We start from the raw sequence: 72,089 nt of genomic DNA on the forward strand, positions 1-72,089 counted from the left end.
TTATCTGTGAAAAGCACCCTTACTTTCGAAGGAGTAAAGCTAGCCGCTGAAAATTTTGCACAAATACTTTTTATTAGTGTAGGTCGGTTGGGATTTAAATGGGCCAAGTCGGACGTATTTTGATATAGCTGCCATATAAACCGAACTTGGGTCTTGACGTCTTGAGCTTCTAGAGGGCGCAATTCTCGTCCGATTTGACTGAAATTTTGCACGTGGTATTTTGGTATCACTTCCAACATCTGCGCTAAGTATGGTTCAAATCGGTCCATGTTTTGATATGGCTATCATATAAACCGATCTTGGGTCTTGACATCTTGAGCCTCTAGAGGGCGCAATTCTCATCCGATTTGACTGAAATTTTGCACGTAATGCTTTGGAATCACTTCCAAGTATCACTGCGTTAAGTATGATTCAAATCGGTTCATAATCTGGTATAGCTATCATATTAACCGATCTTGGATCTTGACTTCTTGAGCCTCTAGAAGGCACAATTCTTATCCGATTTGGCTGAAATCTTGCATGAGGTGTTTTGTTATGAGTTCCAATAACTGTGCTGGTATGGCGCAAATCGGTCCATGTTTTTATATATCTGCCATATAAACCGATCTTGGGTCTTGACTTCTTGAGCCTTTAGAGGGCGCAATTCTCATCCGATTTGGAGGACATTTTGTACAACGGCTTCTCTCACAACCTTCAACATACGCGTCTAATATGGTCTGAATCGATCAAAAGCTTGATACTGCTCCCATATAAACCGATCTCCCGATTTTGCTTCTTGATCCCTTACAAGGCGCAATTCTTATCCGAATGGACTGAAATGCCTTCTACAATGTTCAGCATTCAATTCATTTATGGTCTGAATCGGACTATAACTTGATATAGCTTCAATAGCATAACATTTCTTATTCAATATTTTTTGTTTGCCTAAAAAGCGATACTGCGCATAGAACTCGACAAATGCGGTCCATGGTGGAGGGTATATAAGATTCGGCCCGGCTGAACTTAGCACGCTCTTACTTGTTTCTTTTATTATGACCAACGGTTGTTTTTTATTCAAGTGCGAGGCGGTTTAGTGTTTTCCTCTGCAACGGTATCAATATCGACATAATGCACAACCAGAAAATTATCTTATTGATCAAATATTTATTCAGTTGTATTTCATTAATGGAACTCTGTCTTTGACTATCAATTGTCGACGACATATCAGATACGTAATGGATTTCTACATTGAAAATGTCGACATATTTACAGGTAGCACAGTTTGCGGGAAGTCCCTTATTTCTGCAGCCTGGTAAGGCATTTGTGAAGTCATCTCTTGCTTAATAGTTTCTTGTGTTATTTGGATCTAGGCATTGTGTCGTTTAATTGAATTCTCTAATTGCAGGTGACACGGTTCACTGTTGAAGTGACACATTTTCACTACACTACAAAAGTTTGAGCAACTCCAAACTATTCGCCTAGTGGGCATTTGCAGTTGGAAGTTTCTCGCAAGATTTGTAATGAAAGTTTGTGTCATTCCCAGATGTTACAGTCGGAAACGTTTTCAATGAGTTTGTCATCTGGCAAAAAATTTTCGCTTATCTTTGCCATGGCGTATACAATTTCTGGAAATAGAATAATATATCAGTTTTATTAAGGCAATACTGTGACTCATTGTTTTATTGATGCGATAAGAAATTCAGTATTGCGAGTGAATGAAATGAAAAAAATACATATTTAAAATTAAACAAGTTTAAAACATTTTATTTTGGCCAAGATGAACTTTAGACACAAACAAAATTTGCAAATTGAATCCCGAATATTCTGTTATGACACATTGGGAAGATTTCTGTCATATCTGTAAGCGCTGTCAAATTTATGTCTAAGTTCAATAATGAGAGATCTTTACAGCAAAGACCAAAGGTCGTAACACTAAGAGATTCTTTTTAGTACAGAAGTGTTACATAGCCGAGGCTATCACAAATGTCATCAGCATTAGTGAGGGGAAAAGCAGGTTGCGTACTTAGACGTTGATCGCTGATCATTGACAGACATGTTACCCTATGTGGTGTTCAGTTGGCGCCTTTGATGGGCACGCAAGCAGGGAAATAGATTAAGAATGCGCTCTCTGTAAGATCAAAAAGCTTGTTTGGTGTTTGATCTGCTTAGCAGCAATATTAAGCTGAAACGGCGAGGTCAATTGGCTGCAATTTGAATACATTGGTCTTTTAATAGGGAGCCATCGAAGGTAGGTGCAACATTTTTAAAAGTTTCCATAGGTCCCATTAACCGTTCCAAATTATAGCTTACTCAAATAAAAGCATGATCTGCTTTATGTGACATACAACTTCAAAATTAATCCCACTGTTTCTACATCAATATATCGCGACTTCAAAAACATTGACGTTCCGAATCATGATGTACCGCTCCAGAAATTTCGGTATATTCCTTGAGGTTTTTATTTGAGTAAACCACGCCAGCAATACTAGAAGCCATCGTGTCCTTCAATATGAATTTTTTCTTAACTAAATAAAAGAAAGAATTTGGTAACAATCAACATTTTCCCAAATATCACATCTATTGATCATGAAAAAACAAACAAGTAAAAGCGTGCTAAGTTCGGCCGGGCCGAATCTTATATACCTTCCACCATGGATCGCATTTGTCGAGATCTTTTCCCGGCATCTCTTCTTAGGCAAAACAGAATATAAGAAAAGATTTGCTCTGCTATTAGAGCGATATCAACATATGGTCCGATTTGGACCACAATTAAATTATATGTTGGAGACCTGTGTAAAATGTCAGTCAATTCAAATAAGAATTGCACCCTTTGGAGGCTTAAGAAGTAAAATAGAGAGATCGATTTATATGGGAGCTATATCGGGCTATAGGCCGATTCAGACCATAATAAACACGTATGTTGATGGTCATGAGAGAATCCGTCGTACAAAATTTCAGGCAAATCGGATAATAATTGCGACCTCTAGAGGCTCAAGAAGTCAAGATCCGAGATCGGTTTATATGACAGCTATATCAGGCTATGAACCGATTTGAAACTTATTTGACACAGTTGTTGAAAGTAAGAATAAAATACGTCATGCAAAATTTCAGCCAAATCGGATAGGAATGGCGCCCTCAAGAAATTCAAAAAGTCAAGTCCCTAGATTTGTTAATATGACAGCTAAATCAGGTTATGAACCGATTTGAACCATACTTGGCGCAGTTGTAGGATATCATAACAAAACACGTCGTGCAAAATTTCATTCCAATCGGATAAGAATTGCGCGCTCTAGAGGCTCAAGAATTCAAGACCCAAGATCGGTTTATATGGCGGCTAAATCAGGTTATGGGCCGATTTAAACCATACTTGGCACAGTTGTTGGATATTATAACAAAATACGTCGTGCAAAATTTCATTCCAATCGGATAAGAATTGCGCGCTCTAGAGCCTCAAGAAGTCAAGACCCAAGATCGGTTTATATGGCAGCTATATCAGGTTATGGACCAATTTGAACCATACTTGGATATCATACAGTTGTTGGATATCATAACAAAACACGTCGTGCAAAATTTCATTCCAATCGGATAATAATTGCGCACTCTAGAGGCTCAACAAGTCTAGACCCAAGATCGGTTTATATGGCAGCTATATCAAAACAATACCAACCGACCTACACTAATAAAAAGTATTGGTGCAAAATTTCAAGCGGCTAGCTTTATTCCTTCGGAAGTTAGCGTGCTTTCGACAGACAGACGGACGGACATGGCTAGATCGACATAAAATGTCACGACGATCAAGAATATATATACTTTATGGGGTCTCAGACGAGTATTTCGAGTAGTTACAAACAGAATGACGAAATTAGTATACCCCCTATCCTATGGCGGAGGGTATAAAAACAATGTTTTTCTTTTTGTTAAACTTCATAAAAATTTCAGGTGCAATCTCTAACGTTAAACTAAACTTCAGGGAAATCAGGTAATAAGTGAGGATTTTATGGCTTAAGATGGCAGATATGCAGATCGTTCTATATGATAGCTATATCAGTTGGGACAATGAGATGCCTAGTGCAACTCATTGTTCCAAATTTAAGCGATATCGGGTAACCATTTGTTACCTTTTATAGGTTTAAGAACCTTGATTGGCTGATCGGTTCCTATGGCAGCTATATCTTAATAAAGTTCCATCTGGACCAAACTGGTTGCGCCTCTCGATAAGATGTCACTGTTCTAAATTTCGGCAAAGTGGGCTGTTAAACGCACCGTTAAATCGGTAGATTGTTCTATATGGTAGTTATATCTAATTATGGCACGATATGGACCATTTTCGGTTCGGATATCCGGGGCCTTAGTACAACTCGCGGTTTATAATTTCAACGAAATTGGATAAAACTGCCTCTTTTAAGACCCTAAACCGGGAGATCGGTCTATATGGTGGCTATATTTAAATACGATCCGATTTTGCTCGTTTAAGAACTGAACCTGCGTAACTTAACAAGTTCGTAAACCAAAAAAATGTGTAGTTTAAATATTTTTATTTTGTCGGAGTGGAACGGATTTGGAGATTAGAACCCGCTTCGGCAATAATCACCGGTTTAAATTATCGTATGACAAAGTAAATATAACCCCCTATCGTATGACGGTGAAAATAATAACTCTGTTGCTTTTGTTCTTAATCTCGGTCATTAAGTATGATAGTTCTAATCCCAATGATGCATCCTTAACTCGCAAATCATGCTATGAATACAAATTCGAATGTTCTATATTCATGTGATTTCGAAACAACTGGAAATGTTTCCATTCATATGAACTTATGCCCCAAAAATTATTTGAAATTTATTTTCGAAACTATAAAGACCGGATGAACAATAAATTATAAAGCGTTTGCATTGTGCAATCACAACTGCAATCGCATTCACTCAGCAGCATGCAGTGGGTTCAACTTACAGTGTAAACATATACATTCATGAAGAGCACACACACACACAGATACATCTTAATACAATGTCCTGTGGTGGAGAAAGGACAAGGCCACACAGCCGTGGCTGCAACCACCAGACGTGGCAGCTTGGTCCATTTGTATCTGAATTAAAGACAATGAGGTTTCGCAAATGTAATAATAAAGCGAAAGTCATCCAACAACGATAGCAATGGACTTGCAGGCACTTTCACACACACAACCACATGTGTGAGTATATATATGTAACTCTCAGCAGCAGATGTCATGACACAGCAGTGTGGCAGAGAGTCCGACAGTACCCAACACCGACGACGACGACCACACATCAAAAGAACAAATGCCGTTACCCACACTTTGAGCATATATGAGCTCAGTTTATTTCTACGTTTCTCTCTCCATTGTCTCTGCACAAATGATGGCAACAAAGACATTGGGGCGTATGAGAACCACAATGTGTTAATGCTTGTGGCAGAGATGTAAGGAGAGGGGGTTGAGCCATAAGCGATGTATCTTTGGTCGCCAACAACGAATGCTTCAATGGCCAACTGTGATGTGATGTATGAATCCTAGCAAGGAGCCAAGTCAAGAAGCAAGCATGTGTTGGCATTCGTATGTGCTTGCCAGAGTGTCTTTGTTCGCTGTTGGCCGTGGTTGTCTTTCGCAGCCCCGATGATCATTTCATGTTGTAAAGAGCATCATGAGTGGGGCAAAAAGCTTTTCGCAGTGTTGGTGGTGTTGTAAGTGAATGGATTCCTTATGAATGTATTTATGTTAAATGCTCATTGTAGAGATAATAATGAAAGCATGTGCGTCGGTGTTTGCCTGCCAACTGTTCTCTCTCTCTCTCTGTCCTTGGGGAGGTGGGGGTGTTGCGGGCAGGCAATTCATGTGGGAAGACGAACATTTGCAAAACATTGTTCTGATGATTAAAATAATGAAATTAAACATTCGTCTCTTTTTCCATTTCCCCTTCATTTCCACTTAAATTGTTGTTGCCCCCTATCAGAAACTCTGCCATTTGAATCTTCTGGGGACAGTAGTTGCGGGTATCGCATAGATAAATTTCGGTTGCATTGCCCACATGGTGTTGATGCTTTAATTTCGTTGTTAATAGCGTTCAAATAGGCTGGTATTCGGATAAAATGGTTGTACTCAAGCTAATCTACTCAAATATCGCAGTGAGGTCAAGAAAACTTCGAAGTGTGTGGATATATAATTTGTGGTGAAATTCAATGTAGCTTTTAATCCGAAACAAGTGGATTTTTAAAGAGAGATAGTAATTTTGATGTTGGCAATTCTGTACTAAGAATTAAAGGAAGATATTGCGTTTAAATCAAAGGTGGATTTTGTGGTGCGATGGTGTACTTATCGAATTCAACAAAGGATGCCTCGCAAATGGAAACACTAGACCATACAACAGCGAGTTACTAGTATGTTGTACAAACAGCATGCCTATGTCAAGAGAAGGTCGGTGGAGACTGCTATGCACGAGGTTGTGCATAGAAAATATTCGATGCCAAAACGTACACACTCGCGGTATGCATTAACATCGAGGGCGCTTTTAACAATATGCGGACCGACACACCGATCGAATCTTTAGACCTGTACAGGGTGGATCCGGTCTGGATAGAGACTGGATAAACCATATGCTAAGGAACAGGTGTATAAATTGTGTGTCTCATGACATAAATATAAAGGAGAAAGTGAGCACAAGCGGGCATTTTATCGCCACTCCTGTGGTTGACCACCATAAATGACCTATTACGGATGCTGACTGAGGAGGGATGTTATAATACTTCTAAGAGGTAAGGATACGAACCAGCTATGCAGAAGGACCGAAAGGGTCTTGCAGATGGCACTAGACTGGGCTAGATCGTGTGGTTTCAATGTTAACCCAGAGAAGATTGAAATATGCCTGTTCACGAGAAAGACGAATTTAACGCACCACTTTTCCTCAATAAGACGATTTCGATATCTGACAAGGTCAAATACTTAGGTGTGATCTTGGACAGGAAACTGAATTGGAAGTATGACATTCAGGAGCGTACGGAGAAGGCTCACATATATTGGGCACTATGTAGATAGGCTCGAAATGGGGCCTGAATCCGAGGACAGTCCACTGGCACTACAGGATCGTGATTAGATTAATACTTACTTACGCCTCAGTAGTTTGGTGGACTGCCTATGAGAAAAGTGAGACAAGTGCAACATAAGGACCATACAACAGGTTCAGAGAACATGTTATCTTAGCATAGGCGGAGCAATGAGTACCACGCCCATTAGGGAACTATTCTAGGGAGACTATTCTAGATATCCGACCCATTGACATACAGATTAAGTGTGAGGCAGCCATTGCGGCTATGAGACTTAAGGCGATGGTAGAATGTATTGAGGATGGGAGCACCTCATACCATCGCGGTATAATCGACTGTCTGACCATAATACGGTCCTGCAGGCGGAGATCCGGGCGATCACGGAATCCGTTAGGTGGTGTGGTGCTAACGCGAGGACGTCTAGTATGAACCTCTTTACGGAGAGTAAAATTGCCATAAGGGCAATAACAACCAGGACGGTAAGGTCACGAACAGTCTTGCAATGTAAGAAGGAGATAAACGCCTTCTCTGAGGATGGCAAAATCTGCATCGTTTGGATGCCGGGCCATAACGGAGTAAGGGGGAATGAAAGGGCAGACGATTTGGCGGTGAAAGCCAGAGGGCTGCCGGCAATAAACTAAATCCGAAGCCTATCGGGTCAACGAAGTCCGAGTTAAGAGCGTGGGTCACAAACGCACAAATAGATTTTCTTTTTCGAGATTACTTTTTAGTATTTAGAACGCTCAACACACCGATTACTGGCTTAGCTGTATGTCTATAGTGGCAGGGGGCGGATTAATATCTAAGATACATTGAGTCATATGATACAAGTGCATGATGTGTAGAACACGTAAATAACGTCCACGGAAAATTTGAGCAGTAGCTCAGACGCAGGAGTTAGGATTCGTTGTATAGTTCTACATTTGGCGCAAATCAACGTCTTTGAAATTGACCACATTTCGTTATACCTTCCACCATAATATGGGGGCATACTTCTAACACCTCAAAATATTGATCCAAGACTCTACAAAGTATATATATTCTTGAGCATTGTACCATTTTAAATCGATCTAATTACGCATTCAAAGAAAAAAATCAAGCCCGGTGTTGAACAGTATCGAAAAAAAAAGTAAAAAAATAGTAAAAATATGCCAATTGAGAACGGATAGCGGTAACTCTTTCACATGGTTATAGCTGAAATATTATCGAGATCATATGCAAAATTTCGGGGTCCTAGGTGGTCCGGACGCATTTTGGGAGGGCCCTAAGTTGTGTTACCTCGGCATTTCATTTGGGCTTCTTAATCTTCGCTTTTGGTCCGATTTACAAAAATAGGTTGTGTAAGTTCTACAACATTTCCAATGTACCCTCCTCAAAATGCGTATTTCAGGGATTTTTGTCAAACCCTTGGGCAGAATTTATTTTAAGTTCTTACCCTACGGGAAATGGGACAGGTCGATAACCTGTCACGGGATAGGACCTCTGGTGGTGGGGACCGGTCCCAGTGGAAAAACCTATCACTTTTATAAGGGTTTGTCGCTCGATGTGACGAATTGCCACCATTCTAACATCGAAGGATAGGTCTTGGTACATTTCGAAAAGGATTAGTATACTTTGCAAGTATTTTTAAGGGAGATAACATTTGTTAGCAAATATATTTAACGGTTAAGCAATTTTTAACAATATTTAAACGACTTTTTCAAAAATAATTAAGAATTATGACGACAGTTGCAAATTTTCATTCCCTGTAGGATATGTACAGAGACAGGTTACTAGTTCTTCAGTATACGACCGGTATATTTGGGCAATTGACTGCACATTTCCCGGAGGGTAAAGATAATTATATCTTCAAAAATCAAAAAGAATTATTAAGATATTTCTTGCTAGTTATTTTCGATTCTCTCACACTGTACGTTGTCAAATCGACCCCATTGGATAATAAAAGTGAATTAACACACAGATATTATCAGATCAATCACAAATGTTTGTAAGTCAACGACAGCAAACAATTTTTTACATTTAGAAAACCTCTCGTGCACCCTCTTTTTGGATTGCAAACCAGTTTTTTTGAGCTGTTAAGAAACGAATCTTTGTTCAATCTATCACACGATTGTGTGCTTTCAAACGCCTAACCATCGCCTGCGTACATAGACTGACTTGAAAGTTATTTAAACTTAAGATTGTTGAACATACACAAAAATCATCCACGCATGTTGACAATTTTTTCAACAACGCCTGTTCTTGTTAATGACGCCATTATTTTGCAACCCTGAGTAGAAAAAAGGTATAAGGTAATTGCATGAAATTATTAAATAAAATGTAATCTCAAATTTTCTCCGAATTTGCAACGGTTTTACTAGGGTCGTATCTTTTCTATCGTTGTATCTATTTGTCTATTAAAAGCACGTTAATCTTCGAACGAGTAAAGCTAGCCATTTGAAATTTGTTGAGCCCCTAAGGGTGTAATTCGAAATCATACTTTGGACAATGACTTCTGTTAGGACTTCGAACAACTCTAGCAAGTATGGTCAAAATCGGTCTACAGTTTCTCAACCAATTTGGCTCATAAAAATTTGTTGGCTCACCAAAACCTTCAATGGGATATTCAATCATACTCACCATAATCCCCAGACTTGGCAACCCTAGATAATTACTTATTTCGGCCTTTAATTTTTTTTTTGTATGGAAAACCATCACCTCAAATGGCAAAAGGTATTGGATCAAAATGGTGAATACATAATTCAATGAAAAGTTTTTCAAAATTAAAAAAAATTCTATTTTAAGACATGAAATTATGTACTTTGTGGCCCATCCACTACAAGTTACAGGATTTCTTGTCAAGTTATGCTTAAGTATGAAGATTGTATGATTAAATCTCCCCGCGCTGATTCTTATTCTTTCACAACCTGGCAACATTGAGTTCGCAAGAGTATATGTATGTTGTATGAGTAAAAAGGACTCCGTTACAACATACAAGCCTCCAGTGTGTCCAGTCTGTTGTCCTTTGTTTCTCAACAATGAAGTATTTGAGGTTTGTTTCTGTCATGTTCGAAATTCGAACATGTCCATTGGCGTCGTATTCCTTTTACAGAGACAGTTGGCCCAAGCTGATGTGGGAGTGGTAATTACTGCATGCGAAGCAAAAATGCGTCAGCCAACAGCCACAGACGTCGTATTAAAGCAGAATCACACGAGTTTATGTCCAAGCAAATGGGTCTCTCGATTTAAATGGCCTTAAAGTTTGTGCTTGAATAAATGCTTGCAATTGGAATTGTTTTGTAATCGCCACAGCCTTTGTACTGGCCACGGAATGGATTTTGAATGAAGCCAACGACCATTTAATTACCATCATTAGGACTGCCTGGTAGTCACACTAATCTTGTTGTGCTGGTGGAAATATTTATGAAGTAGTACCTATCATGATTAAAGACCATAGCGGCAGCGTCTCTAGGAAGTGGTGTCCAAATACACGCTTATCTGTGGGGCCCAATCCAACTCTGCTTATTGGGGACCTTGTTGTTAGAATTGCAGCGCATAGCTTTCATGGAGGAGCCACAGCAGTACAAAGTCAACGACTGTGCACCGAAGTTGATGATGGAACTGCAGATGGCATGAGCTAGTTGCCATTCCGCTTCCGCCTTTTAGGAAATAGACCCATTCCTGGGCGTTGCAAACTTCAAATTGGCCATGTGCGGATGTGTGAGTATTTGTGCGTGTGGCTGACTTAGTTTTATTCATGTGGCAGCAGCCAGCATGGAAATAAACATCCGAACTTTATTCATGCCATGCCGCTGAAGCCACTTAACGCAAATTAAATGCACATTTATGTGATGCGCTCACCGCACCAAAGAGAAAAGCAAGTCCTTTAGACTGCCGCTGTTGGTGGTAGTGGTGCAGTAGTGTAAATTATATGACTTTCAGTTTAACTATGCAGATATGCATGTACAAACACACACGCATGAGTAAAGTCACATATTTGCGCCTACAGCCTGTGGTCATTGAATCGACTTGTGCATGTTAAGGAAAAAGACCAAACCTGCATGATTTATATGGTAGTTCTATATGTGGGTTATATCAAATCAGTGATATAACCCACATGCATGCATGTGGTGCGATTTCGACCTTATCGGAGAAGGGTAGCGAGACATGTAATACCATTCGCTGTATCAAATTTCTTGCAATTTGTGTGATCAGGAAACAAAACCGGGAGAGTAGACTTTATGGGCCTCTAATTTTACCCTACACCACTACAGTTTGTAACACCTAGAAGGAAGAGAGATATACCATTTATCGTTTCCACTAGGTACTTACTTGGCTCCAAACTCAAAAAGCGGTATTGTGTTAAGGTGCAAACAAAAATTGGCATAGAGGTTGAGCTGGCAAACTATCGATATTCGATCCATTCGATTGTTTTGATATTTTTCTTCTAAGCTATCGATACTATCGACATTAAATTTATTATAAAATATTCATATTTTCATACGTAAATGGAGTTTTATTGTATATGCCATACCACATTCAGTAGACAATAATTGTTGATTTAAGATACGTAAGAAGTTAAACATACAAAATTGCTTAATAGTACAGTACTCGAGCTATCCAGCCATATTTAATATTCTATTAAGGTGGAAACATTGACGGATGTTGTACGTTTTTTCTTACTTTGTCGTACTAATTTTGAAGGCTTTCTACTAAAAAACTAACGTTTGGTTAATGGAGTATGGAATTGTTGAAAACCCAACAATTTTTAGCAAGAAAGCGTAAATTTAAACAAATTAATAAGTTTTATCGATGATATCGATAGTATTAAAAAACTATCGATATTCGCGCAAAAATCGATAGTTTGCCAGTTCTATGAAGAAGTCCAGCCATTTTCGGTATAAGGTTAAGGTTTTACATAAAGAGCCCTAAATAATATTTGGTCTGAGAACTCTAAACCCCGACCTTATGCTATATACCCCAACTTGAAATTTCACGCTCTGCAGATTGGCTCCCACCCTACGGTGCTATAATCAATGTTCGTGTAGTAATCCAAATGCCAGTTGCTGTTTATGTGTAAGATAACAAAACCGTTTTGCAAAGTTGGGATCGCAACAGAGATGTTGCTGTTGTTGCTCAGTTGTCTCGCAGTTTTGCCGCAAAAAGAGAAAAGTTCATTGTGCCTTTTCGGTTTCTGGCTCACACTGCAAAACAAAGGAGCATCAAATGTGTGTTTGGATCCTTGTGAGTGTCTGTGCACGATGTTGAGGAAAGCTGAGGTTTTGTGGGCGTACTTTGTTGTGCCCCCACCAAATCCGCAGAGTTGCTCGTCAGGCGGTTAGTTAAACATTGGTTTTTGCCCATAGTGGCGAGCGAGGGCAAAGAAAGTCATGAGCAACGATAAGCCAACGAGGTTTCGTTATGACCAACAATAAGTTAATTCGCCTAAAGGATTAAACATGAGCACAAAGACGAAAACAGAAAACTTATACTAAGAAGTTCATAAGGCATATTGATAGGAATGTTTCATCTTTCGAACTTGGGAAAATTTTAATTTTTCATAATTTGAAGCTAATCAAATGTGGATTAAATCCATTTTGTGCTAACATTAACCGAAAAAAGTTTATCACTAAGAAGGTAAGGTATAACTGGAGAATGCTTATTTTGGTTAATATAAAACAAGTAAAAACATGTTAAGTTAATAAGTTAACCATCCTCTGGGGGCTGGTCTGAATTTGATTCAGGTCCCGAGAAATCTTATACAAGTCACAGTTTCAGCGAAACCGGGCAACAAATCCGCTTTTTATGGTATTAGAACCTTGAATTGAAAGATCGGTCTATTTGGCAGCTATATTTAAATATAGGCTGATCTGGACCATATTTAGCAACGTGTGTGATGACGGGAGGCTTATTACAAGTCACTGTGTAAAGTTTTAGCGAAATCGGGTAATAAATGCAGCTTTAATGGGCTTAAGGCCCTTAATCGGCTTGTCAGTCCGATTTGGACCAAATACTTATAAGTACAAGTAATTGTTCAGTTGTGTATAACAAAATATTGGTCTTTTTTGTAGCTATATCTAAAAATAAACCGATCTGAAACATATACAACATGGATGTCGAAGAGCCTAACATAATTCAATGTATCGAATTTCAGTTAAATCGGATTTGTAAATGCGCCTTTCTTGGGGTTAAGACTTTAAATCGAGATATCGGTTTATATGGCAGCTATATGCAAATCTTGATCGATCTTGACCAAATTGATCTAACTCTCTGTCTCAAACTTCGGCAACATCGGACAATAAATGCGCCTTTTATGGGCCTAAAACATTAAATCGAAAGATCGATCTATATGGCGTGTATATCCAAATCTGGACCGATCTGAGCCATATTGACGAAGGATGTCAAAGGGCCTTACAGAGCTCACTGTCCCAAATTTCAGGAAAATCAGATAATAAATGTGGCTTTAATGGGCCTAAGACCCTAAATCGGAATATCGGTCTATATGGCAGCTATATCCAAAACTGGATCGATCTGGGCCAAATTGACGAAGGATGTCGAAGGGCTTAACACAACTCACTGTCCCAAATTGCAGCAAAATGGGATAATAAATGTGGCTTTTATGAACCTAAGACTTTAAATCGGAGGATCGGTCTATATGGCAGCTATATCCAAATCTAGACCGATCTGAGCCAAATTGATGAAGGACGTCGAAGAGCCTAATAAATGGCATAATAAATGGGCCTATGGGCCTAAGACCCTAAATCGGAGGATCGGTCTATATGGCAGCTATATCCAAATCTAGACCGATCTGAGCCAAATTGACGAAGGACGTCGAAGGGCCTAACACAACTCACTGTCCCAAATTTCAGCAAAATCGGATAATAAATGTGGCTTTTATTGGGTTACCCACCACATCCTTCGGTGGTGGGTATAAAAATAAATAAGCCTTAACATTCATCAATTTAATGCAGTAAAATGTTTCCAAAGTCTGCTTTTAAATGTTGCCGAGTTACTGAGTAATTGTAGATCGTTAGGAAGTGAGTTCCAGAGACGTACAGCGAATATGAACATATGACATTCAGAAACAAACCTCCGATGAATTTTGAGAATAACTTTCTTACCGCAAAAAGATCTGGTGAAATCAATGAATCCATACAGATATTGTGGTGCCTGCGTGTAGATCAGTTTATGCAGGAAAGTAAGCGACCTCAAGTACAACAAGTGCTGTAAGGAGACGCCATACAGGGATAAAGAGTATTCAGAGATGGAGTCGCGCCATCTCAAGCCAAATACTTAACGAGTAAAGCTATTAAAAACGTGTTTAGCTTACGTTTACTTACCGAGTCGCAATTAGCAAATAACTCACAGCCGTAGAGAGTGCGTGGCCCAGAGAGCACGCAATTGTGAATATCCCTGACTAACGACAGAGTCGAAATGATTACTCCAAGTCAGAGTGCTATTAATAACCACGCCAAATTGAGTCGGATAACGGAAGGCTTTAATCAACTCACTATTAAAAATTTCAGCGAAATCGGATAATAATTGCGGCTTTTATGGGCTTTAGACCAGAAGGTCGGTCTATATGACAGATATATCTAAATATGGTCCGATCTGAACCATATTTGAGCCGGATGTCGGGAGGTTTAAAACATCTATTTCTGTTTCTAATTTCATCGAAATCGGGTGATAAATGCGCCTGTTACGGGCTAAAGGCACTAAACCGGTATATCGGTCTATATGGCAGCTATAAGCAAATATGATCTGATATGGGCTATATTTGGTTTGAATATACGGGCCACTCGTACAACTTTCCGTTTCAAATTTCAGTGAAGTCGGACAAAGAATGCGGCTTTACGGGCTTCAGATCCTTAATCGTGAAATCGGTCTATATCTAAATACAGTCCTGTTTGGCCCATTCAAGAAGTTTACCTGTGTATAGAAGAAATTTGAGTCCGTGCCAAATTTTAACTCAATATCTAAATTTTTACAGACTATGTCGTGATTACAACTGACTGACGGACAGACACACAAACATCGTTAAATCGCCTTAGAATTTCACGACGATCAGAAATATATATACTTTGCAGGGTCGGAAATGGATATTTTGATGTGTTGCAAACGGAATGACTAAATGAATACCCTATCCTATGATGGTGGGTAATAGAGCATTAAGTTCTGCGGGGCCGAAAGTTATATACCACCTCCGTGGATTATTTTTAACAATTTCTTTAAAGGACTTCTTTCAACAAAGATATTGGTTTATAGAGGAAATGTAAGAAGTTATGGACCAATGTGGACCGTACTTGTCTTGTAGGTTTATATGGGAGCTATGTATATCAGATTTTGAACTGATTTGGATCATACATAGCATGGATGTTTGAATTTGTGACTTAAAACAACTTCTCCTTTTATGGGCTCAATATTCTATAACGGGAGATCGGTCTGTATGGCAGCTATATCCAAATATCACTGTTTAAAATTTCATCAAAATCGGATGAAAAATGCTAACCTTTTAGGCTCCATACACTATATCGGGAAATCGGTCTGTATGTCAGCTATATCCAAATATGGTCCTATCTGAAGCACATTTGACGGGACTGGGCAGGGGTCCACCAGAACTCACTGTGACAAATTTAATCGAAATCGGATGAAAAATAACCAATTTATTGTCTCAAAATTTATGTCGGGAGATCGGTCTATATAGCTGCTTTAAATAAATAAATTCCGATTTTACGAAATCAGAAGGTCAGGTTTATATACAAAGAATACGAAATCGTGACAAATTTTTTTAGAAAATGATTTAATACCCAATATATCTGCAAAATTATAAATACCCAGCTTTTGGGTATATATAGGTCAATACCCGGGTATGTACCCAATTTACCGGGTAAATACCTATTAGGTATGTACCCACCGCCCATCTCTATACATGGCTTCTATGCATTGCATAGAAATTTCGCCAGCCGCTGAAGTTTTTTTCTGATGTTTTCGCCAGGATTCGAACCCAGACGTTCAGCAGACATGCTATCCTCCGCACTACGATTTGCCCCTGCTCCTTAATGCAATGTATATTTACAGCTGTAGTTGCAAGAGTTCCGTACGATGACTATCTGTAATAGGGCCTCGATATGCTCGCATCAGGCGTTTCTCTGACGTTATTTCGTTTAAAAATTAAAAAAGTCTTAGACAGTATCGTTAGCACCTCGGAGTAACTCAGGTCCTTATTTGATTTCTATTATTCGACTACTGGAACAATCCTCAGAAAGTCCTTGCGATTTCGTTGTTCCCTAAGTTATCCTATTAAAAAAGATATCCTTTCATAACCACAGTGACGTCAAAATATTGCCTCTGCGATAAACATTGCCTTCATGAACTATGGCTCAGCAATCAGAAAACAACTTCACGTAACAATATGACTTTTCCTTTGTAAAAATTTCAGAAGTGTGAACAATTTCTACACTCATAGAAATTTGTTAGTAAAAACAGCAAAAATGTTTGTTGAAATAGCAGAAAATCTGCTGAAAATGGGACAGCAGTAATTTTTGCTAAAACAGCAAACATTTTCAAATCCAATAAAGTTTAAAGAAGCTCAAAAATTTCGAAAATATTTCAAACAATTTTATATCCTTTCATGTTTTTCAATTTTACAAGCATATAATTTAAATTTTTTTTTGAAATTTTGTACAGATTGCCTATTTTTGATCGAATTTAACAGCAGACAAAGCAACTACTTCTATTATATTTATGCTTTTAAACAAAAAATTTACGCCTAAAATAGGCAATTATTTTTATAAATCCTAATTGGAGTTTGGAAGTCCAAAAATTTCGGATGGAATTACTCAAAAGTTTAAAATTTTTAATTTAATATCAACAGACAAATTTTTCTGGGTGTACCCTACTTTTATATGAAATAATTTCTGGTTAAAACATAATTGGGAAATGTAACTTCCATCGAATTTGCCGTTCGTAGATTTCGATCAAATTTTAGTGGGTAATGTGTTTTAAAGCATGCTTGTTTCTTTTCCAATATAACGCCAATATTGGTCTAGCTTAATCGTAGTATGTTTCGGTTAGCATGGTAATTTTTTCCTGCCTTTATCGAATTAGATGTCAAGTGTTATATGCACATCCTGCACAAACAACTTTAATCCTTTAAAGCTGAAAGTTTCCTTTTCACAAGTCATTGTCTAAATCTGTCCATTAATTATTTTAAGCCTCTCGGCAAATGTTAGTCAATTATTTCTGCCTTCTTTTTGGTCCATTGTCATTGCTCGGAAGTTATCACAATGACTTCCACTGTGGATGAATGGGGAGCCAGTACGAAGTATGAGCAATATTCCCGGCTTATGAATAGATAAAATAGCCCGTGTGGGTATGAATGCTGTCAAAGGATTACGTAGCAGCTAAAGAGGAACTTTTTTGCAGTAGCAAGGACAAGCGGCAAGGTCCTCTTCCACAAGTGTATGCAAGTGTGTACACACATTTACTTAGAGCCGTACATAAGGACTGCAACATACATTTCTATGGATATGGAGTGGCACACGTGCAGATGCTGCACAAGATCAAAATAAACGAATGAGAATCTACTCCAATGCTGGTATCGTTTGTGTTTCATACACTTTCACTGTGTAAACATGTAGATGAATAAAGGGCGTACCTAAGAGTGGGTCGTCATGTTATTTTTTGGCCTTGTACTCAATTCAATCGTTAGGATCACGGATTTAATTCTTTGTAGCATTTTCCTTTGCCACATTTCTTCGAGCGCCTCTTGTATTCGCATAGAAAACGACATGCATTAATACATGAATGAAGAGTAATATTTGTGCTCGTACACATGAATGGCAAATTTTCTAGTGATTCTAATAACAAAAGCAGCAAACAAATTACTAGAAGTTCACTTCATGTTATCCTTGTCAGCTTTACTGCAAAAGGGGCCTAATGAACATTGGCAATGCTTAATGCAGTTCCAAGTCATAGGAGAAGACTTGAACACAGTCAAAACGAAAATAAAAGTTACAATTCCAATCCTCCTTGAATGAGTGTCGAATATCAGCATGTACACGCATAAAAGCACATTTTCCCCGAGAAACAAATCTCTTTTATTGGAAAAGTAAAATTTGTATTGTAACTGTGTAGCATTTCCCGCCATAGTTAAATATTTGTTCTGAATTTTCGACTTTTTATGGTAAAGCTTTTATGAACTTTGTCTGCAGTAGCGAATGGCTCTACTACCTGAAAATTGTAAAGTTTTTTAAGGCACAAAGCTTTTGTTTACAGCAAAAAATGATTTGTTACACAAAAAGCTACATCGTTTGCTTTGTTTGTCTCTTCGTATAGAGGCTAAAGCCCAAAGACCTTATTCGTATTTTTCATATGTTAGCGTGCATACATGCTTGTTATTGTTTAGTACTCACAATACAACAGAAGAATTGTGAATGTATGTGAAAATCAAAGCAGAAATTACAAGAATCGGGGCCCAGAGTCCACGAACCTACTTCCACCTTGTGTAATACCCCCATCATTATTCAGAGAGCCGACATCGCCGATCTATGTCTTTAATACAGGGTGACGGACAGGTGTCAAAATTTACCTTTTTCCACTTCTCCAACCTAGAGGGGCTATAACTTTTGATCTACTGAACTGGAGGCCACCGTAGCGCAGAGGTTACCATGTCCGCCTATGACGCTGAACGCCTGTGTAAAATTAGCATTTTTTACTGAACTGATTTGCATGATTGAGGACTCTGGAGAAAGAACTTAACGAGATGAAGAAGTGGTATAAGTCTATTAAAGATATTGGCTAACATTTTCCATTTTTTCTGAAAGCTGACGTCCTCCTATACAAATGTCTAGAAGATTTTTTTCCGCTCAGGAAAAAAAAAGAAAAAGGTATGGACTTATTTCAAAAATTTTCGCCGTTTGGCGAATTGTTTAACGATTTTTTTTGCCAAATGTAGGTTTTCTTTTCAAACTGTAGATCTGCCCATATGCGAATAATTATATACTAGCTAGCGAAACCCATACGCAGTCTAGTCTAATTTCCACTAAGATTAGTTAAAGTGTTTTGAATTTTGTCTGTGACACTACCTCAGAAATAGAACCGAAAAACCAGAGTTCATTTAATGAAAGACGCATTGTATTTGAATGTATGAATGTGTGTGTGTGTGTGCGTTAGGATGTGTAACAGTTTGTTTATTTGCATGCTATATGCTCTTTTATGTAAGTGTGTTTGTACATAAATTAAAGTTTTTCCGTTTGCTGGCTGGCAAGGTTGGGTAACGAGTTCCTTCATCTCGACTTTGTGCAGTCGCTTTAGTAGCACTTTTGGTCGCTTTAGACAACCAGTACCAGGGGTGGCGTTACATCCAAGTCATTTTTAGGTGGCTGGCTTGTAACATCAGCTAATTGGATTTAAAGATAAATAAAACAAAAAAATATTGAATTAATTGGAGCGGTGATTTATCACATTCTGGATGCAAGCTGTGTTATCTACAGTGGGCAAAAAAATTTGAATTGGATAATAAAAAGAAAAAAAATTAATGTCGTATTGGGCCAAATCTTATTGACAAACGATCGACAACCATTTCCTGCAGGTCCTACTTTGCGTCTACATGAATTTATGTCATTAGCTGTATATTCCACCAGCCCTTTCGCTTTCTGCTTGTTAAAGTTTCTTTGCGTAAAAACTTCATACTCAGTTTTCTTCACTTACCTTTCACAGTGTATTCACTATCGGTAAAGGTATAGTAGATGGTCAAATATTTGTTGGCGTTTATTGGGAGAGCGTAATAGCCTTGGGTGGCGGCCAATTCACCATTGCTGTCGGAAACCGTTTCTTTACCAGATCTTTGATAGAGCAACAGACCATTGCTTAAGCGAGCCCTAAAATGAAAGGTGAATAAATAGGATTGCAAATTGAACTTGGCGCTCATTTTTCTTACGTGAGTTCTTTTTCTCCTTGTACGTTTAGGGAGACTCTTTGCTGTATGATCTCCAAGGACTCGTCCATTCTCGACGAGAGAGGTAAAACGTTTTCACAACGACATCTCGATATTTGGCCTAAGGGGCATTGGTTCTGCTGTGTCTGTGGCAGGCCTATTCCGGGGAGAAGGCTACCCAAGTTTCCAAAATTTCCCAGGTTGGCTAGGTTACCTAGATTTCCTAATGGAACCAAGGATGAAAGACCGTTGACAAGATTCCCCAATAGACTGGCTGGTAACAGGGCTCCAATAATAGGTAAACCTTGCTGTTGCAGTTGATTTTTCGCTGGCGCCTGATCATAGAGAATAGCAGATGATATCGACATTTGTCGCTTTACGCGTTCTTGGCTGCTTGTCGGGGTACTTTCACAAAGTATCACCAAGCCAACGACGACTAATCCAATTATCCTGCAGCAACGCTTCATTATTATCAAATGTTTCCTCACTTACTAACCTCCATATGGTCAGGCGGCCAGTGTTATATATATTATTCAGCCAGAGATTGTTCCCAATTCTCAAATGGGAATTCGGATTAGCCGGTTTTACGATAGTTTTTATGATGATTGTTTTACGAGCGCATTGCGGACGATGCGGCCAAGTTTGTTCCTTAACATTGCGATTGGTAATGATATTGAATCTCTTTCTGATTGAATGTTATTGTCGCCAAGAGCGAAATTGCATAATAAAAAGTTTAAGTGTCTTATATAACGGCTAACGAGTTCACCGCCACCTCAGCCACCCCACAAGTGCTCTTAAAGTCATGGCCATAGCTTGGAATGCCAAAATCCTTTGTGTTGAGTTGCATCATCCCACTGCTCCAATATAAATCGATATTTGTTCCTTAAAATTCCATGAAAACTGTTTTTGTTTTGTACTCTTAAGAAGCCTTTCTTAAAAAAATCCATCCATAACAATGGAATCAAAGTAATAATACTTGATAAACAACGATAAGGGATAAAAACAAGAAAACAATAGCCAAAGATGAAAATCAGCATCATGTGCTGCAGTGGGCCATAACGAAGCAGAGATAAAGAACTTGAGTGAAAAAATAGGTCACCAAATCAACCCCACAGTGGGCGATTTTCTTTGTTGTTATCAGAATGAATGAAAGATAAGTTTTGACATTATTTTCCAGCAGATAAGATAAGAGTGCCTTCTAATTCCATCAAATATATTGCTTAGTAGTTTTCCGAATGTTCATATTTAACGGTTTGAAGATCCTTCGCTATGTCAAAACAATTTCTGACTTTGTATACAGTAGCGTGTAATGTAAGGTTTACTTTTTGTGATGTTCTTATAAAGGGCTCCTCAACTGCAAGCCGGTCTTGCATATGTGCCTTTGCCAAACTACTGAATATGGTAGTGAGAATGGCCCGTGCGAAGTCGGCGGTGAGTTGGGAATCATTGCATGGATGCCGAACAGTCAGAACAATCAGGGCCACCATCGATCGAAGGAGAACGAATGGAGTGCTGGCCTTTGCTAAGAGGCCAATAAGAACTCTTACAGGAGTTATAACCGGCCGTTTGTGGTCGAAACGGCGAACGAATTGGAAATAAATCGACAACTTTTTATCTGTTGATCTGAGCGGTATAGAAACAATTCAACGTGTCTTTGTCAAATATGCTAGAGTATAGAAGGAAATCTCATTCTGCTCTCTTTATCTTTGATTTAATTAATAATGCCATTAATTCTCCAGAATTATTGTCGCGTATACTCTTGTATATCTCACCCAGACAAATGAGATGTACTGAATTATTCAATGTTCCGTTGCACCGACTATCATAGTCCATTAACACGGAAATTTAAATAAATAAATTAAATAAAATTAAAGACATCAAAATTTTTCAAACAAATGTTTCTCAAAAGCTTTTTAATGAAACATTACTACACATTTGTTTCAAGAACTAGATATTGATAGATCCACTGAAATTTTTTTTTTCAAACATTTTCAAAAAGTAACGAATATTTTTATCAAAATTTATCAATATAATAATTTTGTCCATCACCAAAACACCAATAAAAATTTATTTGAATCTTTGAAAAGTTTTTTTTTAGTCAGACTTAACTATACTGGAAGGAACGAGTATCTTATTTTCTAGTAAAAAATTTACTTAAATATGATATAACAATTTTATTTCACCTTATGTAAATTTTGTTTTGTGTTATGAAAATTTACTAAACTACGGAGTCATATTCTATTACCGCGGAAATCTCATTTAGTTCATGTAATTGGAATAAGTATATAAATTTCCTAAATTTTTACCCCTAATACCAGTTAAAAAGAATTACTTGACTTAAGTTTAAAAATACTACCGCCAAGAAAAATAACATCCGAAATAATTATCTGTGGAATTAATTATAAAATTTTTTTGAAAAAAAAATTTTGGGGAAATTTTTACTGAAACTTATTATCATCGATTTTGAGGACTTCTTCATATGGTGTTCATCAGATTGTAGAAGCATGTAAAAAATTATTTGCTACAACAATTAGTTTAGTTTGAGTAGAATAAAAAGAGGTATATATGTTCCCTAAAATATGTAAGTGCGCATTCAAGATAGTTTTCATAGCTGCCAGTAAAACATATACCCCTTTACGGTTGGAATTTATAAGAATATGTTTTATTAACGTTTTCGAGCAAGCTTGTGCATGCTGAAAAACGAATGGTTGTGTGTAAATTGCTTGCATACATGCATATTACTTTAAGTGTAGGCTATTATCAGTACTGATGTGTGGGTTCGTCAGTTTGTTTTATTTGTAGGCGGGTACGCATCGTTAGAGCCTAAAAAATAGGGTGCAGAAAAAAGACAAAAATTATCAAGTCCAGCAGAGTTGTCGAGGAAAAATGGATGAAAAAAAAAAAAACATATTGCGTTGTGGAAATCGATTTTTATAGGAAGCGAAGTAAAAAATGGCATGTAAGCAGGTCTTCTGCCTAAAAAGCATACTGAATAAAATGGTCTAAAGAGACCGTAAATAGATAAACAAATTTAACAAAAACAAATTGTTGTTGTAGCTGGAAGGTAGCTGAGGTAATAATGATACCGAAGCCTGGGCAGAATCCAAACGAATACTTATTAGCTCTGATTGAAGAACAATAATTTTCAAACGGCTGAATTCATACACATCGCCAAAAGATATTCCAAATCATCAGTTTGTATTCCGCAAAGGTCACTCCACAATAGAACAAATTCATAGAATAACCTATAACGTTGAAGATACTTTTGAAAAGAAAGAGGATGGATCGGTGCACTCGCCACTCATATTGAAAACCGAAACAATCTTACCGGAGAACTACTGTTTGTTGTTAGCGTCATAACTAAGTGATAGATTTTTTCGAGTTGTTCAGGCGTTCCACAAGGTAGTATACTAGGACCGCTTTTATACCTTCTATGCACATATGATTTACTATCTAAAGAAGAATGCATTATGGGTACTTTCGCCGATGATACATACTGTTATAATGGCAAGACACATACCAATCAAGTGTCACATAGGGAAACTGCAAAGTGCCCAAACGGATATCGACCGATGGATGGAGACATGGGGACAATTGAAGAATTCCAAATCTGAGCATGTGAATTTTACGCATCATCATTAAAGACAGGAGATTCAGCGGAATATCTGGGAGTGACCCTTGTTAAGAAACTAAAATGGAATGATCACATAAAGAATAAGGGAAAAGCTCTTGAAATTCCTTCTTGTAAGTTGAAAACAAACTGATGAGTTACAAACGAATTTCAAAGCCCATGTGGGTGTACGGTATACAAATCTTTGGCTGCATAAATGACCATAGTATTGATGTCATCCGAAATTTCCAAAACTGAGTATTGAAAGTCATTGTAAAAGCACCGTGGTATATAAGGAATAAAGATCTTCGTAAAGACCTGAAAATACACACAGTACGAGAGGAAATACAAAAAATGGGAGAGATTGAATTGTCACAAAAACGCAGAGATCCATAAACTACTAGAAGGTGAAGCAACACGAAGAATCCGAAGATACAAAAACCTCTTGTGAGTTTGAACATAAATAGATTAGTTGAATGCTGAACATTGTAGAAGTCATTGTGTAATTTTCAGTTCATTCGGATAAGAATTGCGCCTTATAGGGGCTCAAGAAGCAAAATCAGAAGAAAGGTTTATATGGGAGCTGTATCCAGCTATTGATCGATTCAGACTATATTAGGCACATATGTTAAAGGTCATGAGAGAAGCCGTTGAACAAAATTTCTGCCAAATCGGAAAAGAATTGCGCCCTCTAGAGGCTCAAGAAGTCAAACCCCAAGATCGGTTTATATGGCAGCTATATCGAAACACGGACGGATTTTAACCATACTTAGCGAAGTTGTTGGAAGTGATACCAAAACACCACGTGCAAAATATATTGAGCTAAAACTTTGCAAAGATCCTTTTTTTTTTGTCCATAAGCCGGTTGAGTTCGAAGATGGGCTATATCGGACTACATCTGATAGACCAATCCGCCGATTTAGGGTCTTAGGCCCATAAAAGCCACATTTATTATCCGATTTTGCAGAAATTTGAAACAGTGAGTTGTGTTAGGCTTTTCGACATCCGTGTCGTATATGGTTCAGATCGGTCTATATTTGAATATGGCTATCAAAAAGACCAATAATTTGTTCTACAAAATTCAGCAATGACTTGTACTTATTAGACCTCTCAATATCTGTGTCGAATTTGGTCCAAATCGGACCATATTTCGATAAAGCTGCTATGGGGGCATAAATTATGCATTTTCACCGGATTACGACGAAAGGTGGTTTACATATATACCCGAGGTGGTGGGTATCCAAAGTTCGTCCGGCCGAATTTAACGCCTTTTCAATTGTCATGTTTTTTTTTGTTTTTTCATAGCGTTTTCTATGAAATAACATCTTACTTTTTTTAAGTTTCCAATATGAAAAGTAAAAGTAAAAGCAATGTTTATTTGCGATTAAAAATTTAAACTTCTCTTATGTATAGATGTTCCAAATTTTTACTAGATTTAAGTTCGTTTGTGTATACCTAAAAAATGGTTTAAGTAAACTAAACGAGATAAAAACAACTTTAGCTCCAAATCATGTCCAATTTTTAACATGATTTATTTAAATTTTCGTTCATTTAGAGGTAACTTTTTTTGAGTGTTTCAAATCTCGATGCCTAATTAGTTTGTTCAGCATCAATGCATTTTTGCCCACTGTGCATTTGGCCAAGAAGAGTTCATCCGATGAGAGTAGTAGTAGTAGTTACTGCAAGTATGTCTTGGGTGTTTGATGTAAACAAAGCAGTTGTAAGCCGCCACCAACAAGACAAAGAACAAATGACACCATGACAAACAAGTTAATATTGTCGTTCTGGGCCAAAAGAAGCCAGAAGTACGGTAGCCGTACCAAAGCAGAAAACAACAGTTGCAGCCAGGAGCACGAAATGGCTTTGTTTGTTTCTGTTTCTCGGCGCATATAAATACCTGCACAGCCACAAACTGTGGACGTTCTTAAGGACAGTATCTGACATTTGCATACCAGCGTGCCAACCGACCCCACTACACAGTGCCATAACGATGCAGGGCTTATTTTCCAAAACCAAAGTGCTGATGGTTGTTGTACACATTGCAGCACTGGCATCGTCCAAGCCCATGGAAGAGGTACCGCCATCAGCCATCTGTCTATACAAACACATTTGCGTAGGAATGTTGTAAACAACTACAACAATGACATCTGGAGAAAGTGGTGTTTTCAATTGTCCTTCTATGTGTTTCTGTACTTTGGTCTATTGGAATCTCAAATATTTACCACTCTTTGTTTCCCTTGTCTTTGTCAGGCGCCGCAACGGATGGGAGACACACAGCCCACATACGAGTACCAGCTTATTGTGTGGCCAACGGATTTGGACGATTTTGCAGATGTGATTGACGAACCAGTGCAGAATGATAAACCAGTGACTATAGTCAAAGATCCTGTGGTGGTGATGCCCACCTTGGACGATGATTATGAGGAAAATGGGGAGGATGTTGGAGTGGTGGTTGACACAGCGACACCAATAGTGGATATTCAGGGTCCATCAGACAATGTGAGGATAATGCAAAATTACCATAAAACCTATGCAAACGGAAGTGCCGAGTATATGTGAGTATTGTTTTTGGGATATATAAAAATTCACCATGTTTTCCATTTTTTATTATTATTTTCCCCTCTCAGGTTGGTACTCAGCAATGGTCTGGTCAATTATCAACGCATTGATCTGAAGAAAGTCGATTCCGAGTTACTTCCCGTGCAAAATGGCTACTACACGGTACCCTTAGAGGGCGACCCAATATCCTTCCAAACCACTTATTACCATGCTGATGAGAATGGCTATCATGTTCACAAGAGTAAGTGCTCACCTGATCACCTTAGAAAATTAGTTTAAAAAATGCTTCCCTTTTAGCTGAACTAAGTACCCGCAATCCTACCCATGACTTAAAGTTGGATGAAAACCAGGATTGGAGTATGAACGGCCAATACATTTAATATACGAAAATTTAAATAAAGAACTTGTTTTAATTTTCGTAACAATAGCTGATAAGGGTGGAATATACAATGGCATTGAGTTCCAGCAAATAAATGGTGGTATTAGTTTATTAGGCAGGTTATTCATGGCATCAGAGAATGCTTTTACTTATGAGAAATTATGATATGAGGTTCTCATTATGTTTAAGATGAAAAAGTATGGACCGTATTGACAATCACAATGGATCTAATTATTGACTATGGCATGTCAGGTATATCAATATATGGACTAGTTTGGACCATATTTGGCATGGGTATCGAGACATGCAATACAACTCTCTGTGCAAAATTTTTAAAAAATTGCGTAAATATTGTAAAAAGAACTAACTTCAGCCGAAACCCGCGTTACACAGGAATATGAAAATTATGTTGATGAAAGCAATTTAAAAGGGAATTGGGTTATATCAGCGATGCACAGCCCTTTACGTAGCGTTAATGGCAAGTCACACGTATTCATACGCTCTTTGTTTCAGTCCTTGTTGAGACAGCAGAGAATGAACATGCGCAGGGGTGTACGCATCGTTTTTCTGTTTCTATTATAAAAATAAGAACTTTTATTGATGAAAAGCTTGGAAGGAATGAAAAAGCATTTAAGTTTTTATGTTTATTTTTGCAAAACACCAATCATTTAGTCCAAAAATACGATTTTTTGAATATTGATAGAATTAAAAAATAAACTTAAAGAGAGTATTTCACACATACAGTCACATTTTCATTTTGAGCATCGTTGGTTTATATGGAGTATTACAGTATTACCTCGATTTACGTCCTCAAAAATCTTGTTCCTACTAACTTCGATTTACATACGATCTATGTCGTCTCAGTAGTTTCAAAGCAAAACCCGTGCGATGTGCTTTAACAGAATATAATTAAAGCAAGAAATTTAATATGCTGCTGTGGTATAGCAGAAATTAGTTCTAATCGCTCCCGAAAATTGGTCACCTTGGAATTTCGAAAAATTTGTCGGGCTTCATTTGTAGTCGATTTTCCAATTTTTTTTTTTGCTGGATAGTGCTCAAAACCGCAAATAGAAAGTCCCCTTGGCGTGTACAATATTTGTCTGAGACTTCATAAATATTCGTCTGAGACCCCATAAAGTATATATATTCTTGATCGTCGCGACATTTTATGTCGATCTAGCCATGTCCGTCCGTCTGTCGAAAACACGCTAACTTTCGAAGGAGTAAAGCTAACCGCTTGAAATTTTGCACAAATACTTCTTAGTGGTGTAGGTCGGTTGGGATTGTAAATGGACCATATCGGTAAATATTTTGATATAGCTGTCATATAAACCGATCTTGGGTCTTGACTTCTTGAGCCTCTAGAGTGCGCAATTATTATCCGATTGAAATGAAATTTTGCACGACGTGTTTTGTTATGATATCCAACAACTGTACAAAGTATGGTTCAAATCGGTTTATGTTTTGATGTAGCTGCCATATAAACCGTTCATGGGTCTTGATTTCTTGAGCCTCTAGAGGGCGAAATTCTCATCCGGTTTGGCAAAACTTGAGTACAACGGTTTCTCTCATGACTTGCAACATACGTGTTTAATATGGTCTGAATCGATCAATAACTTGATACAGCTCCCATATAAACCGATCTCCCGATTTTGCTTCTTCAGCCCCTATAAGGCGCAATTCTTACCGAAATTAACTGAAATATTACACAATGACTTCTACAATGTTCAGCATTCATTTATGGTCCGAATCGGACTTTAAATTGATATAACTCCAATAGCATATCAGTTCTTATTGAATATTCTCGTTTGTCTAAAAAGAGATAGTAAATTTTTTTTATTAACAATTTGGAAAACCCTTCGAGTTCTCAAAGTGCAAATGTCAGTTCCCTCATTCGGGCGAATGTTTTTCTTTTTACTTCATATGTCCCCTATACACATGGACATTTTTTTTACAACAACCAATATTTATAGCGTCCACTTAAAAATGCCGATTTTGAAACATCCTTACCTGAAATGGGTATTTTGGAGTTTTTTTTTAAATTCCGGCAGAAATTATTTTTGGTTTTTTTAAAACACTTTTATATGCAAAATTCAAAAATAATTTTAATGATACCTTTATTTGCATTTTCGCAGGAATTTTTGAGCACTATTCACATAAAAAAAAATAATTTTGAAAATCGGTTCACATATGAAGATTTGACAGCCCGCACAATTTGTTGAAATGACGAGGTGACCAAATTAAGGGGCCCTCCAAGAATCACCTGGAGGCACTTAGGGCCTTGAAGTGTTGCACATGATCTCGATAACACCTTAGCTTTAACCAATGCAAATTTCATGGAGATATCTCTGTCCGTTTTTTCCGTTTCTATTCCATTCTGAGTTGTTTCGATTTAAGTCGCGATTAGTTGGAACTAAAAACGACGTTAATCGTGTTACAACTGTATGTACTAACAAATGAATAGTTGTTCGTAAAGACAAGCCATGTGATGCGCTTTAATTTCTAAGAATTGTAGTTGTAACCTTCTTACTTTTCCTTCATAAGTTTGGCCATTTTCAATACTATTGGCAATTGTCTGTGGCCTAGCTCAATTCTTGCTATTCTCACCAGTGCTAGTCTAGTACGCCGATGCCCAGGTAAAAGCTCTTGATGATGAAGAGATAAGCGATGGTGTCATACCTCAAAGTCTGTTCAATTCCCGTTATGACACTTGATTCAAGTACGATTTTCAATAGCACTCACTGTGTGTGTGTGTGCCTGGGTAAGCATTTCGCGTATCCCGTGATAATGTCACTAAAACAATTCAATTTCATGCGGATTGTTGGGCCAATTCATAACTGAAATTCATTTGATCAGACCTAAATTGGGGCTCTTCCGCAGAGACAATGTGTCTCGGTGTGAGTGTGTGTGTGTTTGTTAACTTCCGATTCATTTCGCACAATTCGATATTGGAAAGGCTCATTGGCTCATTCCTGGGGAAATTTTCATTACGATTAGTTTGGCGAGGAGCATAAAAGTGAATCACTCTAAAGTGTTACGGCGGTAATAAATGGCGGCAGAACAAAACGCCCATAAAACGTTTGCCGCATTCGAGTCACATTGAGATTGACATTTCCACCAAGAATTGTTTTTTTCTCTTGGCTGTACCCTACTTCCGAGTTTCTTTTTTTTTGCTGTAACTTGTGTGTGTGTGTGAGGGGGAGGGATAACATCCAAACAAATCAAACATTTGTAAGCAAAAAAACGCTCTTTCTCCCAACAAATTTACTGACACACAGACATACACATTCATACCACTCAAAACAGACACTTCTTCAAAATGAATTCATACTCGTTGAATGTTGTTGTTATTGTTATATTTTTATGTTACAAGAAGATATGAAATTTTATGTGGTTGCGAAAGTTGGAATGAATTCTGATCTGAAATCCTCAACTCCTTTAGCAGGCTTTATTTTAATAAATAATTCATACGACTTCCTTCCACAGCACATACAAAAAAGCACCCACACAAACCCAGGATGGGTTTATGAACATTCACATCGATCCCTGCCCCACTCCGTTCCAGTACATTGAGTTTGAAGAATATGAAGTTATACTTCGTCCACATATAATGGAGTGAAGTTTATCCTTCACCTGATACTGAAGCTGTTGCTTACACTTGGCCTTCATGTTAAAGTTGGTGGGGGCTCTCTGCACTGAAAGAGCGTTGAGGTGAGTTAATCAGTTTCACATTTGGAGTTGGCGCGATTCCATGTTTTCTTATGTGAACGCGTAAAGCTTCGATGTTCTGCTGGAGGACTACGAGGCAGTATTGATCTTTAGTATGTAATGGTGATGTAGCAACGTGATTTAATACCTGTCATTCAATTTTGATATTGTTATAATCGAATTTAATGTTTATTGTGGGAGCAAAACGATGATTATTTTTTATACCCATTACGTATATACCCAGATCCAGATGGTGAGAAGACGAGGCTATTACTGAAAGGAAGTAAGAAGGAGTTCAGTATAGCTTTTGGTATCATAACGGGACACATAGGACGAGCTCACTTATGTAAAATCGGTGCGGCAAGTGATAGCATTTGTAGGGCATGCGGGGAAGATGATGAGACGTTGGAGCATTTCCTTTGTCATTGCCCGGCTTAGGTGGAGACACAATACCAGACATGAACCAACTTAGGGGAGTGGTATTGAAAACAATTAAGGATTTTGTAAGTAGCACGGAATACCTTACTTAAAAATTTTCTTTGAGAGGCTACTTTATAGTTTTTGGAGCGCACAACAAGCCGATTACTGGCTTAGGTGTATGTCCATAGTGGGATGGGGCGGATTAATATCTGCTCCCTCTTTTCAACCTAACCTACGTATATACCCACCACAAAGCATTCTGTTTGGAACACATCGATATTTACATTTGCGATCCTACACTTGGTAGAATATACAAAAAAAAAAATTTCCAATTAAAATTAACTTTTCAATTGGATCCAATAATTTTTTTATTTATGTCTGGGAGCTGATTTTCCTGGTACATTGGACAGATAATTTTTTAAGGCAAGCTAAGTTTGAAGATTGGCAATATTAGATAATTGTTTACACAGCCCCATAGCGATCGATCTCTCGATTAGACTTCTTGAGCTTATAAAGAGGGAATTTTTGAAGCATTGTCGCAGAAATTTTGAACAATCATTTTACACTTCACGACTTCCTTAACCTGTATGGTCTAGATCTGACCATATTTGGTATATCTTGCATATGAAACGAAATCACAACTAAAGGTTTGCCCTAACAAACGCTCATTTATCAGCCGATTTTGCTAGGATCAGTGAGTTCTATTAGTACCCTTCACATTCTTGCCCAAGCTGCTGAGCAGACCTATCGCCAAATTTAAATTTAAAGACCTATCGCCAAGACCTGCAAATGCAAATTTTACTCATGAACATTCCATTAAGGAACAAGGGCAAAGTTCTCACATATCAATGAGTGCAGTCCGTTTCAAGTTTAAGCTCAGTGATGAGGGGACTCCTTTTTATAGCCGAGTTTATGGGGAGAAGTTTCTACATTGCATAGTACCTCACAATTGTGCCAGCATTAGGAGTGGAAAACCACCACTGAAATATTTTTCTGATGGTCCCGCTAGTATTCGCCGCTATGGACATACAACTAAGCCAGTAATCGGCTTGTTGTGCACTCTAAGTACTAAAAAGTAACCTCGAAAAAGAAAAATCTAAGTCAGAAATTCTTTGTTATATACAAAATGCCTAATTTTCTTTAATACCACGCCCTTAAGTTGATTCATGTCTGGTGTTGTGTCCCCACCTAGGTACCTATGTCTATTAGCCGCGAAAGCTGGTCAGTGATATAGGAATCATAGGAAATGCTCCAACGCACAGTGGGAGGAAATTGAAAAAAACTAGTAAAAAATATGCCGTGTGAAAACGGGTTGAGATATGTCTTTGAAATAAACGAATAAAGATAAATTTGTAATTTTTTTTGGAATATTGCGGATAAAAGTGTCCTTAAAGGACGAAAAATAATTTCTGCTTAAATATTTTGACAAAAATCGCCAAAATAGGAGGTTACAAATATTGTTATGTGCTAAGGGGATATATAGATTTAAAAAGAATGTGCCCAATTGGGGGGATCTGAGCTTTAAAAATTTTGATCTTGAGGTTTTTTTTTTCAAATTTTTAATAAAAAATTGCCTCTTTTGAAGAACATGTAGCACCCATTAAGGTTAACGTATATTGTTCAATTTCACTTAAAGCACATCTAAAATATGTCCTCTCAACAAACAAGAAAGAAAAAATTTAGGTATTGAAGCATTTTTTTAATAATGCCTAATCAATGAAAATACTTTTTTTGACCAAACAATACTCTTTTTCAAATTTTTTGACTTTCAAACTGCATAACTTTCAACTGAATAATCAGATGTAAACACTTTTTGGGGCAAAGTCGTTGTAAATTTTGAAAATCCGACCACAAATGATGATTTGGCAGCCCGAACCAGTTTTCGAAATACCGAGGTAACCAATTTAAGGGGCCTGCCAAAAGTCGCCCGGACAACTTAGGGCCTTGAATTTTGCCCACTAACTCGTTAACACCTCAGCTCTAACCATTTTAAATTTCTCACACAGCTATCCTCGGATGCAGGTCCCATTTCGAGCCTACGGTCTGTCTGCATAGTGCCCAGCATCTGTGAGCCTTCTCGGTACGCTACCTAAGTATTTGACCCTGTCAGATATAGAAATTGTTCTTTTGAGGAAACGTGGTGCTTCAAATTGGCCCACCTTCGACTTCCTCGCGAACAGGTTGATTTCAGTTTTCTCTGGGTTAACATTGAGACCTCTGGGTCTAGCCCAGTGATATGCCATATGCAATACCCTTTTGGCCCTTCTGCATAGCTCGTTCGGATACTTACTTCTTAGAAGTATTATATACAACTCACTGTCGCGAATTTCGGCGACATCGACAATAAATGAACCTTTTATGGGCCCAAAACCTTAAATCAAGAGATCGGTCTTTATGGCAGCTATATCCAAATCCGATCGAGGCCAAATTGAAGAAGAATGTGGACTGGCCTAACACAACCCACTGTCCCAAATTTCAGTAAAATCGTATAATAAATGTGGCTTTTATGGGCCTAAGACCCTTAATCGGCGGATCGGTCTACATGAGGGCTATATCAAGATATAGTCCGATATAGCCCATCTTCGAACTTAAGCTGTTTAGGGACAAAAAAAGAATCTATGCTAAGTTTCAGCTCAATACCTCTATTTTAAAGACTGTAGCGTGATTTCAACAGACAGACGGACCGACATGCCTTGATCGTCTTAGATTTTTACAATGATCAAGAATATATATGTTTAATAGGGTTGGAAATGGATATTTCGCTGTGTTTCTTTCTTTCTTTCGGTGGTGGGCATAAAAAACATCAAAACGTAAAGGGATTCAAAGCAAAAATCATCAAAAATCAAAATGGCAAATTTTGTACAAAAAATCGTCAAAATGACTTTAAATCGTCCCGTCTGGCAGCCTGGATTACGAGGTACATTTAAGTAGAGTATGAACCTGTCATCAAAGTTTGTGAATAAGTGTCAGTATAGGATGTATACGAGTACCCGTAGTGGTGAGTAACCAAAGTTTAGCCCTTTAGCCCGGCGTTCTACCTTCAATGAGAGCTCTAGCCCGCTGCATAACGCTTTGGTCATTACTTTAGAGAACCAATACTTTCATCATAAGGTTGTTTGTAATAAACACACCTTTGCGAAGATTTTGTTTATGTCGATAGACATAGAAATGTAAGATGTATGCAGTTAAGCATCTATCTATATTTTTCTGCGTTTTGCAGGACACGCCATTATTTGAATGTTTCTCCCTTCTGTTTGATCCTGTGCTCGTACTATGCAGGAAAAGATTCACACCCAACGTCATTATTAATTTAACGCAAACGATACTTTGATGGAAGATAACTTCTTTATGAGCTCAGCAGCCTGGCATGTTGCTGTCACCGATGTCACCCCGACAATTGTCACAAAATAAGCAGATCGCAGATGCCGCCAACGTCACTGGTTTGCTTACCACCTTGCTTGCCAGCTAGCCGGAGTTCATCTTAATGGTTTATGGCATTTTAATCGGCATTTGATATCTCGGCATGAGTGCGGATTTGTGTGCGCTGCTACGTTAAGAGATGACCACAGTGGCCCATAACTGGGTCAGTTAAATATAGCTGGGAATGCGAGCTAGCGGATGACTAACTGCCGATACTTCATGCTGTTATGAGCAGAGCACACCGAGCACATTGCGGAACAGGTTTCTCACAGAAGCGCGTAAGAATTATTCATGAGCGTAGCTTGCAGGCAAATGGAAGAATATCTTTAACGCTTTTGTTATTCTTTCGTTTGCTTTGCTACTCGAATCCCAGCGAGGCAGAATGAAACAAAGCCACCGCCAAAGATTGATTTTTTGAATGTTCACAAAAATAAATTGCGCTTCTCGGCGTTGCGGGGAGGGCGTTAAGAACATTAGTGCTGGAGCCCAATGGTGGTGGGGTTGTATTGGCAATTTATCTTCAAGACAATTTGTTTAAACCATCGCAAAGGAGGGATGGGAATTGCTGGTAGGCGGATGTTTTACAAGCGATTTGATGTACTCGCGCATATTTGATAGATAAACACTTAAATCATTTGTAAACGTGTTCCCTGGAAACAATTTGTGCCAAATTCAAAATTGCTGTGGCTCGAATGTTTTATGGGGCAATTGTTCGATGTTTCGGTAGAAGCATATCTAAGGAAATGGGTAAATTTTATTACATCTCATTGGACACTTGAATTGAAATATTTGAATAGATCGAACCCATATTGAGTATTTATTTTTATACCCTCAATCATAGGATGGGGGTATACTAATTTCGTCATTCTGTTTGTAACTACTCGAAATATTCGTCTGAGACCCCATAAAGTATATATATTCTTGATCGCCGTGACATTTTATGTCGATCTAGCCATGTTCGTCCGTCCGTCCATCTGTCTGTCGAAAGCACGCTAACTTTCGAAGGAGTAAAGCTAGGCGCTTGAAATTTTGCACTAGTACTTTTTATAAGTGGGCCGAATCGGTCCATGTTTTGATATATAAACCGATCTTGGGTCTTGACTTCTGGAGCCTCTAGAGGGCGCAATTCTTATCCGATTGGAATGAAATTTAGCACAACGTTCTTCGGTATCACTTCCAACAACTGTGCAAAGTACGGTCCAAATCGCTCTATAACCCGATATAGCTGCCATATAAACAGATCTTGGGTCTTGACTTCTTCAACTCTTAGAGGGCGCAATTCTTATCCGATTTGGCTGTAATTGTGCATGTGGTGTTTTTGTATCACATCCAACAATTGTGCTAAGTATGATTTAAATCGGTTCATAACCTGGTATAGCTGTCGTATAAACCGATCATGGGTCTTGACTTCGTAAGCCGCTGGAGGGCGCAATTCTCATCCGATATGTCTGATATTTTGTATAAGGTGTTTTGTTATGACTTCCAATTACCGTGCTAAGTATGGCGTAAATCAGTACATAACCTGATAAAGCTGACATATAAACCGATCTGGGATCTTGACTTCTTGAGCCTCTAGATGGCGTATTACTCATCCGACTTGGCAGAAATTTTGTACAACGGCTTCTCCCATGACCTTCAACATACTTGTGCAATATAGTCTGAATCGATCTATAGCTGGATACAGCTCCCATATAAACCGATTTCACGATTTTGCTTCTTTATCCCCTACAAGGCGCATTCTTATCCAAATGGACTGAAATATTACACAATGACTTCTACAATGTTCAGCATTCAATTCATTTATGATCCGAACCAGACTATAACTTGATATACCTCCAATAGCATAACAGTTCTTAACAGTTCTCATTCATTATTCTTTGAATCGGTATACATGGCATGCGTACTTAAATATGAATCCATATAGATGTTTGGCCTATCGTAGCTCACTATTCCAAATTTTGGCGAAATCGGTTAGTAAATGAGCCTTTTATGGGTTTAAGAGCTTAAATCGGTTTATAGACCATATTTCGTATGTATGTCGGAGGTTCTAAATAAAGCACTCGAATGCCGCATAGCGATACCATATGGTAGAGAAGTTTTAACATGGCAGATACCTCATAAATGTAGACAGCATTAGTAAGTGGAGCCTAGGCGTTCGGATGCCAACCTCTGCGCCATGTAGCCTCCTGATCTCACTATAGGAAAAATTTCTTATAATAATTTTTTTTTTCGCGGCACTGCATTTGTTTCAAAAGCTAGTGGGAGTAAGTGGGACTCAAGGCCCAGGCTCATACATTCTTTGCTTTTGGCATATGGCGGCCGGTGACAGGATAAGGTCAAATGCACAAATCGCAGCGTGACCCACTTTGAAGGTTACTGGCAAGTCACACACTTATGTTGCATGGTATAATGGCGAACTTTGAGACGGACTTGAAGATAGCATTAGAGAGATAAGGAACTGCCCGTAAACTTTGTGGAATGACGGAAAGGCAGGTTTACGTTTTAAGACAAGAACATATTTATAGATGGCTTGAAGATGGAGAATGGAACAAAAGTGGTATTCATGGCAGCGAACTGGGTATTAGCATCTCCTTACGGATGAAGAATGAGTGCAGGAGAGGAAGCTTTTACGTTGGATTAGCCGCGTAGCTTCTGTAGATGGACATGGATCTCAATCGCTCTGGAACTCGTACATTCAGCGATAGTCAGTCAATTTTGAAGGTTTCAACCATACCTTCGTAATATCCCAAGTCATGAGCCGTTGTCAAAGGAGTATCATACCGGGACAAGAGGATGGTGGACCGACGCGCTTTCGTAGTTCGAAGAGAACCTCTTCTATGTATCGGTTATGGATAAGTATTCTCCCCTCTCGTAAATTTTGCAAAGGCTCAGAGCCATTTGGCAAAAGGCTGCGAGGTAGTAGAAGATATGAGGAATCACAGAGAGCTATACGGTGGCCTACGGTTGTTAAGACACTGATCTTGGGGTCGTCCTCTGCCAACCAACCAATCTACAATAATTCGAATGATAATTGTCACTTCGTTTTTTAATATACAATAGTTGAAATTTTTTCACCAGTTGATGATCATCCACTATGGGAAATGCATTTCGTTAAAGTCTTTTGAATTTATAGCCAAAATTCCAAATAAATTTTGATGTACTAAATTTAAATTTAAAGAATTCGTAGAATGGTAGTAATTTTATTCACTAAATGAAATATATTTTGTATAACGTTTCCTAAGCATTTAATTTAAATTCCAGCATAACCGTCGATGGTTATTTTTTATGTGGAAGTTTGCATTTTATAACCACTGCTTCTTCTATTTCGGCTTAATGGGCTTTTCTATCCCCACAGAGTTTGGTAAAGCAGAGCTACACATATTTGGACTTTATGTGATACGAAGAAGATGTAGTAACGGCTGCAGAGACACATTGACACATTTTTAAAACTCACATCAGGGAACCCGCACCGCACTCCGCTCCACTCCTACTTGTGGGTAATAAAAGAAATGTTGCTGATTATGGAAAAAGGTGTACCGCAGACAATGACTTACAACGAAAATTATCTTGTGCTGTGATTAATTTGGAAAGATGTCGGCTTTGTTTGTTTAAATTAATGTAATTCTTGAATTAATGCCATCATTAACGCGCATCATTTAAACAGAATGTCTTCTGCTGGCTGTTGTTGTCTCGTTTCGTGCGTTTACAACGACACCGGTTAGCTGGCGCTGTGAGTGTATGCGTATGCATGCGGTAGTGTAAGTTTTATTGAGTGTGTGTATAAAAGTCCTTAAATGTTGCAATTCATAAATGAAATAAAAGAGCAATTTGCGACGTCACTCACACTTGCACATAAAAACGCACACACATGTGTTTGGTTGTGATATTTTTTTCTGGTTTGCTCATTTACGTATTGGCTATGTGCTTGAATGTTCATCTATAAGGTGGCTGCAAAGGAAAGCGGGGATTGAGAGCCACAATTAAATGCGAATTACCAAGGCATTCATTTGCATCAACAAGCAAGCGAATGTAAGCCAGGCGTTGTCTTTGTTTTGGTTTTTGTTTATTCAGTCGAGTGGCCCTTGGTTCATAGGCCGATTCCTCCCACTCTCTCTCTCTCTCTCTCTCTCCTTTGCCATTCTCTCTGCCATTCAAACAGAGTGCCCATATTTGACGATTTCACTTTACCCCATTAATTGAATTGCCTTAGAAAAATTCCAGCTCGAGTTAGGGGAGGTATTGCGATGCGATTTTGTTTGGTACTTAGTAGACGAATGAAACTAGTTAAATATACATATCCTCCTAAAGTTATGTTTTGCCTAGTCAAAAAACATCGATGAAGTCGACTTTTACTGTTAAAAAAAAGTCTAATATAGACTTTGAAGTCAAAAGAAATCGAAAAAGTCAAAAAAATTGAAAACGTCGAAAAAAATTTTAAATTTTGAAAAAAATGAAAAAAAATCTATAAAAATTAGAAAAGTCGAAAAATAAAAAATAGTGCAAAAATGAACGCCTGGGTTAAAATCCGGGCCTGAACATCAGAAAAATTTTCAACCGTGGTTATCCACTTACCAATGCTGGCTACGTTTGTGTTAAAATTTTTCTACCAAGTGGTGTCACTAAGCGGCTCGCAGTTCGGAAAGAAGGCCCCTTATCATGGAGCATAAACCTTAATGCTCCCTCTTCCTTAGTAGAATGTTCACTCGAAATTTAGTTAGTAGTAGTCAAAAAGTCGAAATGGATTTTGCTGCACGTCGATTTTTGCCGCCGACTTCACCAACTATTGTTTTTATACCCACCACCGTAGGATAGGGGGTATATTCATTTAGTTATTCCGTCTGTCCGTCCGTCTGATGTAATCACTCTAGAGCCTTCAAAATTGAGATATTGAGCTGAATATTTGGCACAGATACGTCTTTTTGATGCACAATGATTAAGCTTTTGAGCGGGCCCAATCGGACCATATTTGGATATAGCTGCTACATAGACCGATTTTCCGACCAAGGGTCTAATGCCCATAAAAACTTTATTTTTCATCCGATTTGCAGTGAGCCTCCCGATACAGCTACCAGATAAAGGGTCTGAAGACAGTAAAAGCTTTCTTTATTACCCGATTTGGCTGAAGTTTGCAACAGTGATTTATTTTAAACCTACCGATATCTAACCTAAATATGTTTTAGATCGGTAATATCCTTATTACCCTAATTTTCAAAAACGTCTGATCTGCACCCCTAATTAACAAAAAACCAAAAATTTGGTATCCATTGTTCCAGTGGCGTGCATAGGGTTTCATCAAACACGACAATATGGGTGTTAGAGTAAACAACGAATCTGATAATAATTGTCAGTATTCAAAAACTCATAAAATTTGATTTGCATTTCGATTAGAAGCTCTCCATGTTATCACAATAAAAACAAGTGAAATCATATTAAGTTTGGCCGTGCTAACTTTTGCATACCATCCATCACGGTCAAATTTATTATCTTATTGTTTACACTTTATCCATAGTTGTATCCAAATTGCATCTTATTTAACTTAGATGCCCAGAAATCTTATATCAGACCCAGCGGGTAAAAAATGCGCTTTTTATGCGATTAAGACCCTAAATTGGTAAATAGGTTGATATTGCAGCTATATATAAATAGGGTTCGATCTGAGCCATATTCGGTAAGGATATCGAGAGATTCATTACAACGCAATGTTTCAAATTTAAGCGAGGTCCAGTAATAAATGCACTTAATATGGCTTTAAGACCCTATTTCAGGCAACTATATTTAAATATAGACCGATCGGATGTTTGGCAAGGATGTCAATGAGTTTAGAAGAACTGACCTTTGAAGCTTCAGTAAAATTGGATAATAAATACGCCTTTAATGGGCTCAAGAACCTAATTGCTAGTTGGCAGCTATTGTATATCCAAATATGCGCGGATTTGGCCCCATAACCTGCATATGGAAAAATATGGATTTGCGGCAAACTGAGTTCAATATCTCAATTTTTAAAGACAGAAAACCGATGGTCTCACTGACGCAGGGACATCGTGAAGTCGTCTTAGGTCGGATATTGATAATTTGATGTGTTTCAAATGGAATGACTTAATGAATATACCCCCTATTCTATAGTGGTGGGTATAAAAATGTATGTATTGGGTTGCCCAAAAAGTAATTGCGGATTTTTCATATAGTCGGCGTTGACAAATTTTTTCACAGCTTGTGACTCTGTAATTGCATTCTTTCTTCTGTCAGTTATCAGTTGTAACTTTTAACTTGATTTAGAAAAAAAGTGTAAGAAAAGTATATTTGATTAAAGTTCATTCTAAGTTTTATTCAAAAAGCATTTACTTTCTTTTAAAAAATCCGCAATTACTTTTTGGGCAACCCAAAATTTTGGTGGATATGCAGACATGCTACGATATTTTCTGTTGCCAAGCGTATTTAGCAAAAAACTTCAAAAGCAATAGCGGTAATTCAAATCCGTAGCTGTAATTGACTTTACACGTCAGAAATCGAATATTAATAATGAAAAAAGTCGCAAGGCCTATTTTTATACCCTACACCACTACTGTGGTACAGGGTATTATAACTTAGTGCATTTGTTTGCAATACTCAGAAGGAAGAGGGATAGACCCATTGATAATTATACCGATCGATTCAGAATCACTTTCTGATTCGATTTGGCTATGCCCGTCTGTCTGTCCATGTTATTGTGTGTACAAACTACAGGTCGCAGTTTTCATCCGATCGTCTTCAAATTTGGTACAGGCATGTTTTTCGGCCTAGAGGCGAAGACTATTGAAATTGGAAAACATTGGCTCAGATTTAGATATAGCTCCCATATACATGTTCGTCCGATTTGCAGTAATTATGCAATAAAATAATCATTTTTCAACAGATTCTCTCAAAATTTGGCGGAATGGATTTTTTTATGATTCCCGACTTTACTGGTGAATTTCATAGAAATCGGTTCAGATTTAGATATAGCTCTCATGTATATATATCGCCCGATTTTCATTCCGAGAGCCACTGCAAGCTCATTTACTGACCAATCTTCACAAAACTTTGTACTTTGTACTGCGACGACTTCCACAATATCTTTGAACTTTGCTTGAAATCGGTTCAGATTTAGATATAGCTCCCACCTATATTTTCGTCCGATTTTGAGAAATATTGCATTAAAGTGCTCATTTGTTAACCGATTCTCTGAAAATTTGAAGGATTTTCTTATGACTTTAGACATTACTAGTGAATTTCATAGAAATCGGTCCAGATTTATGTGTAGCTACCCAGTTCTATGGTGACTGCAATCGCAGTTATTGACTAATCTTCCCGAAAATTTATACAGCTCTCTCCTCGAAGACTACCGCAATATTTAAGAAGTTTGTTCGAAATCGGTTCAGATTTAGATATAGCTGCGATATATAATAATAATGTTGTCAATCGTCAACCGTATGAACATATTTGCCCCAAATTTGATACGGATTGTGTAATAACCCATCTGAAAACATCCACCGAGGTTCATCAAAATTGGTTCAGAATAAGATATACCTCCCAATTTGTACCTATAATGTAGGTGTAGGGTATTATACAGTCGACACCGCCCGACTTTTGCCTTTCCTTACTGGTTTTCTGTGAAAACCTCCATTTTTATTTGTAAAAAATCAATTTTTTCCGTAAAAAATCTTTTTGATAATCGGAAAAAGTCAAAAAATCAAATTTCTGATAGTCGTAAAAAGTCACAATAGTCGGCTTTTCAATACTCGCAAAAAGTAGACTTTTTGATAATTGAAAAAACTCGAAAAGTCGATTTCCTGATTATTAAAAAATTGTGACTTTTCAATTTCACTTTAGATCCCTATTTGGAACCGCCCAGAGTTTTAGAGTTTAGCGAATTCCTTCCACTTATCGAATCCTTCCGTTACACAAATTTCGTTATGATATTTAGTTTTACGTCTCGACGGCAAACAGAGTCGCAATTTTATAAACAAGTAGGGTTTGGTTAGGTAGGTGTCTGTCCGTTATAGACTAACTTTGTCCGTTTATAGTTCTTTGTGATGCGACAATGTACCACGCGTTTGACGGCGAAGCTTTAAGTTTGAGTCCGACCCAATTATACTTCAATATGCATGTTTTTAAATAGATGATTATCTCCGAAATTGGCTTATTGCCAATCGCATCCCATGTGCATACAGGCCCGGATATATGCATCTCACATTTGACTTCTTAAGCACAAAGTCTCACAGGTAAGGTGTGCCGATTTAGCAGAAGTATGGCATATTTATGCTATTAAATAATCACACAAAAAAGCGTTCCAAATATCGATCTCTGAATTTGAATTATCTTCTTTTGAAATTAATCGCCAATACCAAATGAACCCTTGAGAAAGGCTACAATATTTTTTGTTACTTTTGGCAGCCCTATTCTCAATGATGAAGCCTATCTCGCCATGGTTGCTGTTATCAGCTGTCATTGTTAACTCGTTGTTTGAGTGTGAAATTGTATCTGTGCGCCCGACCGTGTGAGTGTTCGTGTGTGAAGGTGTTTGTGCGAATTGACACAAAAGTATTGTTTTAATTTATGACTTGCATTTTTATGACTACAATTAACCAAAAAACAATGGGAAAAAAATCAAAACGGCCTATTACATGCACTGCACGTGACTTTGAGTGTGCTCATATGAAGTACATGCATGTGTATGCGTGTGGCCATAAACGTGCTCATGTAGGAAATTCAAAAACAACACCAACAACAAAATGCGGATGTAAACATGTTATTTATGCCACAAGGTGCGCAACAAAAATAAAAATGTAAAAGAAAGAACACCAAAAAAAAAACAACAACAACAACAAGCTGCTGTTCACCAAGAATATGCTTCACATATCACAGTGTGAGTGTCAAGTGTACATATGCATGTATGTATGGTTGTATATGAAAGCAAGTGTGTAATGGGCCAACGAAATTTGTGAACTCCGATAAATGTAAAAATTTAACATCCGTTTTGCAAAGCGGACACGGTGCAAGTGAAATAAATAAACGTTTCGTTCACACTCAAAACTCTCGCTTTCACGCTTCAGGAGTTCAAAATATTTTCCATGCATAAATATGTTTGTTTTGTGCTGCCACTTGTGTGTGTGTGGGAGTGAGAGTAACCGGGAATTTTTTGTTTCAAGCAGAACGATATCCATGTCTTGCATTTCCGTATCCTTTCATTGTCCATATGTACACTGAGGCGTATGTCGAATATGTTCCAAGTCGCCGCTTTGTCAACTGAATGAACATTCAAAATGTGACTAAATCTCATTGAGGACTAAAATCGTTTAAATTATTTAAAAGAATAATTGGAGCATGTTATTGCTGAAAAGAACACAATGTGTGTGCGTTGTTAAATATGGATAATCGGAGTGAAGTAATGTGTGTATGCATGTATGCGTTCATCTTTTTTTAAATACATTCATTATATTTCGATCAGTACTTAAATGGAGGCCACCGTGGTGCAGAGGTTACCATGTCCGCCTATGGCGTTCAATGCCTGGATTCGAATACTGTCGACCGTTATGTAGGCGACATTTGTGCCATCTAAATGACAGAGTTGCCATGTAAAAACGATTTTCCATAGAGGTGTCGCCTTGCGGGACGCCCTTCGAACTCGGCTTTAAAAAGGAAGTCCCATATCATTGCGATTAAACTCGATTCGGACCGCACTCATTGTTATGTGAGAAGCGAAGAAAATTAGCATTACTTAAATTCGAGGTGCTGAAAATGTTGATAAATTCATACAGCTGCTGTTAATGGATTTTGGATCATATAAGTTCAGCCATACAGATGAGGTTCACCAGACAGCCTATTTAAAAGACGACTTGAGTCCAAAGTTTTATCCCCCGTAACCGGTGATGATATGGTACATAAATTCAGTAGCTATTGAGTGACCTTTTTTGATAAATGCATTTGATTCGCCAGAGTTTATGCCTTTGAAATAGCACAAACATGGCATTAAACTTTCTTTGGAACATGTGTTAATTTTTGAATGATTTTTACAAACTAACCCAGCTTATGGTTCTAATGTTATCTCGAATGCCAAAACCCATAATTCAAAATATGAAAAGAAATAGCATGCCCGGTTGTTAACCGTAGCAATGCTGGCAATTGAAACAGTTGCGGTGAAAATATTTTATCGCTCTAACTCTTGTCTTAAGCATTCGTTGCTTTTTACACAATTTGGAAGTGGGCCAAGTTTTTGGACAAACACTTCCGCATAACATATGAGATGTTGTAGGTATTTCCTGTTGTTTAGCTCTAAAAACTCAGGAATATTTTAACGTACATATATGCATGTACAAGAATTATATGCAATTGTTTTGTTATGGGTGATATGCAAATGAGGAAAAGTCTGCACGAAACAATAACAATATAGTCTGATTATATAAAAAATTATCAACCATGTGGCCCACTTCGCTACCCCCGTTTCTGATACCCCCTTTTAGTGTAGGACTTCCAAAAACCTAAATAGTCACTTGATTTATAAGATTATGAACTTTTGTAATAATTGAGTATAAAATTTCAGAAATCTGTCCTCTTCTGTAAAGAAAGTACCAAATAGTACCAAGAATAACAATACATTGGAAAAATCATTAAGTCGCGCAATATATTTTGTGAAGGTATAAATGAATCCCAGTTTTGAGCGCTTCAGCTCAATTCGTAGGTTAGGTTAGGTTGAAAAGAGGGTGCAGATATTAATCCGCCCCATGCCACAATGGACATACACCTAAGCCAATAATCGGCTTGTTGTGCGCTCTTAAAACTATAAAGTAACCTCTAAGAAGAAAATTTTAATTCAGTGCTACTTCAAAATCCTTAATTATTTTCAATGACACATCCCTAAGTTGGTTCATGTCTGATATTGTGTCTCTACCTAAGTACCGGTATCCGTTGGACGCGAAAGCCCGGCAAAGACAAAGAAAATGTCTCATCATCTTCCCCGCATGTCCTACACATGCTATCACTTGCCGCACCGATTTTACATAAGTGAGCTCGTAGTCCTATGTGTCCCGTTATAATACCAATAGCTAAACTGACCTCCTTCTTGCTTCCTTTCAGTAATTGCCTCGTCTTCTCACGATCTGGATCCCCCATAGAATTTTCGCCGTCCTACCGACCGTTCCGCTGTTTCAAAATGTTGCATGCGCATTCGTCGCCCACTCCCTTGACGCTTATGCCAAGACAACATGTTCTCTGAACCTGTTGTATGGTCCTTATGTTGCACTTTTTCTCCATAGCAGTCCCCCAAACTACTGAGGCGTAAGTTAGTATTGATCTAATCACGCTCCTGTAGAGCCAGACCGCATTTCGAACCTACGGCCCTTTTACATAGTGCCCAACATCTGTGAGCCTTCTCAGTACGCTCCTGAATGTGACACTTCTTGACTTGTGAGAACCCAGGAATTGAGACCTGTTGTATATTGCCTGACCATAGGGCGGTCCTGCAGGCAGAGATCCAGGCAATGCGGAATGCATGAGGTAGTGTAGTGTTAACGCGAGGACATCGAGTGTGAATAACAACCAGGATGGTATGGTCAGTCTTGGAGTGGAAGAAGGTGGTTAACGCCTTCTCTGAGGTTGGAACGATTCGCATCGTTTGGGTTCCGGGCCATTGCGCAGTAAGGGGAAGTGAAACGAAACGGTCGGTAGGACGACGAAAATCCTATGGGGAAATCGCGATTGTGAGAAGACGAAGCTATTACTGAAAGGAAAAAAGCAGGAGGTCGGTACGGTTTTCGGTATCAGGACACAAATAAATTAGTGTAATAATGAAATATTTTGTTTCAGTGAATGAGAAATTATTATTATATTGAGATGTTCTATTAATTCTTATTTTTTTGACAATTTCATCAGGATTTGAACCCAGGCTTTCGGTGTTAAATGTCGGACATGTTAACCTTTGCTCTACGATGGCCTCCGGACTACATATGCTGTTTTGTTTGATACCATAAATGCATCTTGCATTTTATTGTTTCTTTGTTAGTATGTTCGGTATAAAATGGGCAATCTGACAATCTGATCGCATAAAGTTCTTACAGTTGTTGGTGTGCAATTCTATTCCATAGGTAACATTATTCCTTCCTGTATATTTACTCCTTAGGGGAATCTCTTATCAATAACAGAACCATTTGGTTAGAGCCTTTTTTCAACACCATATTTTTAATTTGCATAAACTGTCCATAGCACTTATGTATGGTTAGTGAATTCGAAATTAACCCATTAACGCCTGACCCTCGATTCCTTCGTTCGATTTTGATGAAATTTCGTAAATTCACTACTTAGAACATTTATATTGACGTAGTAATTTTTCATTTTTATACCCACCACCGAAGGATGGGGGTATGTTCATTTTGGCATTCCGTTTGCAACACTTTAAATTATCCATTTCCGACCCTATAAAGTATATATATTCTTGATCAGCGTAAAAATCTTGGACGATTTAGACATGTCCGTCCGTCTGTCTGTTGAAATCACGCTACAGTCTTTTTTTGTTTATAAGCAGGTTTTGCTGAAATTTGGGGCAGTGAGTTGTGTTAGGCCCTTCGACATCCTTCGTTAATTTGGCTCAGATCGGTCCAGGTTTGGATATAGCTGCCATATAGACCGATCCTCAGATTTAGGGTCTTATGCCCTTAAAGCCACATTTACTATCCGATTTTGCTGAAATTTGGGATAGTGAGTTGTGTTAGGCCCTTCGTCAATTTGGCCCTGATCGGTCCAGATTTGGATATAGCTGTCATATTGACCGATCCTCCGATTTAGAGTCATAGGTCCGTAAAAGCCACATTTTGCTGAAATTTGGGACAGTGAGTTGTATTAGGCCCTTCGACATTTTTCGCCAATTTGGCTCAGATCGGTCCTGATTTGATATAGATTCCATATAGACCGATCTCTCTGTTTTAGGTTTGGGGCCATAAAAGGCGCATTTATTGTCCGATGTCGCTGCAATTTGAGACATTGGGTTGTGTTAGGCTCTTCGACGTCCTTCTTTAATTTGGCCCAGATCGGTCCAGATTTGTATAGAGCTGTCATATAGACCGGTCTCTCGATTTAAGGTTTTGGGCCCATTAAAGGCGCATTTGTTGTCCGATTTCTCCGAAATTTGGGATAGTGCGTTGTGTTAAACTCTTCGACATTTTTCTGCAAGTTGACCCAAATCGGTTCAGATTTGGATATAGCTGCCATGGAGGTCGATATCTCGATTTAAATTCTAGGCCCCATAAAAGGCGCATTTATAATCCGATTTCACTAAAATTTGACACAGTGACTTATGTAAGGCTTTGCGACATCCCTGTCTTATATGTTTCAGATCGGTTTATTTTTAGATATAGCTACTAAAAATACCAATATTTTGTTATACACAATTGAACAATGATTTTTTCATATGAGTATTTGGTCTAAATCGGAACATATTTCGATATAACTGCTATGGGACATAAGGTATGCCATTTTCACCTCAGGTTTACATATAAACCTGAGGTGGTGGGTATCCAAAGTTCGGCCCGGCCGAACTAATCGCCCTCTTACTTGTTTTTTTATTTTTTAGTCATGTTATTTATATTTTATGACCATTTAGTGAAGAAGGGTGAACTTAATGACTTTGCACCTACTGTCAAAAGCAGTAGGTTTATCGTTACTAAATTATTTTTGTAATATTGAAGCCATCAAATGCAAATAGACACTGGGACGGTTTCCAGAAATATCACTCCTAAAATTTTTGAGAATATTTTAAGAATATATATAATATAAAATTGCCGACGATTGGGATACTTTTTTCCTAAATCGAGCTAGAATTTTTCTAAGACAGCTTTTTTATTGGGTATTTTTCTACCCATGCGGCGTTAATGGGTTAAAATGACCACTGTATAGAGGTTTAATTATATTCACAAACATCTCGGTAATTGGTAATGAATGTGCCGTTGGTTTGTTTTGTTAGGTGTAGTCAATGAACTCGAAAATCAATGATAATGTTATTATGATTTTTTTTTGTATTTCATTAATTATTTCACAAATGAGAAGCCTTAATTCTGCAAATGGAGCAATTAACAATATAAGCTGTCCCATATGCTGACGGATGGTGATACAAAAGCTTTTATTACAGCTTCTTCTATTACTTATTGCAACCGACTGAGGCAAAAAGTTAGGCTTGTAATATATAACTGGACTGTAAAAACATTAAATATGAGATTGTACATTAAGTAGATTTCGTCATGTTCATCTTTTTTTTTGCTTATTTGTGTCATTCAATCGTCGTAAAATTTTGCGTGTTTTTTTTCAAACTGAAATTACCGCAAGTAAATAGTCCTTTGAGTAGGCAGCCTATGTTTCGGTCCTTTGATGACGAAAAATTAACCGCTCGAAAAAGTTTAGATTATTTTTCATATTCATTCCTAGAATAGTCCTAAAGTGTCACCAAAATGGCACAAAATTTGCTCCTTCTATAAAAGAAAATATCTCACTTGAAATGTGTATCTCATTCGTCCTCAAATGTGTAAATATTTTGGTAGAAAAGTGTTTTCGAATATTGCTTAGAATTCAAAATAATTCCTATCGTGTATTCTGTTTAGACTGCCACAGATGAGAATTCCATAAAAATAATTTATGCGCCATTGGTTGTGGTGGGTGTTGTGGGGTATACAGTGAGCGTCAAAATGAATTGTAGAACAGCATTTGATTAAAAAAGTTTTTCTTTCATCCTTAAATATTCTAGATATACGAAACACGAAAATAATTTACTTTCTTTCTAAAACACCTTTTTTTTATTGGTGAAAGTAAGTTTATGGTATTTGGTCTGTAAAAGGGGAAAATGGATCGAGAAATAATGTGAAAGCAATCAAGAATATATATCTAGTAGGGTTGGAAATCGAATTTTTAGGCGATACGAGTAAAAATATTCTCACTATCATAGGGCCGTGAGTATAAAACAGATGTTGGCCTTGGCAAGTCAAAAACAAGTGAAAAGGCGGCCGGGCCGAACTTTTGAATACCCACCACCTCGGGTATATATGTAAACCACCTTTCATCAAAATCCGGCAAAAATTGCATACCATATGCCCCCTAGCAGTTATACAGAAATATGTTCCTATTTGGACCAAATACTAGTAAGTACTGTAGCTATATCTAAAAATAAACCGATCTGAACCGACAAGGATGTCGAAAAGCCTAACATAAGTCACTGAGTCAAATTTCAATAAAATCGGATTATAAATGCGGATTTTGTGGGGCCAAGACTTTAAATCGAGATATCGGTCTACATGACAGCTATATCCAAATCTGAACCGATTTTGGCCAAGTTGCAGCATAATTTCGAAGAGTTTAACACAAAGCACTGTACCGAATTTCGGCGAAATCAGACAATAAATGCGCCTTTTATGGGCCCAAAACTTTAAATCTAGAGATGGGTCTATATGGCAACTATATTCAAATCTGGACCGATATGGGCCAAATTAAAGATGGATGTCGAAGAGCCTAACCTAACTCACGGTCTCAAATTTCAGCGACATCGGACAATAAATGCGCCTTTTATGGCCCCAAAACCTAAAACCGAGAGATCGGTCTATATGGCAGCTATATCCAAATCTGGACCCATATGTGCCATATTGCGGAAGCATGTCAAGTGTCAACTTAACTCACTGTCCCAATTTTCGGCGACATCGGACAATAAATTCGTTTTTTGTGGGCCTAAAACCTTTAATCGAGAAATCGGTCAATGTGGCAGCTATTGTATATCCAAATCTAGACCGATCTCGGCCAAATTAACGAAGGATGTCGAAGGCCTAACACAACTCACTATCCCAAATTTCAGCAAAATCAAATAATATATGTGGCTTTTATGGGCCTAAGACCCTTAATCGGAGGATCGGTCTATATGGCAGCTATGTCCAAATTGAAGAAGAATATCGAAGGGCCTAACACAACTCACTGTCCCAAATTTCGGCGGCATCGGACAATAAATCCGCATGTTATGGCCCCAAAAACTTAAACCGAGAGATCGGTCTATATGGCAGCTATAATCAAATCTGGACCGATATGAGCCAAATTGACGAAGAATATTGGAGGGCCTAACACAATTCACTGTCCCAAATTTCAGCAAAATCGGATAATAAATGTGGCTTTTATGGGCCTAAGACCCTAAATCGGAGGGTTGGTCTATATGACAGCTATATCCAAATCTGGACCGATATGAGCCAAATTGACGAAGAATGTCGGAGGGCCTAAGAGAACTTACTGTCCCAAATTTCAGCAAAATCGGATAATAAATGTCGCTTTTTTCGACCAAAGACCCCAAATCTTGAGAACTGTATATATGGCAGCTATATCCAAATCTGGACCGATCTGGACCAAATTGAAGAAGGATGTCGAGGGGCCTAAGTCATCTCACTGTCCCAAATTTCAGCAAAATCAAATAATAAATGCGGCTTTTATGAGCCTAAGACCCTAAATCGGCGGATCGGTCTATATGGGGGCTATATCAAGATATAGTCCGATATAGCCCATCTTTGAACTTAACCTGCTTATGGACAAAAAAAGAATCTGTGCAAAATTTCAGCGTAGCGTGATTTCAACAGACAGACGGACGGACATGGCTAGATCGTCTTAGATTTTTACGCTGATCAAGAATATATATACTCTATAGGGTCGGAAATGGATATTTCGATGTGTTGCAAACGGAATGACAAAATGAATATACCCCCATCGTTTCGATAAAAAAAAATAAGGTGGGTATAAAAATTAGGTCCAAGTACCCCCAAATGGGCATATTAGCCGACTATGTCTATATGGGACTCATTTGAAAAGTATTTAGGAGTAGATGAGTCCCAGGGGACCACCCCACCCTCAAACAGAATTTATTTACAGATCTTGTCATTAAGGGCAAAGTGTGTCTCTAAACCTGAAATATTTACCAATACGATAATATAGAACTCAAAATAAAGGTCTTTGGGAGTGGAGTAAGAATTTACCCAGAAACCAAGAACGGGCACACTTCTCACACATTAATGAAAGCTTTCCGATTCAAGTTTAATCTCAATGATAAGGTACTTTTTTTTATAGCCGAGTTTGAATGGAGTGCCGCAGTGCTACACCTCTTGGGGAGAATTTTTTACATGACCATGGCATGGCAAATGCCGCCAGCATTAAGAGGGGATAACCACCGCTTTAAATTTTGTCCGACGTTATCGCTAGGATTTGACCGCAGGCGTTCGGCGTAATAGGCGGACATAGGCCACAGTGGCACAAAATCGATATACACATTTTGGGGGCGCAGCGGAGCGGGCCCGGTTCGGCTAGTTTTTTATATTAATGAAACATGTTTCATTGCATCTATAACCGTTTTCATTCCATCAATGAACATCTTCATTTACTTTATTTTCTATTGATTTAATGGAACTTATTTCATTAATGCAGTGAAGCTCTACGTTGGATCCAAAACAATGACAAATTTCATTGCATTAATGTAAGATTTCATGGTTTCAGTGTTTCCTCTCAGTGTAGTAGTTTTTTGTTTGCAGATCAACTTTATCTTCTGGTGTAGCATAGAATACTGGTGTTCCATAATTCATTCATAGTTTTGAAAACATTAATCTTGTTCACTACGAACAAGTTAAGATTCTGATGATTCGTGCGCAATAAAGCACATTAAGACATAATTAATCGCAAATCGCTTTCCCATTTGAAATCCTGAAGGTAATGAAACTAACGTGTCGTTCCTCACACCCCATCTCGGTCGTGGCGTCAGTTCTCATCTATGCTACCTTCAATGCTTAACCGTGTTGCTGTGGTAAGTAAAACTTTGGAAAATCATAATATTTCCATAAGTTTTGTGTTCAGTCTGGAAAATTCTCTCTATTAAATGCAATTACCTTGGCATTTTAATTCATGGCAAAACTACGTGGCCGCATAAAAGCCAGGGGAAAATCATGGCACAAAAGCGTTCTTAAAGTTGCATAAATCCAATGGAAAACTTATACCCGGACAAACTTTAATGGGAAAGTTTATTTGCATTGTAGATTCGCTTGCAGGGCTTTCAAATCGTCTTTGGTTGGGACTGTTTACATTTCTTATGTGTTTGTCTAAACGACTATCCCCCTCTCCACAGAAAGTTAGTGCCCATTGAATTCTGATGTTGCCGGTAACAAAAATTTTACTTTGAAATTCAAATCGCCAGCTCAGATGGTTTGCTCGTTTGTTTGTCTTGTGTGAATGAGACGCCTTCTTAATCTTCTTCCATCTGGGGAAAATAGTGATGAGTGGACAAGTTAACGCGCAAACACATCACAGGAATTTTAAAATTCTTTGACGACACCTTCTGCCCCCTAATCAATGCACACAATCAATTGAGAAATTCCGATTATCCTTATTAACTATGACGTAGCCTGGGGCGAGGATCCCACCATCATGAGGAGCTGGTTTTGTTTTGCCACCCACAAAAACCAAAACAAACACAGACAAGAGCCAATATTTGCCATGCGAAATCGGCTGACATTGAAAAATGCCAACGAAAGGTTTTCAAAGTCAAATTTGTGGCCAAAGCCTAATAAGTGTTTGCTTGGAATAAGGCCGTGTCCCCGCCAAAAGCCAGGGAGAGAGAACGATATGAACTTTCATTGTACGAAACTAATGTCACACAAAATGTGAGACATTTGCTTTGTTGGTATAAAGAGACCCCACTATGTGGGGTGAGGGTCCTGGCTGTTAATAAACAAGGACAATGGCAAACACCCATTCCATCATAAATTACTCTTGTCATTGTCAAAGCAAATGAACATCCCTTTCAAAACCCTTGGGTACTATGTAAACTCATATAACTCATGGTCACACATTCCCCTGATTGGCATGAGTGTGTTGACTGTTTCTAGGTTTTATGCCTGAGGTCAATTGGTGCTCTCCCCAAGTCGACAGTCTCCTCCGGCCTGGTGGTGAGCTACCAGAACCACTGGGAACACCACAAGCACCTCTCTTAGATTTATGCACGACATCCTTTGAAGAGGCAGGCAAATGAGTTTGAATTGAGGACAGGTAAACAAATCTGTCGACTGAAAGCATTCCTGCGTGTTTCTATGTTTGGTTGAAATAACAAATCGTTTTTGCGGTAGGTTAGTGTAACCTGTTGTCGGTGTCAGTGGCGTTGTCGACGTATGTCGCAGCAGTTTCCCGATAAGCTCTCCGACAAAGTAGAGGTTAATTAAAAGGGCATGGCAAAAAACTAAACACTGCCTCAAGTGTTTACCTAGCCATAGAGAACTCTGCTTTATTATATCCCAAAAGTGGTGGACGGCAGGACTACCACAGATGTGTTTTTGCAATCCTTCCAACTAGCCTCGCTGGCATATGGTAACCACTTATCGCTTCCAAATCATTATGTGTGGCTTGACATTAACTCAAAAGGACTGATGGGCAAAACATAAATTTATGTTGAAGCCCTATGAATAAAAGCAATTCAGCTTTAGTAGACAGTAGACTGTATAGTGTTTTCGAGGTGCAATTATTAATAAACACTGACATAATTCATATCAAACAAGTTGCTTGGATGCCAGGAAATCATGAGATTGCCGATAATAAATTATTTTTTAAAATACAAAAAACCAAAACACCCCGTATCACAGAAGTGGTGCAAGGTAAAAAATCTTTTAAAATAAACACAAAGGCGAAGAAAAGGAGTATAGGTGCTCTACTGTGACACATATTTTGTAAGGGAATCCTGTCCAAAAGCCAGAATAGATTTATTTTACGATCATATGGGACTCAAATGAAAAGTATTCGGGGGTAGATTACGAATAAGGTCAGGAAGTAGGAATGGGCTTTATAATTTATTGATAACGGAAGGGGCGGACCCTCCACCGTTACGCCAAAAACACCACCCAAAATCAAAATTGGACCGATGTGGGCAATATGGGTATAAAATGAAAAGTATGCGAAGCTGGCATACAAATTCATGTCGAAGAATAGGGGGTCACCCCATCCCCATAAAAACGCCCAAAATGGGCACATTACCCAATCATGGCTATATCGTACTTGGTTTGTTTGTTTGTTCCGTATTGACTCAAAAACGGCAGAACAGATTTTCTCGAAATTTTCGCATATTGTGTAGGTTGGTCTGCAAGGAAACAATGGCTACATATTTTTCGAAATCGGAAGGGGGACGGACCCTCCCACTTATGCCAAAAACACTACTCAAAATCAAAAGTGGACCGATCTGGACAATATGGTTATCAAATGAAAGGTTTTGGAAAGTAGAATACCCATCGGGCCATCCGAACCCCGAAACCCTCCAAACATACATATTGGACGTTAATGTCAATATGGGACTGAAATTAAAGGTATTCGGGAGTAGATTTCGAATTTGGCATACAAAATCCGATCGAAGTATAGAGGGTCACCCCACCACCTAAAACTCCCCAAATGGGCATTAAACCCATTAATGTCTAGACTCCCTCGTGTAATGCCGAGACTCCCTCGTGTCAAATTTCATGAGAATCAGTTCACGAATGAAATTACTATAGAAGTATTAGTCCAAATCGGAAGAACATATAATGGGAGCTATATCCAAATTTGAACCTATTTTTTCCAATTTCAATAGGCTTCATCCAAATTTCAAGACGAACGGATGAAAATTGCGAACTGTTTAAGTACACACATTAACATCGACAGGCAGACGAATGGGCGGAAAGACAGACAGACAGACGTACATAACTAAATCGAATCCGGATTGATTCTGAGCCGATCAGCGTACTTGTCATGGGGCTAGCTCTTTTCCTTCTGGGTGTTCCAAGCAAATTCACTAAGTTACTACCGCAGTAGTGGTGTGGGGTACAAACATCAAGTTCTGTTTGTTTGTATGTCCACATACAGGGTGGCTGATGAATATTGCTACAATGATGAATATTGCTACATTTTTTTTTCGGTGTATGGAATACATTTTTCTTTTATTCATGTTAAATTAAATTATTAAATTAATTATTAAATTATTATTAATTAAATTAATTAATTAATTAATTAAATTAATTATTAAATTATTATTATTAAATAGAAAAAAAGTTATTACATTTTTTTTTGGTAGCGGCTTTCATCAGCCACCCTGTAGACTCAACAATGAAATGTTCGCAGTGGAGAATGATTCTGAAGTGAAAAAACGGGTTATGAGGGTAGTCGATTTTCCCTTAACAACCCCAAAGGGTACAAGTCCGCCTTAGGGTTGTTAGGGGTAAAGCGACGAAAGGCACGACCATGGCAATATGGATGCTGTAGCGAATGTGACATAGAAATATGGCGTCAAGTCGAATTTTTGAAACCCACCACTTTGGTTTCTGCGTAAAATTGGCACAAATTAAAATAAGTTGAAAGTCATAATTTTACTTAATTTAATTTCAAGCAAGTCAGGCAAAAATGGAAGCTTTTAGGAACCAAACAAGGATAATCGAGGTATCGGCTTATATGGGATATAAATCAGGTTAAAGACCAACTTGGACCACAGTTGTTGGAAGTCGTAACGGTACATCATGTGTAAAATGTTTGCCAATGGACAAAATTTTGGTTTCCAGGGGATCCAGACGTGAAATAGAGAGATCGGTTTTTATGGGAGCTAAATCAGGTCAAAGGCCGATTTGGACCGAACTTGGCATAGTTGTTGGAAGTCGTAGCAGTACACCACGCGCAAAATTTTTGCCAAATTGTATAAACATTTTGGTTTCCTAGGTATTTAGACGTGAAATCGAGAGATCGGTTTATATGAGAACTACATCAGGTTATAGACAGATTTCACCTGTGCTTGACACGGTTATTGGACGTCGTAACAGCACACTACATACAAAATTTTAGCCCAATCGCACAACAATTGCGGCTTCTGGGAGCTAAATATCTCAAATCGGTCGACTTAAGATGTCCACACGATTTAGAATATATATATATATACTTTATGGGGTCGCAGATCAATATTTCGAAGTGTTATAAACGGAATGACTAGGTTAGTATACCCCCCAACCTGTGGTAGTGGGCATTAAAAGCGGTTTGTGAATAGAGTTCGAACTGACATTGAAACATGAAACAAGATCATGAGAGCTCGTTCCGTCCACTTTTAAAAGTCTTTAACATGTTCCTACCTTACGTCTGAAATGGCACTGTAAAGTCAAGTATCTGAGCGCTCACGTCTCCTTATTGCAGTTACAATCGGTCCTGTAGCAACAATGGTCCACACTGACTGGAAGAGCGGGCATTGTATAACACTGTGGCCTTAGCCGCCGCATGGACAAAGAGAATTCTCCCTTAGCCTCACAGCAGTAGGTGCAGCAATCTGTCTAGTCACAATGTCCAGCAGCATTAGGTGTAGCATTAAATTCTGTGAATTAAATGGTATCGTCTTCAATGAGGCTGTGATGCACAAATAAGCCAACATTTGGATCCGCCTGAGTATTGAACAGTAGGTGGGGTTTTAAAGCGCCATCCACCAGAACACAACACCATATAGCATTATAGGTCCGACAACTGCAATATATACCCAGTGCATGACACGCGACTTAAACCCCCAACTTTTCCCAATAGCTTCTTTTCAGGTGTATGGGGAAAGTTGCCTCTCTTGGTTCAATTTCCAGTCCAGCAAACGACCCACCGACAATGTCAACAAATGCTTCCATTGTGTATTCCTTGACAGCGGAGAACCCAGCGAGGAAGTTCCATGGTAGTGGTGATACGATGTGTCGTTTTTAGTTGTTATTTAATTGTTTAATCCTTACGAAATTAATAACCATAATTTCATTTCATTTGACAACACATTTCTTCACATGTTTATTTTTTCGTAGCAAATCAATTATGTGGTCAATAAACATTTAACAAAAAGAGCCATTCAATGTTAATATTGTCTGTTGATTATTAGATAAAATAAATTGTACACAATAAAATAGTTGTGAGATCTGATATTAATTTGAATGATTATTGTATATTTGTGTTGCTGGTTACTCATGTTTGTTGAACTAATTTTCGCTAATGAATTATGCAATTAATTCTAATTTATTGTTATTGACACATAACAATGTGATGGGATATTCCACCAAAAGTTTATATATCTTATATCTATAATAGATTATTTTTTAGTCCAGCTTGTAGGATCATACTCGTACTAGTGAGTACAATTAGCTATATCAGGTTTTTCAATAAGGACTTGACAACTTTTTCTTTAAATAAAATGCAAACCATTTGAGATATTTCAAAAATAATATCGGCGTGAAGTATTGAGCTTCGTCACTGAAGATGATTTGCTTTGATTTAGCTCTTAAGGTAGCGTTCACCGACTCTGAATTTCGGTAGTAAAATTTTATGATTTGCGCACGTTGTTCATTCGTGAAAAGTCGTGTTGAGTTAACTGAATGAATTGACAGTTCGATGATTAGTGTAAGAGTGTGTTCACAAATTAAATTCAAAGTTGTCAAGTCCTTATTGGAAAACTTTTTACTTGAATGCAACTTGAATTGTAATGTACCCACCATATGTGTGGGGGGAACATTATATGCAAAATTCACATTAAATCAGAAAAAACTTCTATTTACAGGTGCTTAAGAAGCTAAATCGGAGACCTTGATTCTCAGTTACTCTACACTCAGAGAAAATTATAAGTAATATCAGCAAAAACCACAAAAAGCCTGCTGAAAATGTGACTGCAGTAATTTTTTGCAAAACCAGCAAACAGCCTTTAAATATCAAATACGTGCTTGCCTTTTATATTTCGGGATTAGATTAATCATCGAAAATCGCTTTATTGTTTTGCAAAATATTCCCCATTAAGATCTATACACTTTTGCCTGCGTTTAAACCAATTTTCGAAGAACTTTTGTGCCTATAATTGAGGTATCTCCAAAACATGCATTCTGAACACATCAACCGCTTCTTCAGGTGTCAAAAAACATTTTATTTTTACGTACGGTGACACGTCAGGACTATACGGCGGATGACTCATCAATTCTATGTTTTGAGTGCTCAGAAATGCAGTTGTTTGAGCCGATGTGTGAGAGCCTGCATTGTCGTGGTGAAGAGTGATCCATCTTCGGCGGTTGGTATTCCTCATTTCTTGGAAGACAACTGGCAAACAAATGGTTGTGTACCTCTCAGAATTGACTGTACTGCGTTGTTCTAGTTGTACGATGGCAAAATGTCCAGTTTTTATTTTTCTAAAAAAGTGCTTCGTACGCGAGCAACTTTTGTTGGATTTGGCTCATCTTGAAACACCCATACAGTCGACTGCTGTTTACTTTTGGGCTCATACGCGTAAGTCTAAGATTCATCACGTGTCATCGTGTCATTGACGTGCTCCGAAGCACCGCGATCGTATTTTTGGAGCATTCCGTTCGATCAATCTTGCAATATCAGTTGGCGCACAGCATCAATGGTTTTTTGGGAACAACAACTGATTTTGGACGACCTTCACGAAATTCGTCTTGAAGTGAACTTCGATCGCGGTTGAATTCCCTATACCATCGATAAACACTGGTTCTTGGTGGAGCTGCATTGCCAAAAATTGAATTGAAGTTCATCGATGTACCGTTTAAAGTTCATCGATGTACCTTTAAAATTACTGTAAACAACACAAATATCGCTCATATGTCAAAACGTTCTGAGTACGTATAATCTCAAAAAAGTCAAGCTTTATGATAGAGCTGATGATAGAGCTGTCAGTTGGCAGATTGCAACACAAGGATTGTTCAATAAAAAGCAACCCGTATTCTCAAAAACTTGTATATTACATTGTATCTTTTGGTGCTAAGGTTTTCCAAATACAATTTTACAAAACATTCCTCTATTTCATAGTTTGTTAATTATTTCAAATAACAGCTGAAAAAAATATCTACTTCAATCATATATATGCTTTCATACAAAAATTTAACTCCTAAAAGAGCGAAAAATGTACATGAGTATATAAGAGATGCCTTTACGAGGTAAATAATGTTCAATCTTAAATCAGCAGACAATGTTTGCTGATATCAGCAAACCTATTTTTCTGGGTGTATAAATGACCAATTTCTTTTAACTTGTTCGAAAATATAATACTTGGTCTTTAGATGATTTCGATTTAAAATTCATTGTATTTGTTAGCTTAAAATGTTTGCTCTTTTCTCAGGCCAACCTAATATAAATACGCAAGCTCTCGCCATCAGCTCTTCAGCTGGTAAGAAAGCAAAGTTGTAAGGGGAAAGAATTAACAAGTCATCGTGTAATTTCCTGTTCATTTCATGCCGAAAGGTCACAAACCAATTTCCGTCACAGGAAAAGTTCATTGAATCAACTTGAGAAGACAACGAAGAGTGAGTGAGCAACTGAATGAATGAATGAGGGCAGAAGAGTTTTGCAAAGCAAAAAATAAATAAAAATGGAAATGGTGTCCTTATTCCGTAAAATTAAGGCCAGGGGCATTCGCGCATTCAAACCTTCTCGTCGCTCCCAAGTGCAGCTTCATAGCAATAGAGCAGACACTTTGCCGTTTCGCTGTTAAAAGATGTATGAAGGCCATGCATGTAGCATTCATTTTGGGCTTACGAATTGCGCTCTATGCCATTTTTGGCTGCCATGATTGTGTCTAAAAAGCCAATGGAATTGGAACTCTTTCTCCAAAGGTTTGTTTTATCCAAATCACTCCACATTATGGTGTGGCGGCACACTTTTAAAGTCCTGTAAAACGGTTGTTTAATAGCAGATGTGAAATAGGGAAGAGTTTAAGCACCAACAGATAAATCAAGGCGGCGAGTGTTACGTACGATTAAAATGGCCATGAATAACGTGGTCATTTGCATTAAGTTGGCGTCAAATGAAAATGATAGAATGTGGTTAAGATGGGAAGGTATGCTGGTAACAGCTTGAGTTAGTATTTCAGCAAAGAGATAACAAAGAAATATAATTTAAAATAAGTCAAAACGCTTTTTTCAAGTTTTTCGGACTGTTAAGGCGAATATCATTTTTATTTCATAGTTCTCATGTGATTTTTTGAACATATTCTAGCTCATTGAAATTCAACGCTTTCTATTCAAAGAATAGCGTAGCAAAGAACTTATAAATGTTAAGCAGGTGTGTGCTAATGTCAAAACACTTTGACTGGCATCGTCTCGATTTCTCTTTCGAGACGAGCTTGATGATTGAAGTATTTTTAACAATGGAAATGTAAAGCCAGAAGATGCCACAGCACCAACCATAGTATGACACATGTTTATGTGTCTTTCGGATGTTGTGTCAGTGGTTTCGAACGCTAGATAGCGGCAACAGCTCTAGCTATTGCTTCGAGAGTCCGGGTCCGAACCACGGCTTAGCTTCGCCGAAAACTTGAAAAATAAAATTCGGCGGAGACCGGCCGGAATTCGAACCTGGAACTCATTTTTGCTCATTTTTATCGAAAGTGCTCAAAAAACCTACAAAAAACATGTTTTGATGTGCGGTATATCTTTTAAAGTGGTTAAGAAATTCGACATAATTTTTTTTTAAATTTTTGCACAGGCTGGTCCTTTGTTTTGTTCCTTATGAAAGCATTTTTCACCGATTTTAAATTATTTGACTGATTTGAAAAGCCTATTTTTGCCGCGACATATGCAAAGGTGCGATCCTTCACTCAAAAGTTATGCGAGTCACAAATCAAAAAGTGTGAAATAGTAAATTTTTGGTATTTTTTTACAAATTTTAATCGGAGGATCAACTAATCAAAATTCGGAATATATGTGTGCATTTGAACGATTTAGTTGAAATTGATATTCAAGATATGTTTTGAGTATGATGGTCATCAGTTCATACATTGAGTTCATTTCAGCAGGATATAAAAGTTGCCTGCAGTGGAACCTGTCTCCTTGGGAGGGGAGAATGTTCCATTTACAGAAAGCGCAAATACCTACAAGATGGGGCTTAGACCGCGCGTCATGCATTGGGTATATACTGCAGTTGTCAGACCTATAATGCTATATGGTGTTGTGGTCTGGTGGACGTCGCTTCAAAAGTCCACCTATTGCTCAATACTTAACCGGATTTATAGGATGGCTTGTTTGTGTATCACAGCCGCCCTGATGACGACACGATCTGATGCACTGAATTTAATGCTACGTCTAAAGCCTCTGGACATTGTGGCTAGATAAATTACAGCCGTGAGGTTAAGGGAGCTTTCTCATTGGTCATATGGCGGCTACGGACACTGTATTTTTCTTGATACAATATCCGATGTTTCGGGCAGTGTGGATTACACACCACTATTCCTGATAGTACCGATTGGAACTACGCTATCCTTGGTAACAGAAGTTACAAAGACTTCTATACGGAAAGTTCCAAACTAAACGACCAGGTGGGCTTTGGGTAGTACTCTAAAGATCTAGAACTGGTCATATCGAAAAGCTTACCAAGAAGTAAAATAGAGATATCGATTTATATGGGAGCTGTATCAGGCTATAGACCGATTCAGACCATTATAAACACGTATGTTGATGGTCATGAGCGGATCCGTCGTATAAAATTACAGGCAAATTGGATAATAATTCCGACCTCTAGAGGCTCAAGAAGCCAAAATCCCAGATCGCTTTATATGGCAGCCATATCAGGTCATGAACCGATTTGAATCTTATTTAGCACAGTTGTTAAAAGTCATAATAAAATACGTCATGCAAAATTTTATTCAAATCGGATAAGAATTGCGCCCTCTAGAGGCTTAAGAAGTCGAGACCCAAGATCGGTTTATATGGCAGCTATATCAGGTTATTGACCGATTTGGACCATACTTGACGCAGTTGTTGGACATTATAAGAAAAATACGTCGTGCAAAATTTCATTTCAATCGGAACCAGCACAGTAAAATATAAGATATAATCTTGTTGTGCTTGGTGTTAAATAAATGAAATGAAATGAAATGAAATTATTGCACCTTCTAGAGGCTCAAGAAGTCAAGACCCAAGATCGGTTTATATGGCAGCTATATCAGGTTATGGACCGGTTTAAACCATACTAGGCATAGTTGTTGGATATCATAACAAAATTCTTCGTGCAAAATTTTATTCAAATCGGATAAGAATTGCGCCCTCTAAAGGCTCAAGAAGACAAGACCCAAGATCGGTTTATATGACAGCTATATCAGGTTATGGACCGATTTGGACCATACTTGAATAGAATATATATACTTTATGGGGTCTCAGACGAATATTTCGAGTAGTAACAAACAGAATGACGAAATTAGTATGCCCCCATCCTATGGTGAAGGGTATAAAAATAAATAAAATGTAAAATATTGCAGCGAAAAATGAAAAACTAATATCACTGAACTACGTTTACCCTCTAAATTATTGCAACAGAATACTGTAACTTTGTATTATCTTTGTCCTCTTTCGTGTTCATCGACGTCTCTATCCTCTGTTGTATATGTAAACTTTCAAGAGTATACCTCTTATTTTCATTCTTCTCTCTGTCAAAAATTCTGACAGCTTTAAAGTCAATGTTTGCTTTTTAAACTACGCATCTTAATCTAAAAAAAATTTCTATGGCTATTTTGTGTCTTTAACTATGGTTCACTTAAGTCTTGTCCTAAGGTCAATTTCCTAACTACCGAGGATAAAGTTAAGGATTTATTAACGTATCATTTAAAGAAATCCTTAACATGCAGGAAAATATTTTTCACCAAAGGGAATGTTTTCATAAAAAGTTGGAAATTTGATCATCTTTAGATGAAGTTTGTAAATTTTTTGCTCGAATCTTTAAAATAAGAATAAGAATTTTTTAGTGTAGGACTTCCAACAACAAGGTCAAAATCATTTTGAACTTGATTATCTAAATCGAAACTGTTACCGCATAAACCGATCTCTCGATTTTATTTTATAAACTCGACGTTAAGAAATTTGATTTGTTCCTATAACACGTTGAATCGCATTTCATCATTAACTAATTCTAACTCTAGGTATAACGGAGGCCACCGAGATGCAGAGGTAAGCATCTATGCTGATGACGCCGAACGCTTGTGTTCAAATAACGGCGTGAACATCAGAATAATTCTCAACGGTGGTTAACCCCTTATTAATGCTGGCAACATTTGTCAGGTATCTTGCCATGTTAAAACTTCTCTACTAAGTGGTATAAAAAAGGGGCCCATAATCATTGAGCTTAAACTTTAAACGGACTGCAATCATTGATGTAACGGCAGCGTTTTTAGAAATTCCTGGTTATATGGATTATTTTTTAAAAAATAAAATTTTATGTCATAAAAAGCAGTATGTTTGCTAGAATAATTCCAGTTTTATAAATGGTTCATTAGAATTTTTTACGGGTATTTTGTTAATTCTATTCTTTATTTGCAATGTCAGCGCGTCTGAAAAACAGTCTTTGCAACATCGACCACAAAATAATAAAAAACTGAAACTTCCATATCATGGTGTCCTTCAACATCTGTCAGTATTAATAACGTCCCATAATAGTAATGAAAGCAGGACAATATGGCAATGAAAACTCATCGCGGAATTACTCTAATCCGGAAGGCTGAAGTAAAAGTCACTATTTGCTTTTATTACTCTCTCTCTCTCTTTCTCTCTCCAGCGTTGGTCCTTTGAGTGGCTGAATGCGGTGAAGTCATTCGGCAACTTCGCGAACTTTGTTTCCCTTGGACTTTGCTTCATTTCGGTCAATTTGGTGCGATGTGACGGTTTTATGGGAAAAAGTCTTGCTGATGATGTCCCAACAATGTTCGAGTCCATATTCCCACATCAACTTCATTCATTTCAGCCACAAGTTATTTTTTTCTGTTCCGTATTCATTTGGCCACTCACTTTCTCACTCCGTTGTCGAGATTGTCCATTTTGCTGCTTTTTAGTGAACTTTTGTCATTTTAGAGACTTTTTACGAACCCACATTTTATTACACTTCTTGGCTCATTTTTTTTTTTTTTGTGCGGGTTTGCCTCCTTTTCATTCAATTCTTCATACCATAAAACCGCCATCACTATGGTGCCTGAGGTGAGTGTAGTCATTTTTTGGTGGTTTTTATGCCACATTGGAAAATTTTTAGTGCTCTTTGATGATGGAGATGGTTATGGCGTTGCCAATGAAATATGCCTCTGATGGGAAGTTATGAACTTTTTCTATTAACCCCATTGTCCGTCGCTGATGTCGGCGAGTTGTCTGCCATGGTGATACTGACTGTTGGTGGCTGTTGTATGTCACTTCATCATCATTCACACATTCTGAATAATTTGATATTGTTGAACAAGGCCATCACTGGCATTTGAATGATGATGTTTTATTACAAAGTACTTGGTGTATAAAGCACTACATAAAAGTAGTTCTTAAGAAGCTGATAGTTTGGCTGTTTCATTTTGTTTTTGAATAGATATTAAATTTGAAGCAAATGTTTAATCTGTTAATTGGTTTTCATTTTCTGGTCAAAGAAGATAACAGTTCAGCAACTCTTAGATTTCATTGTTTGTAACATCCAGAAGGAAGAGAGATATGTTCATGTATGGATCTACTCAGGATCACCATGTCCGTACGTCTGTCCGTCATGTTAATTTTTAGTAAAATTACAAATCGGAATTTCCATCCGATCGTCTTGAAATTTAGCCCAGACTTTTTCTTTGGGCTAAACACGAAGCCTATTAAAACTGGAAGAACGAGTTCGAATTTGGATATAGCTCTTATATGTATGTTCGTTGGTAGGTAAAATATGGGACTTATTCGGACTAATATAATAACAATGTGGTCATTTGCAATAATGTGGTCGATTTTCTCATGTATTGTAATATAGCCTTATGACTTATTGTAATCGATTTTGATGAAATTCCGCAGAGGCATTTAGATTATTATTTCATAGTGAATTTCGTGCAGGGTTGAAAAAAGTGATAAGTGGTAAATTTCGTAATGATTGGGTAACAAATGGGACCTGCAACATGATTACAAACAAGTAAAAGCGTGCTAAGTTCGGCCGGGCCGAATCTTATATACCCTCCACCATGGATCGCATTTCTCGAGTTCTTTTCCCGGTATCTCTTCTTAGGCAAAACAGGATATAAGAAAAGATTTGCTCTGCCATTAGAGCGATATCAAGATATGGTCCGGTTTGGACCACAATTAAATTATATGTTCGAGACCTGTGTAAAATGTTAGCCAATTCGAATAAGAATTGCGCACTCTAGAGGCTCAAGAAGTCAAGACCCTAGATCGGTTTATATGGCAGCTACATCAAAACATTTCACCGCTGCCGTTATTTTTGAAAAAATATTGGCCAATTGTGAGGGAGCTTTCAATTTTATGTACTTACAGTGAGTGTAAAAATAAAGTGTACTTGACCATTTGTTTTGTTTGTTTAAGCATTTAAATTTACGATTTTATTGAACATTGCAAGATATATGTCCCGATAGTGACTAGGGGCCACACATCACACCTCACCTGTTTTACTGTTCAGCCAGGTCCACTCGTCTCAGGCATAGATCCCGGTGGACGCAGCCCATCTTAGTCGCAGAGTTCCTTGGTCTAGACACTCAACAGAGTCAAGCAGACGAAAGATCGAACATATCACACTGCTACAACAACAACAAAACTTGTGTATGAGACAACTTAGAAGCTCGCTTTGGCAATGAATATCTTAAACTTTCAACATATAAATGAACCAGCTGCGATTCGCTGCACAATATTTTAAGAAAAAATCTCCCTCATACCTTGCTTTCGTTTTGTTTGGTCATTTCAAGTCAATGACCACAGGCTGTCTGGAAAGGATCACATGGTAAATGACAGTTAAATACTTTTTATATTAAAGTTGAGGATAATTATTTATGAATTGGTCCATTCGCTGAGGAAGACTGTGATATAGTAGCCGCCATCAGATGGCTGGTGGCTATTGTGTGATTTGGAAGTGGAAGTTTCAAAGCAATAACCCACAATCAATGAGAGTGGTTAGTAAGTGAAGAGTTTACTTTGGAAGGGAATGAATGAAGAATATCAGACCACCATCAAAAGGAGAATCAATGAAATTGGCAAAGTTTCTTCGTTCTATTCGTCCTCTGATAAATAGATGTTCATGAAAATAAATAACTCAACTTCAGGGTTTTGTGGAGAATGGTTGTAGGCGACAATCTCTGTCTAATGGAGGGTAATAAAGTGGTTGAAATAAAAGCACACTTAAGTTCTTTCCCTCTCTGTGAAGTTTTTGTCTATGTTCCAGTGGCGGAGGCGTTAGTTTTATCCTCTTCGCCATGGTCTATAAACTACAACTGGCTGTCTAAGCAATTTTATCTGTTGCAACTGTAGCACGTATGACAAAGTTTGCTGCCCTCTTCTCTTTCGAAAACCACACAGATTCCAAAAGACATTATTATTGCATTTTTCCGCAATAGACCCCAGGAGGAGGTGAGAGGAGGACGGACGCCACTTCATCCATTTGCAACGTATTTCCATTGCTGTGCGATTTTTGGAGTGGGTGTTTTCATTTTCGAAAGTTAAGTCGTCACTTGAACTGGCTCTCAAAGACCTGCTACAAATAATTAAAGCAATAAACTTGTAAACTGTTCAACAAACACTTGGAAACACAGAAGCAACCACAACAGCAAACAACTTGAGAGGAGCATCTTTTTTCTTTTTTTTGTTTCATTTCGTTTTGGGGAAACCATAGCCCAGAACATACAGCAGCCACACGTAGATGTTGGTGTAAGCCAAAAGCAATAACTTGTGCTGCTGCTGCTGCTGCCAACATTCAATTGGCCCCTCAGGCCTCAATGCCAGCGCCGAGCAGAGGCCAGGAAATAGTATCGAGTGGCAGTGGTAGTGGTATTGGAAATGGTAGCAGAGCATTGGAAAAAGGATAATATAACGAACGAGCATTTATTGTTTCTCTGGTCGACTGATATGGGTACACAAAGCTAAAGTGTGAGGGTGTTGTCAAATTGTGTTGTCAATTGGCTCAGCAACATGTTGTTGATGTTCCTTATGTTGTGCAGCTTGTAAAGTGTCCTTACAGCAGCAGCATACAAATCATTGATTTTGCTTTCCTTGCTGCGCGTCTTGAATGGCCATGTAGTGCCAATATCTTCATCTTCGTCCCAGCAAAATCGAACATTAGTTTTAAGCTGGAAGCAGTGCACAGCTCAAGCGATTATTTTCTCTGGGTTTATTTATCTACTACAAGAAAATTATGTGTATTCCTATTTATGATTTCATCTTTAACCATCTTCCAAACTTTGCCCTGTTGAACAGGGTTTGACAAATGTTTGGCCCAGAAACGAAGGCGATTGATGTTGGAAGAAACCAGTTCATATTTGGATGTAGATTCCCTCTACTATATAAAAGGCAAAATGTATTTTTCTGTCCGTATGTCTGTCTGCTTGTTTGTTTAGTTCATATCAGGATTCACTAATAGAAGGTTAGGTCACATGCAAAAACACAAAGTGGATAGGCCCCATAAACATCATTAAGGATGTCAAATCTGACGATTGAAAATGTCATCATATAGGAGAAAACGTAAACAAAGAATGAATGTAAAAAGAGAACAAGTTGACATCCTCAATGCCAAGTACTGCCAAATATTAAAAAAAAAGTATATCGGCTGATCGCTTGGCTTAACCTTATTCAGTGAATCCTGAGTTCATATTTGTATTTTTTGTTTATTCGATTAATCGTTTATTTTAAAATTCAAGTTCAACGATTAATCGATCAAGACCGAAAGAGGTTGTCGATTAATCGTTTTAATCGATAATAAAACTAAACAGAATTTTTTTTGAGATTTTATCCTTCAAATATTTCACATATTTGTATGTCTATTTTAATCGATCGGCTTTATTTGATCTCTCTCTCTCTCTCTTAGAACTAAAATGAAAACTTTTGCTCAAAAAGTTCCCAAATGATCGAATAATACAATTCATATGTTTTTAAGCATTTTTAACGTCAAAACAATCAATCAATTAACCATTTTTAATTATTCGATTATTGTTTGTTTGAAAATATTTAATTTTCAATTGTTCGATTATTTGAAAGAAAGTCACGAATAATCGATTAACCGATTGTACACTCTAGTCCATACAGACTCAAAAACGGTTGAACCGAATTTCACACATTATGTAGTATAGTCTGGAAAGGAAAATAGACTATAAAATTTTTTGGGAGAAGGTAGGAAAAGCACCACATTAATTGAAAAGTGGACCAGTCGATACATTATCTAATATAATAATATGATCCCCAATATAAAAGAAATTAACCCCAAATTTTTGTAAATAACGCCCAAATCAAAAATGAAATAAACCCAATGTTTTGGGTGACCAAAGTCATGAGATCGATCTGAGCAAAAGGACCGAAGCCACTTGTATTCAGTGTCACATCTTGGCAAGGGAGTGCCATAATGCCACAACACCTAAAAGTGAAACAAAGGAACTAGACTTTTAAGCTGTTTTTTGGGCTTAATCGTAAGGAGGGCGGAAAAGCACCACCTTGAATGAAAAGTGGACCGATCGATACATTAACAATACCCGACTTAATAGAAAAAAATTCCAAAATTTTGGAAATAACTCCCAAATAAAAAATGAAATAAACCCCAATGTCTTGGGTTAAACAACGCCCAATATTAAATTCAATTCACTCAAATTCATTTATTACATATGAAAAACCTTCACAAAAAGTATTATAAATAAGAAACGTTCATCAGAAAAAAATTATTAAAAAGAATAGCATTGTATCGTCAACTAATTGACCAACCGGGCACTGAATTTGTTCTGCATTGTTAGCTAGTGCGTGCGCCTGCAGCTTCAGCGGTGATCAGTCATAATGCCCAATTGAAAAAAATGTACTTGATGGTCCAAGCGCCTCAATCTCTTGCGCTCATTCTAAAATCTCTGAAACCAAGTTTCGAGGTGTCTCCCACCACTTGATCTTTCCATCGGGATTTTGATCGTCCTGCTTTGTAGTCAGCAAAGAGATGACTGGTGTTGATTTGTCCTTCTCTGGTCTTTTCCAGGATTTGGCGCAGTGTGAATATCTGGTCTAGGGTGGATTAACCAGGTCAACCGCCGCCATCGTCGGAAACTAGCAGTTGGGTAAAATGTTCTTTCCATATCCTCAGAACCCTATCAGTGTCAGTTACCAGATTTCCTTCTTTGTGTCTGCAGGAGGATGTGCCTGCACCAAAGCCATAGGTTTGATGTTTAATTCTTTGGTAGAATTTCCAGACTTCATTCTGACTCCCGTACATCCCAATTCGCTCACACTCACATCTTTTCAATTTCTTTTTCTTTCTGCGGAATAGACGTTTCTCCTCTCTCCTTTTCTCCCGATATCTCTCCTTCGTCTGGCGCGTTGCAACTGATTGCAGGATTGGTTTGCCACTTTTGTACTTATCTTTGTATAGAAAGGATTAAACAATGATCTAAAGCCGGGCAATATCCTGCAATGGAATCTAAACTGCGCCATTATATAATCGGAACAAGGAGTGCTTTCATCAAGCAGTTGGATAGTCGAGTGGAGTATGCCGTTGCCATATGTTGTGTTTGCAGCTTTTCAATGTCCAGCTTCTTTGTAGTGTCGGATCGTACTTTCCGCTTCATGCTCAAACGAGTGCGAACCTTTGCTGCAATAAGGCAATGACCCGAATCTATATTCGCTCCATGGGTCGATCGCACATCTAACACTTTGGATGAATGCATTCCATCTATCACAACGTGATCAATTTGGTTCCTCGTATTTTGATCGGGTGACAGCAATGTGGCTTTGTGAATATTTTTATACCCATCACCATAGGATAGGGGCTATATTAATTTAGTCATTCTGTTTGCAACACATCGAAATATCAATTTCCGACCCTACAAAGTATATATTGGATTGCCCAAAAAGTTATTGTCGGTAATATAGTCGGCGTTGACAAATTTTTTCAACGGCTTGTGACTCTGTAATTGCATTCTTTCTTCTGTCAGTTATCAGCTGTTACTTTTAGCTTGCTTTAGAAAAAAAGTGCGCGAAATTTTGTTTACATTTGTTTGTTTGGCGTCAATTTTAATATGGGTACCACATGTATTGAAAGAAATTCATTTAACAAACCGAATCAACGCTTGTGATATGCACCTTAAACGCAATGAATTCGATCCGTTTTTAAAACGAATCATAACTGGAGATGAAAAATGGATTGTTTACAACAACGTTAGTCGAAAACGATCATGGTCCAAGCATGGTGAACCAGCTCAAACCACTTCAAAGGCTGATATCGACCAAAAGAAGGTTATGCTGTCTGTTTGGTGGGATTGGAAGGGTGTGGTATATTTTGAGCTGCTTCCAAGGAACCAAACTATTAATTCGGATGTTTACTGTCAACAATTGGACAAATTGAATACAGCCATCAAGGAGAAGCGACCAGAATTGGTCAATGGTAAAGGTGTCATATACCACCAGGACAACGTTAGACCGCACACATCTTTGGTCACTCGCCAAAAACTGAGTGAGCTTGGCTGGGAACTTTTGATGCATCCACCATATAGCCCTGACACCCTGCACCATCAGACTACCATTTATTTCGATCTTTGCAGAACTCCTTAAATGGTAAAACTTTCGGCAATGATGAGGCTATAAAATCGCACTTGGTTCAGTTTTTTGCAGATAAAGGCCAGAAGTTCTATGAGCGTGGAATACTAAATTTGCCAGGAAGATGCCAAAAGGTTATCGAACAAAATCTAAGTTTTACTAAAAATGCATTTACTTTCTTTTAAAAAATCCGCAATTACTTTTTAGGCAACCCAATATATTTCGGAACGTCTTAAAATTCTAGACGTTTTAACGATATTCGTGTGTCTGTCCGTCCGTCTGTTGTAATCACTCTAGAGCTTTAAAAAATTGAGATATTGAGCTGAAATTTGGGATATTGAGCTGAAGTTATCCAATTTTCATGTGCTAAGTTTTTTAACAAATTTTTTGGCACATTCCACTCTCTTATGACCGTTGGAATTCCTAGTGAATTTTATGAAAATCGGTTTAGATTAGGATATAGCTTCTAAAGGTTGTTTTTTAAAGAGCTATAGGAAAGTTTTTCAAAAAGCAACACATCAAAATCAGAAAAATTCATGAAATCTTTATTTGAATCGATAGTACTGTCCATATAATTTAATATTTGAAGATTATTTCATGCAAATGTTGACCGTGACTGCGCATCAAATGGTCCATCCGCTTAGTCCCATTTTGGCATACTCTTTCCAACATTTCGGCCGGTATCTCACGAATAAATGCTTCAACGTTGTCTTCCAATGCGTCAATTAAGCTTTAACTTTGCCCAACAAAAAATAGCCTAAAGGCGTTAAATCGCTAGATCTAGGCGGCCAATTGACCGGTTCCGAAAGTGAAATAAAATGTTTCCCGAACTTGCCTCTCAAAAAGTCCATTGTTTTGCATGCTGTGTGGCATGTGGCACCGTCTTGTTGAAACCGCATGTCATGCAAGTCAAGTTCTTGCATTTTTGATATAATCTCATGGTAGCGCTCACCATTCACAGTTACGTTACGATTCGCATCATCTTTGAAGAAGTACGGTCCAATGATGCCACCAACCCATAAACCGCACCAAACTGTAACTTTTTTTGGATGCATTGACAGCTCTTGCTATGCTTCTGGCTCATCTTCACTCCAAAATCGACAATTCTGCTTATTTATGTACCCATTGAGCCAAAAATGAGCTTTGTCGATGGAATGGAAGAAGCGCGCGATAAACTTTCTTAAAAGAGCAGGCTTTTGATAATAAAATTAATTAATTTGCAAGCGTTGTTCGATTCATGGTTAAGTTATTGACCAAACTGAAGGTGTTTGACAGTGAAACAGAACACGAAACGTGCGTGAGCTTTTTAAACCAGTGTTGCTAAAGAGATAATAGCTAAACGCGTCGCTTGATTTGCACTTATAGAGCTGTTGTTATTAGAATTTTTAACCGATTTTCCTTTATTTCCTACTCATTCACAATAAGAAATAAGAATCAGTATTAGATATCGCTTCCATAAATCGAACGCTTCAAAACCAATGATTCAAAGGCGACCAAAGTCATGAGATCGATCTGGTCAAAAGGACCAATGCCACTTGAATT

General features: G+C 37.9%; 1 protein-coding gene across 1 annotated transcript; it reads left to right on the forward strand.

Moving 5' to 3' along the window:
* The first annotated feature begins 25,548 nt into the window (after positions 1–25,548).
* On the forward strand, positions 25,549–30,115 carry LOC106087972 (uncharacterized). The gene is made up of 6 exons (XM_059367393.1): positions 25,549–25,671; positions 25,809–26,113; positions 26,186–26,358; positions 26,415–26,474; positions 26,546–26,615; positions 29,983–30,115. The coding sequence occupies exons 1-6, from the start codon at positions 25,549–25,551 to the stop codon at positions 30,113–30,115; spliced, it is 864 nt and encodes a 287-aa protein (XP_059223376.1).
* The last annotated feature ends 41,974 nt before the right edge of the window (positions 30,116–72,089 follow it).

Source organism: Stomoxys calcitrans, chromosome 4 (genome assembly GCF_963082655.1).
Source record: "Stomoxys calcitrans chromosome 4, idStoCalc2.1, whole genome shotgun sequence".
Classification (NCBI taxonomy): Eukaryota; Metazoa; Arthropoda; class Insecta; order Diptera; family Muscidae; genus Stomoxys; species Stomoxys calcitrans.

Bases quoted from the DNA above. Each gene is read 5' to 3' on its own strand.
- LOC106087972 (XM_059367393.1), top strand. From the start codon at position 25,549: ATGCAGGGCTTATTTTCCAAAACCAAAGTGCTGATGGTTGTTGTACAC. The intron at 25,672-25,808 runs GTAGGAATGTTG...TGTCTTTGTCAG, and splicing joins GTCTATACAAACACATTTGC to GCGCCGCAACGGATGGGAGA. The intron at 26,114-26,185 runs GTGAGTATTGTT...TTCCCCTCTCAG, and splicing joins AACGGAAGTGCCGAGTATAT to GTTGGTACTCAGCAATGGTC.